General features: G+C 48.9%; 5 protein-coding genes and 1 pseudogene across 5 annotated transcripts; 4 read left to right on the top strand and 2 right to left on the bottom strand.

The window, feature by feature from the left end:
• The first annotated feature begins 1,005 nt into the window (after window positions 1–1,005).
• LOC136542547 (protein YABBY 7-like) lies at window positions 1,006–2,568 on the top strand. The gene is made up of 6 exons (XM_066535050.1): window positions 1,006–1,224; window positions 1,347–1,475; window positions 1,546–1,648; window positions 1,751–1,799; window positions 2,103–2,178; window positions 2,319–2,568. Exons 1-6 carry the CDS (start codon window positions 1,039–1,041, stop codon window positions 2,355–2,357), a joined length of 582 nt encoding a protein of 193 aa, XP_066391147.1. The 5' UTR covers window positions 1,006–1,038; the 3' UTR covers window positions 2,358–2,568.
• Window positions 2,569–2,691: 123 nt separating this feature from the next.
• On the bottom strand, window positions 2,692–6,847 carry LOC136542545 (uncharacterized). The gene is made up of 2 exons (XM_066535048.1): window positions 5,817–6,847; window positions 2,692–3,306 (listed from the first exon to the last, which is right to left on the bottom strand). Exons 1-2 carry the CDS (start codon window positions 6,723–6,725, stop codon window positions 2,902–2,904), a joined length of 1,314 nt encoding a protein of 437 aa, XP_066391145.1. The 5' UTR covers window positions 6,726–6,847; the 3' UTR covers window positions 2,692–2,901.
• Window positions 6,848–6,869: 22 nt separating this feature from the next.
• LOC136542546 (COMPASS-like H3K4 histone methylase component WDR5B) lies at window positions 6,870–9,642 on the top strand. The gene is made up of 2 exons (XM_066535049.1): window positions 6,870–7,648; window positions 8,940–9,642. Exons 1-2 carry the CDS (start codon window positions 6,965–6,967, stop codon window positions 9,228–9,230), a joined length of 975 nt encoding a protein of 324 aa, XP_066391146.1. The 5' UTR covers window positions 6,870–6,964; the 3' UTR covers window positions 9,231–9,642.
• Window positions 9,643–29,617: 19,975 nt separating this feature from the next.
• On the bottom strand, window positions 29,618–33,745 carry LOC136544507 (amine oxidase [copper-containing] alpha 2, peroxisomal-like; annotated as a pseudogene).
• Window positions 33,746–60,464: 26,719 nt separating this feature from the next.
• Window positions 60,465–65,432, top strand: LOC136547098 (amine oxidase [copper-containing] alpha 2, peroxisomal-like). The gene is made up of 4 exons (XM_066539068.1): window positions 60,465–61,341; window positions 63,827–64,211; window positions 64,288–64,401; window positions 64,491–65,432. Exons 1-4 carry the CDS (start codon window positions 60,494–60,496, stop codon window positions 65,259–65,261), a joined length of 2,118 nt encoding a protein of 705 aa, XP_066395165.1. The 5' UTR covers window positions 60,465–60,493; the 3' UTR covers window positions 65,262–65,432.
• Window positions 65,433–65,797: 365 nt separating this feature from the next.
• On the top strand, window positions 65,798–68,599 carry LOC136547097 (uncharacterized). The gene is made up of 2 exons (XM_066539067.1): window positions 65,798–66,462; window positions 66,548–68,599. Exon 2 carries the CDS (start codon window positions 66,781–66,783, stop codon window positions 67,633–67,635), a length of 855 nt encoding a protein of 284 aa, XP_066395164.1. The 5' UTR covers window positions 65,798–66,462; window positions 66,548–66,780; the 3' UTR covers window positions 67,636–68,599.
• Window positions 68,600–70,591: the final 1,992 nt, after the last annotated feature.

The following is a 70,591-nucleotide window of genomic DNA, read 5'->3' as shown; positions in this document are numbered from 1 at the left end:
AGCAGTTGTCAGCGGCAGCTTGAGGTAGCTCTCGGGCAAGTGCCTCCGGTGTGCTGGCCCCGTGTGGGGCGTGTGAAATGGCGTGCAAGTGGACTGCAGGTGCGAGCGTCCGAATGCCCCCTTCGTCCAGACATCCGGGCGCTAGCTAGCAGTTGAACAGTGTTGTTATGCTAGACCGTATAGGGCCATGCCAGGCCAAGTGCAGCTAACGTGTCATGTCATGGAATACATCGTGCCAATTCTCGACACGACACGGCCTTTGTGCCGAAAATTTATCTTGCTGTGCCACACTTTAGACAGTGCGTCTGAGCTCTACTCAGACCCAATTAATTGGAGAGTGCTATCTCCAGCACTCCAACTCGATCGGCAACTCCTACGTTTAGAGCGAGTGCAGAAATACATAGGGATTACAACGGGTCGTTTTGTCGCGGAATCTCGAATTCAATAGGCTTGCCCGGATCGGACGAATCTTGAGAGTGGCAAGGCGCTGAAACCACGTCATCGAGGAGCCTCTGCAAGGCACTTGAAATCTCAAGGAGCACTCAACTGTTTTTACCAAACCTGAAACATGAAGCAAACCGTGTCGTTTTCGCCGATGACCTTTATGGCAGGCAGGCAGTGCCTCTTGCTGCAGCATGAGTTTCTGATCAGAAGCTTGCCTGCAGCCTGCAGATCGATTGCGACTGAGGCCGACGATTGCGACTGCGATAAGGCACCGATTTTCACATGCCTAGCTTCTGGTTCGCCAGATAAAGCTTTCCCTGAAAGGCTGAGGCCCTCTTGTGGCCTCTAGAAACAGGTGGCCCTGTACCAAAATATGCAGAGATGGGCATGGCTGCCCCTGCCTGTCCGGGGCTCTTGCATGCATGAGAACTGATGACAACCAGTTTCGATCACTTCATTGATTGAAAGCTAGCACTGCCACTCACATGCTGCAAGCACATGTCCACGTAACTTGCCCGATTTTGCAAACATAATGTTGAATTGCACATTACAGGCTGAGTTTATCGTCGTTGGCGCCTACAAATTGAGACCCCCATGGTGAGTGGTGACACCAGGTCACCAGGACAGTCCTACACTGCCATCCCCACCCACACTTGCTGCTGCTGCCTCACACTGTGGAGCTCAACAGCCATGTCGTCGACGCCACGCCACCCTTGCTTCGACGCCCTCCCGGAGCGCCTCGGCTACGTGCAGTGCAACTTCTGCGCCACCATCCTGCTGGTAACGACGACCTGTCCGTCCCCTCGCCCTGCATGCTTGCTCTGGAAACTGCCAATGCCCACACGGTCTCACGTACGGCGTGCCCGGCGAGTCGGCGACTGACTGACTGCCTACACATGCAGGTGGGGGTGCCGTGCGGCGGCACCCTGCAACTGCTGAAGACGGTGGCCGTGCAGTGCGGCAACTGCTTCGGCATCCTCTCCGTCGCGCTGCCTCCCCCGGCGGTGGCGTCCGTCGAACTGCCCCTTCAGGTTCCCACCGTGCGTTCCTTCCCTTTGCATTATGCCGCGAATTGGCCAAACGACGTGTCCAATGGAACAGGAGACCGGCGTTGATCCGCCGCCGAGGGACTCCGACGAGAGCAGCGGAGAGGACAGGGAGACGGAGGCTACCGAGCACCATGCCTTCCCTGCGGTTAACAAACGTAGGTGATCATGCGCAGTTTCAACAGTGGCTTCCTATAAATATACCTATATACGGTGGTCCTTCTCACTGATACTGATCAAGCTTTTGAAACTTTTTGCAGCTCCAGTTAGGAAGCAACGGACGCCGTCAGCCTACAATTGCTTCATCAAGTAAGTCACGATAGCAGCACTTGCCACCAATTGCAGAGCCGCAAGAGCAACCAATCTACTACCGTGTAAAAAGTAAAATAGTTTACGAGGCATACAGATTGTGTACACTGGACTAGTCACCATATGCTTCCAATATACCCAGACAGGTCAAATGCATAAGAATATTATTTCACTGGACTAGTCAGCGTTGTTGGCTAGTATAAACCAACGACTGGTTAATTGTGATTGAAATTTCAGCAAGTTTTCAGCTGCTACTCTGGTAGAGGCGATGAGATCTTTAAAATGCGCTCAAACTTTTCTCAGGGAGGAGATACAGAGGATTAAGGCGAGACATCCCAGCATCACCCACAAGGAGGCCTTCAGCGCTGCTTCTAAAAATGTAAGCATTCTTCAGCGAACTGCAAGCTCCAAACTGTTCCAGTCTGCCTCAACTAGTTTCTGGATTATTTGTTCATCAAACCATTACCCACCAAAACTTCATATTGTTAGCAAGCTATGATATGTGTTGCTTCAATGCAGTGGGCTCACTTACCTAGGATCCAGAAGAAGGGAGAGTGATGGATCTGCTGATGCACGCAATTTCCAGATTTGCAAGCTGCAAAGAGGGGAAACAGATTAATTGCAACCTGAATAAGGCAGTGGTGTAGGCAGGTTCAGGTAAAGCAAAGATGATCCACGTTGTAGCTTCAGATGAGTTAAATCCATGGATTTCAATGTTGTACATAAACCTAAAACCTTAGGCACGTGGTGCCTGAACTTAGAATCATGCGATAAATACAGCATGGTTTGCAGATCTTATCAGTTGCAGTACTGAGTACTGACAGAACTAGGATAATACCAAACCTGATTAATGCAGTAAAATCACTGCTGCTTGAGAACAAAAAGTCAAAAATGGTTCTCTGGATGTAGCTGATATATTAATAAAACTTGCCCAACCAGATCTAGTGGTAAAGCGATTTGATTAGCATACACAATTCTGTTTGCTTTTCTCTTTAGCACAAAACAGAAGAAAAGAAAAAAATAGGCAGGACTTATTGTTGATATTACACAAACATCTCAAGCTCTATTTGTAGAGTGTAATCCAATCTAGTCTATGAAGGCATCACTCTTTCGATGCTGGCATCAATCGGAGCCTTTCCTCAGAAGCTTTACCCGAACCATTCTCTTCCGATAAAAGCGCCTGCAGGTCACTCCCATTTGCCAGGCTGTTGAACTCTACTGATTTTGAGGGCAGTGCAGGGTAACGCCGCTGGCAAAGTGTCATGAGCCTCTTGATTGATTGAAGGTACTTGCGAGTGGTCTCATCATTCATGATGTGGGCAACACTGTTTGTGTAGATCTTTTCTCGGGCAGAACGCTCGTGGATACCAACCATAGTGACTCCAATGGGCCATGGTGCATTCCCAATTGCCAGCTTGATGTATTGGTCCATTGCTGCTAAATAATCACGCTTCATGCAACACTCAACAATAACAAGCAATGCTTGACGGATGTCATCAGGAAGAACCTAAATGGATCCAACGATAAATGGCATCAGAATCAGTTAAGCACCAAGAAAATTGATGAAAGGCGGTAATGACATTAGTATAGTAAATAAATGGTATAAACATAATCAATATTCAGACGGGCATCAGCATTTCGCTCAAGCAGAGAGTGGGATGATATTTATTATTTCCAAGAAGCTCAAATTATGCCCCATCATGAGGCAATACTAGTTATATCAAATCTGAATCTCAGCCCAGAACCAGAATGTAGTTGATTGTTCAACCGAATTTGCATCCTACACACTAGGTAATTCCATTTAAAAACAAACTTGGGGCCATAGTATAGCAGAATTAGGATCTGCACTAGTACAGAACAAATGCAAAACAACAAACACCAAAACTCAGAATGCTCAAGAAAATATTGTTTGTGTGAAGGTAGGACTGGAAATTCGCACAATACAATCAATTCTCCTGCATCCCAAAGTATTCAAAGAATTTCTTTTCATAAAGTATATTTGACAACCAGAATATGATAACCCAAATATTTGGGGCTCGTTCATTGTCTGTCTCTAGGTACTCCTTGCATGCATGAGAGGTATACAGAACATGAATATAACACATGCTGCAAAATGAACTGAAAGTAGACACTCTAAGTAGTGTTTATTTTACTTGATCAATATACAATGGGTAGCAGACAACTTAACATCAAATGTAGAATGAAATGTTTTTCAAGAACCATGATATTCAGTATAACACACAGAAGTGAGGAATGGCCAAACAGAAACTGCTCAAACGGATTGAAACACGTTACATGTCTATCATAAATGTTTTCCATGGTGCAGGTAATCCATTACTAATTAGCTCATGCAAAAAAGTTAGATTGTTTGATGCCACACTGCTAGCCTAAGAATTACAGAAACATGGTGTTTTAGTCTATACAACCTATCAGAATATACCATAACTAGTTCCATGAGATAATCTTCAAATACAACAACAACAACAAAGCATTTAAGTCCCAAACAAGTTGGGGTAGGCTAGAGTTGAAACCCAGCAGAAGCAATCAAGGTTCAGGCATGTGAATAGTTATTTTCCAAGCACTCCTCTATAAGGCTAAGTCTTTGGGTATATTCCATCCTTTCAAGTCTCCTTTTATTTCCTCTACCCAAGTCAACTTCGGTCTTCCTCTGCCTCTCTTCACGTTACTATCCTGGCTTAGGATTCCACTACGCACCGGTGCCTCTGGAGGTCTCCGTTGGGCATGACCAAACCATCTCAACCGGTGTTGGACAAGCTTTTCTTCAATTTGTGCTACCCCTAATCTATCACGTATATCATCATTCCGAACTCGATCCCTTCTTGTATGACCGCAAATCCAACGCAACATACGCATTTCCGCGACACTTATCTGTTGAACATGTCGTCTTTTCGTAGGCCAACATTCTACACCATACAATATGGCAGGTCTAATCGCCGTCCTATAAAACTTGCCTTTTAGCTTCTGTGGTACCCTTTTGTCACATAGGACACCAAATGCTTGGCGTCACTTCATCCACCCTGCTTTGATTCTATGGCTAACATCTTCATCAATATCCCCGTCTCTCTGTAGCATTGATCCTAAATATGGAAAGGTATCCTTCCTAGGCACTACTTGACCTTCCAAACTAATATCTTCCTCCTCCCGAGTAGTAGTGCCGAAGTCACATCTCATAAACTCAGTTTAGTTCTACTGAGTCTAAAACCTTTAGACTCCAAAGTCTCCCGCCATAACTCCAGTTTCTGATACACTCCTGTCCGGCTTTCATCAACTAGCACTACATCGTCCGCGAAAAGCATACAACAAGGGATGTCCCCTTGTATGTCCCTTGTGACCTCATCCCTCACGAAATACTAGTGTAATAGATGAGTACGAATAGTTGTTGAAATCATGCAAATACAAACAGGTCCTATATGACACCATCTTGTCAAAAACTGCAGTTACAAAACATGAATTGCATGTTACTGCAGAAATACAAGTTGAATATTCCTTTCTGTCAAAAAAAAGTAATCATTACATACATTCAACAAGTGACAGCAGGTAATTTTTCTCAACAAATTATGGCAATGTTTCAGGGTCATTCATCTTAGTTCCCTCCAACATCTCGAAGCTAGGTTGCTAATCAAATCTGAACTCTGAAATGTGTTAGTGTGTTACCAAAACAAGCATGAAATTTTGATTTTTGAAAAGCACAACAAACAAAATAATTTAAGCAACAGTTTTCAAACCAACTGAAAACTATGCCAACGGTTAAGCTTTACCGTGCATTCTTTGTAATCCACCTACGAGCCCTAAAATTGCATAACTTAGTCATCACATCAGCTAGTTATTCATAAACCTGAATTTTCCAGGTACACGTTACTGCAATTAGCCAAATTTGCATACTACCTTCTCAGTTTACCAATTAGAGTTTTGTGTAATTGTGTCAGTTCGAAGTGCGATCAAATTAATAGCACAATTTAAACAACCACATTCTTGAAATGTCATAAGAACTCATACCTTCTTCCTGCAGAACTCAAACAGGGGGCTCAGATACCGCGCACACTGCTTGAATGTTGCAACCATAGACTTCCCCTTTGCTGTCCGCTTCTCCAGCTCAGTCATCTCATCCAGCTCCTGATTCCACTCAATAAGCAGCTTCTTAAAGAACACTAAAATCTTGTCTTCGTTGCAAAGCTCCTCAAACTTGGTCCTCATCCTCTTAGAGTCCTTGTCTGCATCAGCATCATCGCCACTCCCCTTGGCATCCCCATCATCTGCACTGTCTCCAGCAGCACCCCCGTCGCCACCATCACCCCCACCTACACGCTTGCCCTTGCCCTTGGCGTAGGTGTCCCTCCCGGCCTTCTGCCGCTTGCGCATCTCGATCATGTCGCGGAGGAAGTCGTTGGTCTGTCCCTCGGTCATGTCGATGCCGTCAATGTCGTCGATGACGCCGGACTTGAGCACGAGCTTGAAGCGCGCGAGGCGGGCGTCGTCGTCTTCACCGAACAGCGTGACGGGCTCGCGCAGCACGCGGAGGCGCCGCACCACCTCGTGCCGCGGGAGGTCGAGCTCGTCGATGCGACGCTCCTCGGAGAGCAGCGCCTCCTCCTGCGTGGTCTTCTTCGGCGCCAGGGCGGGCGGGACAGAGGGCGCCGACGAGGCAGAGGAGGAGCTAGGGTTAGGGTTCGCCGCCGCCGCCTGAGCTGCGGCGTCAGGGTTGCTGGTGTCGGAACCGGTGGCGTCTGCGGCGAAATCCGCGGAGGGCGCCGACGCGCTGGCCTTGGCGAGGAGCTGGCGGTGCTCGTCGCGGCGCTTCTGGAGCTGCTTCTGCTCCAGCTCCGACCGCCGCACGAAGCTTTTGCCCCCGAAGTCGGCCGTCGCCGCCTTCCGCTTCTTCTCCAGTTCCCGCTTCAGCAGATCCATTACGCCCGCCGCCCGGCCCGGCTCGGCTTCGATTCTCCGAGAGGCGGTGCGCCGTGCCGGTGCTGCGGATACCGGCCGTGTCCGTGTATTTGACCGTTCCCCCAAATAGAAGAGGACTCCGACTTGGCTCCTGTAGTCCTGTTGTGTGCTAGTAGTACTACTAGCAAATAAGGCGCCGCAGAGAATCCGGCCCGATTCACTTTCCCATCGCGTGAAGAGGGCCGTTGCCGTTACCGACCATGTCGCAGCAGACGGCACCGCCGCCGCCGTATCGGCCGTATAGGCAAGTGCGGGAGGCGACGCCCCACAGCCGGGCGGTCTCCTGCGTGCGGTTCTCCCCCTGCGGGCGCCTCCTCGCGACAGAGTCCCTCGACGGAACGGTCGCGCTGCTCTCCCCGTCCTCGCTCGCCGTAATCGCCGTCCTGCGCGGCCACTCCGACGGCGTCTCCGACCTGTCCTGGTCCATGGAGTCGTACTACCTCTGCTCCGCCTCCGACGACCGCGCCATACGCATCTGGGACATCCGGCCCGTCCTCGCCGGAGGCGCCCAGGCCGCCGCCGACCGCTGCATCCGCGTGCTCAAGGGGCACACCAACTTCGTCTTCAGCTCCAACTTCAACCCGCAGACCAGCTCGCAGATCGCCTCCGGGGGATTTGACTGTACCGTGCGCATTTGGGATGTCAAGAACGGCCGATGCACCCGCGCCATCGAGGCGCACTCTGAGCCCGTCACTTCCGTGCATTTCATTAGGGACGGATCCATCGTTGTATCCGGAAGCCATGATGGGAGCTGCAAGATTTGGGACGCCAAGACCGGGGCTTGCCTCAAGACGGTCATCGATGAAAAGAAGCCCGCGGTCTCCTTCTCCATGTTCTCGCCCAATGGCAAGTTTATCCTCGTCGCCGTGCTCGATTACTCACTGGTATGGCCAATTAGCTCGTTGTTGATTCATAATAATACTCATTTAATGATCAGCTTCTCATACAGTATAAAGTCTTTGTGATGAGAATGTCTAGGTTTAGCCATAATCATAGTTCACAAGAAGCTCATAGATATTTCTTTCCTCACGCACTATCAACTGCAAATTACTCATAATCATTTAGGATGGGAAGCTCCTGATATTTTTCTTGTCATATGCAAACCAGAATCCCTGGTGTCTAGCTCTAGCATAGTCTTTTTCAGGTACTTCTGCGTATCTAGGTAATATTAGTGCATTTTGGATAGGTAACGTCTGACTCTAGACGTTTTGTCCTGATTTTCAGTTTCAAATGAATATCTTTGGACTATGAATTAGAAGTTGAAAGCCCACCTCAACTATGCTGTCTGAAGCTACAGTATTGATCTTTGCAAGCTGATTGCAGATCTGCTCTGCTTCAAGCAGCAACGATGCTATTTTATTCTATACTACAGGTTATCTTAGTGTATCCTTTCTCTTGCACAGATGCACTATTTTTTTAAAACCACAAAATACAGGTATGGAATAACTAAAATGCAAATCTTTAGGTTCATGACTAAATTAGTTTGTTTATACTTTCTTACCAGTTTCCTGCCATTTCTCTCTCTTAGTGCTTCCTGCCACTTATAAGGAATAACCACCCAAGTTTGAACCATTTGTTCTCCTGGTTGTGAAGGAATTGTTCAGATGGGCGGTATTTATAGCAGTGCTCATCTTAAAATTCGTTGTACAACTATTATGACTGCAATTGTCATTGATTAAGTCTTATTGGCATGGAAGGTCCGTGTGCCACCAGCTCACCAACAGGGATGGAAAATTTAGATATTATAAACTGCCATGGTCTGAATCATTGTAGTGGAAGGAAATCATTCTAGGGTCATTGAGTTTTAGGGTGGTTTGTCTGTTAGTTAATTTTTTTCCCCCAAAAAAAAATGTAGCTGTAACATATGTTCACATTTAACATATTGCCATGCATATGTCAAGTGCACCTGTCCTTGGTATTAATTTGATCCACGGCAACCACAGGACATTAATAAAACCCCCTCCGAGCTTCATGTACGCTGGTTAGTGGCATTTTTGTTTCATACTTCCATGTCATGTAGCTGAGTTGCCAGCACAGTTTTATTCATAATTGTAGTTGTGCTTTTTTTTTACATTAAATTGTAGTTGTGCTTTCTATTGCACATGAGATATTTAATTTGTTCAAAAATTTGTGGTTGCTAAAATGTGCCTCCTAACTTATTATTGCACCTTGCAGAAGCTTTGCAATTTTGCTACCGGCAAGTTCTTGAAGGTATACAGTGGACATGTGAACAGACAATACTGCATCCAGTCTGCGTTTTCTGTTACGAATGGGAAGTACGTTGTCGGTGGATCAGAAGACAACTGCGTGTATATATGGGACCTCCAAGGGAGAAATATTCTTCAGAAACTAGAAGGCCATACAGACACTGTCATCTCGGTGTCCTGCCATCCAACAGAGAATAAGATTGCTTCTGGTGGCCTTGATAATGATAGGACTGTAAGATTATGGGTTCAAGATATTTGATCAACTTGCAGGTGTGAACTTCGCTCAGACCAGACCTAACAACACTTGACTATCAATGAGAAATATGTCTGCTTCCCATGGATCGCTCTTCCAGAACGTTCACAACTTATTACACGCAAAAAAGGCATTAACCATGCGAGCTTTATTTTAATCTAATGTGTCATCCTAAGTTGTGAACGTCAACAAATCAACATTTGTCATAATGTTGTGGTATGTGATGCCCAATGGCTGTATTACAATCAATATTGGTGATCGTAGTTTGCAAAGTTCGCCCCTGTAAGATGAAGATATGCAAGATACCGATACTTTGTTGTTAGCTGTCTAGAAGACACACCGCATAGATTCCATGTTTGCTAATGTGAATAGATTGGCATTCTGCCAAAGCTCTAGAAACTAGCTATTTGTATTTTTGTACATGGTTTTTATCTTTCACCATATCCGAGGTGTAAGAAAAATGGACCATTGGCCTATTTACTTTGGATTTTGGTGTTTGATGACCAACACAACCAAATTGGACTAATGAATTTGCAAGTGTTTATTTTGTAGTTCAATAGGGTGCAAGACATACTTGGACGAAGGCGACGTGATGATCCGATGATCAACACCTTAAGAAAGACCTCAGGAGCATAGAAAAAGACCCAAGACATCAAGCAAAGTCCAAGCATGAAGATAGGAACCAAGCCGTATGCAAGATCGCGAAGAAACGAGCTCGCAGAGGCGACCGGACACTGGACCGGACGCTGGAAGCGCGACCGGACGCTGGACCGGTGGCTCGGTAGACAGGCGACCGGACGCAAGGACCGGACGCTGGCGGCAACCAACCGGATGCAGGGCATCAGCGTCCGATCGAGTACAGAGAGGTTCCAGGCGCACGAAACTGCGACCGGACGCGTCCGGTGGTAGGCGACCGGACGCTAGCAGCGTCCGATCGGTGGTTCGCGGCTGCAACGGTCGGGACGACTGGACGCGTCCGGTCAGGACGATTCAGCGTCCGGTCAGTAGCAGATTTGCGGGAGTTCAACCCTAACGGCTACTTTCTCAGTGGGGCTTATAAATACAACCCTCAACCGGTCATTTGAGTTGTGTGGAGCTGAGGAAACATACCAAGGGTGTTGATACACAATTTTAGTGATCTCCACTTGCATAGTGCTTAGTGTTTTATTAGGTGATTAGCATAAGTGCTTTGCGAGGTGCTTAGGTTGATTAGACCACCGCTTATGCGCTTGCCCTAGGTGTTTGCCTAGTGTTTAGTGAGGTTTATATACCTCTTGCCACCCCGTGCTTGCGAGCACAAGTGTTGTACATTGGAGGGGCTTGAAGTCTTGCGAGATCACACCAACCGCGTTTGTGGTGTGGCCGCCACCGTGTACTGGAGGGAACAAGGCCCGTGGCATTTCGGCCGGAAGCTTGATAGTGAAGACGGCGGGGAGCATCCGGGAGAGGCTTGCCGAGAGGCACATCGGAGACCCACTTGCGCGTGGAGAAGGCCCGAGGCTATCCACGGAGTTACCCGACCGGGAGCTTGGCCCTTGTGAGGGATTTCTTGCGAGGGGCTCCAACGAGGACTATGGGGAAGCTTGCGTGCTTCTCGATACCTCGGTAAAAATACCGGAGTCGTCGACGGGAGTTTGCATATCTCTACCTTGCTCTTTAGCTTCCGCATTTACATTGATTACTTTACTATGTTTGTGGTAGAGATAGCAATACACTAGCAAAACTATAGTTGCACATCTAGATAGTTTATCTATTGTATAGGTTTTGCTAGGGTTAGCAAAAGAGGCCATAGTTTAGAGTTAGAATTTTAAGTTGTCTAATTCACCCCCCTCTTAGGCATCACGGTCCCTTCAATTGGTATCAGAGCCGGTTGGCTCATATTTGGACCTTTGGCTTAACCGTCGTTGAGCCGACGCTATTGTAGAGTGGTTGGGATGGATACCGCTAAGCCTCCTCAATTTGATGGCACTAACTTCCCATACTATAAAGCTATAATGGCTTGCCACCTTGAGGCGGTTGATTTGGGTGTATGGAGAGTCACTCGTGACGGGATGAAACCTATCAAGAATCCAAAAAAACCCATAAAGGGTGAGAAAAAAGAAATACATTTCAATGCTAGAGCTAAGAATTGCTTGTTTGAATCATTTAGCATGGATATGTTTAACCAAGTGTTCAACTTAAATACGGCACATGAAATTTGGTTAAAACTCCAAGAGCTCCATGACGGCACAAGTAATGTCCGTGAGCAAAAACATTGTCTAACCGAGTAAAATTATGATTCCTTTGCTATGAATGATGATGAGCTTGTTTGTGATATGTATTCTCGATTGAATCTAATTATTAATGAGCTCCATTCAATAGGATTATTAAAGCTAGATGATGCGGACATCGTAAGGAAGATCATCTCCGTTCTACCACAAAAGAAATATGCAAGCATCATCACCATCCTTCACAATATGGAGAACTTGAGCACCATGACCCCGGGCATTGTCATTGGCAAGCTAGTGGCATTTGAAATGTCACGTAAAATGGGTCAAGGAGAAGCATCTTCATCAAGCAAAGGCAAAGCTCTCGCTTATAGCGAGAAGAAAAAGATGAAGGGCAAGAAAGTTGAGTCAAGCTCAAGCTCAAGCTCCTCAAGTGAAGAAGAAGAAGATGAGGATGATGATGATGACGAACAAGAATCAAGTGATGATGATCAATCTTTCTCCTCCACCTCCGACCTTGATGAAGAATTAATCAAACTTATCAAAAAGGTAGAGAAGATGATCGTAAGGCTCAATGTCAAGGGTGTGCCCATCCAAATTCAAGACCTCATTTTCACTAATCAAAGAAACGAGCAAAGAAAGAAGGGATGCTATGGATACGGCGAGTTAGGGCACTTTATGGAAGTTTGTCCAAACAAGCCCACACCCAAGATAAAAAAGAAGGCGTGCAAGAACAAAGCCCTCACAACAATAAGATCATGGGATGATTCTTCAAGTGAAGAAGAAAACCATCACAAGAGGCGAGGTCACAAGCACTTATCATCAAGCTCTTCTCGTGTGTGCCTTATGGCACGAGGTAACGAAAGCTCATCCTCTAGTGAGAGTGATAGTGATGATGATTTGCCTTTTTACAATACAATTGTGCAACAAAATCTTAAATATGCTAAAGTTTACACTAGCCAACAAAAGAAGCTCAAAAATTTAAAAGAAGAGCTAGGTAGTTCACAAGAAACATACAAGAATTTGCTTGAACAATATGAAAACTTTACAAATCTCAATGTTGAACTATCTACTAAAATTAAGCAACTTGAGGCTAGTGCAACAACAAGTGCATGCACAATTAATGATAAGCAACTTGAAAAGAAAAATGAAAAATTAAAAGAAAAGTTAGCTAGCTCACAAAATGATTATCAAAGTTTGCTTGCTAAAATGGAAATCATATGCAAACATTGTGATGAGCTAACAAATAAAGTTGTTAATCTTGAGGCCGTAAAAAATACCCCCACCAAGACATCTAAAAGAAATGACATAATTAAAAAGAATGCATCTATCTCTTGCAATGATTTATGTTTAGACTCACCTTTGTGCAACCAAGCTTGTGTTGAGAAAGTAATCGTAGATACATGCACACAAGAGGTTGCAAAAGAAAATGAGCAACTCAAGCAAGAAGTAGCTCACCTCACCAAGGACTTGACTCAAGTGAAAGGCAAGGCGAAGCAAACCCAACTTCATCAAGATAACACCATCAAGGGAGTGAAGAAGCTTGATGAAAGACAAACCGTGGTTTGCTACGTGTGCCACAAAGAAGGCCACAAGTCCTATGAGTGCAAGGTGAAGAATGGAGGAGGAGCAAAGAAGAAGGAGAAAAAGTAAACAAGCAAGCTTTCCAACACCTACACCAACAAGGTGGACAAAAAGGCCTCCACACCTTATCTCTTGAAGAAGAAGAAAAATGACAAGGTAGTGGCCATCAAGGTGAATAAGTAAGCAAACAATGGGGTCAAACGGTTTTGGGTGCCAAAGAAAATCATTTCCGACATGAAGAGCACCAAGAAGGTTTGGATCCCGAAAGGGAAGTGAGAAGTCCGTCGGACCTCGGGAAATTTGGAAGACTTGGCAAAGTATGGGTGCATTTCATGGGGTGTATCATGATGGACAAAGTCGTTGCTAAGTAGGTTAGTGAATACTATGGACCCAAATTCCCCTTCCCATGTTAGGTAACTAGATGTCATTACTTTCAATTAGTATTCATTTCAATTGGTTTTGTTTCTCAATAGATATACTCTTAAAGCATCTAGTTATCTTTCATGCCTAATGTTTGCATTTACATGCTTAAATATTTTGTCATGCATTCAATAGGTATATCATATGGTAGGCTTGCTCGATTTCATTATCAACCCTTGCAGCAAACCTACATGGTTTAAAATTATTTAGGAGCACGGCACATAGCTTGTTTTACAATTAATTATCTAACATGTGCCAAAATCCAAATTGTAGATAATCTCTCCCAAATATCATCTTTCAAGTGGTATTTTGATACTTAAATCAATGTGCATAAATTTGACAAGTATTCAATACTTGTGTGCATAAATTTAGGGGGAGCTTTATCTACAACTTAGATGCTTTAAGACTAACACTTGTTCAAATGGTATCAATTTTTTCAAACCTATCACATGTGTAGTAGTCTCATTGTAAGGAAATTGGAGTCCTCGGAGTTAAGCATCATTCTTCAATTGACATCATCATGTTGATTTCATTTCATATTTATATGCTTTCTCCATGCATTATATAGATTAAACTCTCTTGTACAATAAATTGCTAATTATGCATATGCTTTGCTTTCTACCATATGTATGCATATATTTAGGGGGAGCTTAGTCTATATAATGTGAGAGTCAAATTTTGTGATCCATTTCACTCTATACACAAAGGATCACGAAATTTGACCATCCCTTGTGCTACTAATGTCTTCCTTTTCGGTGTTTGATGCCAAAGGGGGAGAATTTGAAGGACCACAGGCAAGCATCAAGTTTATGTCTACAAGTGGTAATGGTCCGAGAAAGGGAGGAAAGTGAATTATGGATTAGTCTAAGTAATGGGAGAATTTTTTTTAGAAAGATAGGCTTTAATCCATAATATCACATGGGGACATTTGCAAGGGCAAGATATGCTTTTAAGTAAAGTTTTAATTGGTATTTGTCAATTAGTATCATATAACCTTGCCCTTTGCATTACAACCTAGCAAGTAGGTAGTTTTTTTAGAAAGATAGGCTTTAATCCATAATATCACATGGGGATATTTGCAAGGGCAAGACATGCTTGTAAAGTTTTAATTGGTATCTGTCAATTAGTATCATATAACCTTGCCCTTTGCATTACAACCTAGTAAGTAGGTAGTTTTTAACTTCCAAATTGTAATTATTTGTTTGCTTTGGTCGTGTTGGCATCAATCATCAAAAAGGGGGAGATTGTAAGAAAAATGGACCCTTGACCCATTTACTTTGGATTTTGGTGTTTGATGACTAACACAACCAAATTGGACTAATGAATTTGCAAGTGTTTATTTTGTAGTTCAATAAGGTGCAAGACATACTTGGACGAAGGCGACGTGATGATCCGATGATCAACACCTTAAGAAAGACCTTAGGAGCACAGGAAAAAACCTAAGACATCAAGCAAAGTCCAAGCATGAAGATAGAAACCAAGCCGTATACAAGATCGCGAAGAAACGAGCTCGCAGAGGCGATCGGACACTGGACCGGACGCTGGAAGCACGACCGGACGCTGGACCGGTGGCTCGACAGACAGGCGACCGGACGCACGGACCAGACGCTGGCGGCAACCGACCGGACGCAGGGCATCAGCGTCCGATCGAGTACAGAGAGGTTCCAGGCGCGCGAAACTGCGACCGGACGCTAGCAGCGTCCGATCGGTGGTTCACGGCTGCAACGGTCGGGACGACCGGACACGTCCGGTCAGGACGATTCAGCGTCCAGTCAGTAGCAGATTTGCGGGAGTTCAACCCCAACGGCTACTTTCTCAGTGGGGCTTATAAATACAACCCCCAACCGGCCATTTGAGTTGTGTGGAGCTGAGGAAACATACCAAGGGTGTTGATATACCATTTTAGTGATCTCCATTTGCATAGTGCTTAGTGTTTTATTAGGTGATTAACATAAGTGCTTTGCGAAGTGCTTAGGTTGATTAGACCACCGTTTATGCACTTGCTCTAGGTGTTTGCCTAGTGTTTAGTGAGGTTTATACACCTCTTGCCACCCCATGCTTGCGAGCACAAGTGTTGTACATCAGAGGGGCTTGAAGTCTTGCGAGATCATACCAACCGCGTTTGTGGTGTGGCCGCCACCGTGTACTGGAGGGAACATGGCCCGCGGCGTTTCGGCCGAAAGCTTGATAGTGAAGACGGCGGGGAGCATCCGGGAGAGGCTTGCCGAGAGGCACATCGGAGACCCACTTGCGCGTGGAGAAGGCCCGAGGCTATCCATGGAGTTATCCGACCGGGAGCTTGGCCCTTGTGAGTGATTCCTTGCGAGGGGCTCCAACGAGGACTAGGGGGAAGCTTGCGTGCTTCTCGATACCTCGGTAAAAATACCGGAGTCGTCGACGGGAGTTTGCATATCTCTACCTTGCTATTTAGCTTCCGCATTTACATTGATTACTTTACTACGTTTGCGGTAGAGATAGCAACACACTAGCAAAACCATAGTTGTACATCTAGATAGTTTATCTATTGCATAGGTTTTGCTAGGGTTAGCAAAAGAGGCCATAGTTTAGAGTTAGAATTTTAAGTTGCCTAATTCACCCCCCTCTTAGGCGTCACGGTCCTTCACGAGGCATGTCAGAAAATGCAACAGGTACCAATTACTATTGTTTATACCAGTGAACAGTGAAACACTGTGAGAGAAAAACGTGTTATTTAAAACCGGTGCAATGGAATAAACGACACAATCATTTGAACTAGAACTATATAAAACAAAACATTGCATTTCTAATCATGGGCTCTATCTAGGTAGAGAGTTTGCAATGTGCTATTTTTGCCTAGATTTATGCACACACGTAACTCGATAAATAGTGAGCAATATCCTCCTTGCCAAAGCAGGGTTTGAAGCATCTACCCAATAGACCAATGGCAACAACAGAATTTGGTCGGCGGCCAGTAATATTACTGCTGTAATTGCAGCACATGTACGTACGCGGTGTCCGTTCTCATGTACCGGGAACCCCTGCGGTGCATGGAGAGTGAATGTCTCATGCCCATGAACAACGTGCGCCCGCCTAGCCCATGCATGGGCACTATGCTTCCTGTATCCAATTTCACCTGGTACGTTGTATACTTCCCAGAAAAGCAGGGGCCTTCCATGGGTTGGGGTTGCCATACACAATGGACCAAAATTAACACTCCCCCATTGTCAACTAGCTGCACCTCATCCTCATATTTACAAGTAAATGCATTGCCTGGCTTGAAATCGACGGCCACCTTCAGCTGCGGCTGCTGTCCGTTCGCCATGGTTTCCACCACCAAGATGTTTCTGGAGGTGACACAGTAGAAGCGGCCGGCAAAGGACATGGCTGACTTCAACCCGAGGACAGGTTTGAGCTTCGTCCAACGCTTGTTGCCAGGCTTGGCAACGGCTACAGCAGAATCGCCATAATGGAGCGCGACCATCGAGTCGCCGACGAGGCCGGCACTTCCCACCCGGATAGAGTTTAGTCGGCTGCGGTGGTTGGACAACCTCAGGGTGAGCAGCGTGGTGAACGGCGGGAGGTCTGCGCGGTGCCCCGTCATCGGGTTGAGAAGCTGGACGACGAGGGTGTCCTTCCGGCACACGACGAGGAGGCCCTCGGCGGTGCGCCCGAAAAGGTGGTGGCGGCGGTAGAGATCCGGGAGGCACACGTGGATGGACTCGCCCGTGGAGACGTTCAGGAAGGGTCGCCGGTGGTTGATGTGGAAGGCCCGCGGGACTGCGGGAGCATGATCCACCGCCGCGGGTGGAACCGGCAGTCGAGGACGCTGTGTCTTCCTGGGTCCGCGGTGCAAGCGCGCCACGCTCTGCACACAGCGCGGAAGCGGACGTAGTCGGCGACGTCGTTGGAGAGGACTCGCTCGGCGATCAGCCCCGCCGGCCCGGCGCTCAGGCCGTTCGCCCAGTCCCTCCTATCCCGCTGGCGGGGTCGCGACCGATGGGTAGGTCCCGGTGCCACTGCGTTCGAGCGCGTTTCGCTCGCCGGCGACCCATGTCGATAGACCTGCGTCGCGCGGTCGCGTGGGCTTGAAGAGTCGTCTCGTGATCAATGCTAGTTGTACATACTATCCATCTATATAAACCCTGAGTACGGAACGAGTCCGTGCAAATTGAAACTTGAATCCCACCGGTTGGAGGCCTTCTGCAATGTGTGCTAAAAATGAAGAGAGAATATTTGGGTACCCCTCCTCCCACTGCAGCTGGTGATGCCAATTTCGAGAGAAGCTAAAAAAACATGGAGCGAAGTAAGTATGTGCATCGGTTTCTAGTAAAGCCAAGTCAATAAACAATATTGGATTTGCATGCAGCCGAGAGAAAGGAGGGACATGCAAAAGATAGAGGAGAGAAAAAGCTAAAAACAGGGGGGTTCACTAGTGATGCCTCCCACTGCAGAGTAAAAGGAACAATTCTCGTTCTAAACGGGGGCCCATTAGTGATGCCTCCCACTGCGGAGTAAAATGAACAATTCTCGTTCTCTCGTGCGGAGCCTACGAGTTGATTTTAGGCATCACCACATTGCAGAGGGTCTAAGACATTGGCCATTGGCAATGTCACCCACGGTGTTTTAGTAGCAGGAGAAGCTTCTGCATGCATCCTTAGACCCTCTGTAGTGTATCGCCTGAGTGCTGCTTCAAGTGGAGAGAGAGTTTTTAAGCACCACCTCTCACACTGCAGGGAGTGCTGCCAACGCCAGAAAATTAGGGAGCGAAGCAAGTACGTGCGTCGGTGCCCAAACCGTCGAAAGAAGTATTTTATTCATTGCAGATTGATTCTCTCGTGTAGTGCCACAAGCAGCATACGTAGTTGTGCTATTGTTTATTGCTTGTGGGATCCACTAAGAACAGTAGGAAGTGAAGCTACACACTGCAGGAAGGAACTGAATGAAGCATCGCTGTGAGTTGGCAGAAATGAACAGTATTAGGCAACACTCACGCTGTGGAAGGCCTTACAAAGAGAACACACGCCAAACCATAACACGTAGATCGGCAGATGCTCACAAACACTAGGCCAAATGGGGTTGAAGGGACCGTGACGCCTAAGAAGGAAGGTGAATTAGGCAACTTAAAATTTTCAACTCTAAAACTATGGCCTCTTTTTCTAACTCTAGCAAAACCTATGCAATAGATGAATTATCTAAATGTGCGACTACAGTTTTGCTAGTGAGTTACTATCTCTACTGTGAAACAAGTAATGTAAACAATGTAAGTGCGGAAGCTAAAGAGCAAGGTAGAGATATGCAAACTCCCGTCGACGACTCCGGTATTTTTACCGAGGTATCGAGAAGCGCGCAAGCTTCTCCCTAGTCCTTGTTGGAGCCCCTCATAAGGAATCCCTCACAAGGGCCAAGCTCCCGGTCGGGTAACTCTGTGGATAGCCTCGGGCCTTCCCCACGCGCAAGTGGGTCTCCGACGTGCCTTCCGGCAAGCCTCTCCCGGATGCTCCCCGCCGTCTTCACTATCGAGTTTCCGGCCGAAACGCCGCGGGCCTTGTTCCCTCTGGTACACGGTGGCGGCTATACCACAAACTCGGTTGGTGTGATCTCGCAAGACTTCAAGCCCCTCCGATGTACAACACTTGTGCTCGCAAGCACGGGGTAGCAGGAGGTATGCAAATATCACTAAACACTAGGTCTAAACCTAGAGCAAGCGCATAAGCGGTGGTCTAATCAACCTAAGCACTTCGCAAAGTACCTACGCTAATCACCTGATGAATCACTAAGCACTATGCAAATGGAGATCACTAGAATGGTGTATCAACACCCTTGGTATGTTTTCTCAGCTCCACCATTCTCAAATGGTCGGTTGGGGGTTGTATTTATAAGCCCCACTGAGAAAGTAGTCATTGGGGTCGAACTCCCGCAATCCTGCTCCTGACCGGACGTGTCCGGTCGTCCCGACCGTTGAGCTGGCAATGTGCTGATCGGACGCTGTCCAGCGTCCGGTCGCCTGCCACCAGACGCGTCCGGTCGTAGATTTGCTGTTCTGAAACCTTACTGTACTTGATCGGACGCTGCTGTCCTGCGTTCGGTCGGTTGCCGCCAGCGTTCGGTCCCGCGTCCGGTCGCCTGTCTGCCGAGCCACTTGCCCAGCGTCCGGTCGCTTGTCCAGCGTCCGATCCAGCATCCGGTCACCATAGTGAGCTCATTTCTTCGCGATCTTACATACGGCTTGGTTTCAATCTTTATGGTTGGACTTTGCTTGATCTCTTGGGTCTTCTCTTGTGCTCCTAAGGTCTTGCTTGAGGTGTTGATCATCGGATCATCACGTCGCCTTCGTCCAAGTTACGTCTTGCACCCTATTGAACTACAAAACAAACACTTACAAATTCATTAGTCCAATTTGGTTGTGTTAGTCATCAAACACCAAAATCCAAAGTAAATGGGCCAAGGGTCCATTTTCCTTACAATCTCCCCCTTTTTGGTGATTGATGCCAACACAACCAAAGCAAGTAAATAATAAAAAATTTTAAATTTAAAAACTATCTACTTGCTAGGATGCAATGCAAAGGGCAAGATTATATGATGCTAGAATATCCTACTTAGATACCAATTAAAGACCATCTTGCCCTTGCAAATGTCCCCATGTGGCAATACAGGCAATCCATAATCCACTATCCTCCCTTTTTTGGACCATTACACCTTATTTTAATGCTTGCCTTTGGTCCTCTAAATTCTCCCCCTTTAGAATCAAACACCGAAAAGGAAGACATTAGTGGCACAAGGGAGGGTCAAACTTTGTGAACCTTTAAATGTAGAAAGGAATATGTCACAAAATTTGACTCTCACATTATATAGATTAAGCTCCCCCTAAATATATGCATACATATGATAGAAAGCAAAGTATATGCATAGTTGGCACATTATTGCACAAGGGAACTTAATCTATATAATGCATGGAGAAAGCATATAAACATGAAATGAAATCAACATGATGATGCCAATTGAAGAATGATGCTTAACTCCAGGGACTCAAATTTCCTTACAATGAGACTACTACACATGTGATAGGTTTGAAAAATTGGTACCATTTAAAATAGTGTTAGTCTCAAAGCATCCAAGTTGTAGAATTACTCCCCCTAAATATATGCACACAAATGTAGAAAACTTTGTAGAAATCATGCACATTGATTTTAGAATAAAAAATACCACTTGAAAGATGACATCTCATGAATGTGAGAATTATTTTCAAAATAGATATTCGGGAGAGATTATCTACAATTTAGACTTTGGCACATATTAGATGAACAATAGTAAGACAAGCTATGTGTCGTGCTTCTAAGCAATTTTAAACCATGTAGGTTTGCTCCAAGGGTTAAAAATGAGACCGAGCAAGCCTACCATAAGATATACCTAGTGTATGCATGATAAAAGATATAAGCATGCAAATGCAAACCTAGGCATGAAGAGTAACTAGATGCTTAAAGATACTAATTGTAGAAAAAACTAATTGCAAGACGTACCAATTGAAAAGTAATAACATCTAGTTACCTAACATGGGAAGAGGAATTTGGGTCCATAGTATTCACTAACCCACTTGGCAATGATTTTGTCCATCATGATGCACCCCATGAAATGCACCCATACTTTACCAAGTCTCCAAATTCCCCATAGTCCGACGGACTTCTCACTTCCTTTCGGGATCCAAACCTTCTTAGTGCTCTTCATGTTTGAAATGATTTCCTTTGGCACCCAAAAGCGTTTGACCCCATTATTGGCTTGCTTGTTCACCTTGATGGCCACCATCTTGTCATTTTTCTTCTTCTTCAAAAGATAAGGTGTGGAGGCCTTCTTGTCCACCTTATTGGTGTAGGTGTTGGAGAGCTTGCTTGTTTGCTTTTTCTCCTTCTTTGCTCCTCTCCCATTCTTCACCTTGCACTCATAGGACTTGTGACCTTCCTTGTGGCACACGTAATAAACCACGGTTTGTCCTTCATCAAGCTTCTTCACTCTCTTAACAGTGTTATCTTGATGAAGTTGGGTTTGCTTCGTCTTGCCTTTCACTTGAGTCAAGTCCTTGGTGAGGCGAGCTACTTCTTGCTTGAGTTGCTCATTCTCCTTTGCAACCTCTTGTGTGCATGTATCTACAACAACTTTCTTAACACAAATTTGGTTGCACAAAGGTAAGTCTAAACATAAATCATTACAAGAAGTAGAGGCATCCTTTTTAGACATGTTAAAGATAGATTTTTTTCTTTTTAGATGCCTTAGTAGGGGTTGTGCTAACGGCTTCAAGATTGGCAACTTTATTAGTTAGCTCATCACAATGTTTACACATGGTTTCCATTTTAGCAAGAAAACTATTATATGCTTCTTGTGAGATAGCTAATTTTTCTTTTAATTTTTCATTTTTCTTTAAGAGTTGCTCATCATTGATTGTACATGCATTTGTTGTTGCACTAGTCTTAAGTTTCTCAATTTTAGTAGATAGTTCAACATTGAGATTAGCAAAGTTCTCATATTGTTCAAGCAAGATTTTGTATGCTTTTTGTGAACTATCTAGTTTTTCTTTTAAACTTTTGAGCTTCTTTTGTTGACTAGTGCAAGCTTTAGCATAATTAAGATTTTCTTGCACAAGTTCATGATAAGAAGGCATATCATCATCACTATCATTCTCACTAGAGGAAGAGCTTTCGTTACCTCGTGCCATAAGGCACACACGAGAAGAGCTTGATGATGAGTGCTTGCAGCCTTGCCTCTTGTGATGGGGTTCTTCTTCACTTGAAGAATCATCCCATGATCTTATTGATGTGAGGGCTTGGTTCTTGCATGCCTTTTTGTCTTGGGTGTGGGCTTGTTTAGACAAACTTCCATAAAGTACCCCAACTCATCGCATCCATAGCATCCTCTCTTTCTTTGCTCCTTTCTTTGATTTATGAAAATGAAATCTTAAATTTGGATGGGCACACCCTTGATATTGAGCCTTTGGATCATCTTCTCCACCTTGTTGATCACTTTGATTGATTCTTCATCAAGATCGGAGGTGGAGGAGGAAGATTGATCATCACTTGAATCTTTATCATCATCATCGTCGTCCTCATCTTCTTCTTCTTCTTCACTTGAGGAACTTGAGCTTGAGCTTGTCTCAACTTGCTTGCCCTTCATCTTCTTTTTCTCGCTACAAGCGAGAGCTTTGCCTTTGCTTGATGAAGAAGCTTCTTCTTGACCCATCTTACGTGATATTTCATATGCCACTAACTTGCCAATGGCTATGCCCGGGGTTATATTACTTAAGTCCTCCATGTTGTGAAGGATGGTGATGATGCTTGCATATTTCTTTTGTGGTAGCATGGAGATGATCTTCCTCACGATGTCCGCATCATCTAGCTTTAATAATCCTATAGAATGGAGCTCATTGATAATTAGATTCAAATGAGAATACATATCACGAACAAGTTCATCATCATTCATAGTAAAGGAATCATAGTTTTGCTTTGCTAGACAATGTTTTTGCTCATGGACATTGCTTGTGCCATCATGGAGCTCTTGGAGTTTTAACCAAATTTCGTGTGCCGTATTTAAAGTGAATACTTGGTTAAAAACATCCATACTAAGTGATTCAAACAAGCAATTTTTAGCTTTAACATTGAAGTGCATTTCTTTTTCATCACTCTTTGTGGGTTTTTCGAGATTCTTGATGAGTTTCATCTCGTCACGAGTGACTCTCTATACACCCAAATCAACCGCCTCAAGGTGATAAGCCATTCTAGCTTTATAGTATAGGAAGTTAGTGCCGTCAAATTGCGGAGGCCTAGCAGTATCCATCCCTAACCACTCTAAATAGCGTTGGCTCAACAGCGGTTAAGCCAAAGGTCCAAAATGAGCCAACCGGCTCTGATACCAATTGAAGGGACCGTGATGCCTAAGAAGAGGGGGTGAATTAGGCAACTTAAAATTTTCAACTCTAAAACTATGGCCTCTTTTTCTAACTCTAGCAAAACCTATACAATAGATGAATTATCTAAATGTGTGGCTACGGTTTTGCTAGTGAGTTGCTATCTCTACCGCGAAACAAATAATGTAAACAATGGAAGTGCAGAAGCTAAAGAGCAAGGTAGAGATATGCAAACTCCCATCGACGACTCCGGTATTTTTACCGAGGTATCGAGAAGCGCGTAAGCTTCCCCCTAGTCCTCGTTGGAGCCTCTCGCAAGAAATCCCTCACAAGGGCCAAGCTCCTGGTCGGGTAACTTCGTGGATAGCCTCGGGCCTTTCCCACGCGCAAGTAGGTCTCAGACACGCCTTCCGGCAAGCTCTCCCGGATGCTCCCCGCCGTCTTCACTATCAAGTTTCCGACCGAAACGCCGCGGACCTTGTTCCCTCCGGTACACGGTGGCGGCCACACCACAAACTCGGTTGGTGTGATCTCTCAAGACTTCAAGCCCCTCCGATGTACAACACTTGTGCTCGCAAGCACGAGGTAGCAGGAGGTATGCAAACCTCACTAAAACACTAGGCCTAAACCTAGAGCAAGCGCATAAGTGGTGGTCTAATCAACCTAAGCACTTCACAAAGTACCTACGCTAATCACCTGATGAATCACTAAGCACTATGCAAGTGGAGATCACTAGAATGTTGTATCAACACCATTGGTATGTTTTCTCAGCCCCACCCTTCTCAAATGGCCGGTTGGAGGTTGTATTTATAAGCCCCACTGAGAAAGTAGTCGTTGGGGTCAAACTCCCGCAATCCTGCTACTGACCGGACGCTGAATCGTCCTGATCGGACGTGTCCGGTCATCCCGACCGTTGAGCTGGCAATGTGCTGATCGGACGCTGTCCAGCGTCCGGTCGCTTGCCATCGGACCCGTCCGGTCGTAGATTTGCCGCTCTGGAACCTTACTGTACTTGATCGGACGTTGCTGTCCTGCGTCCGGTCGGTTGCCGCCAGCGTCCGGTCTAGCGTCCGGTCGCCTGTCTGCCGAGCCACTTGCCCAGCGTCCGGTCGCAACGTCCAGTCGCTTGTCCAGCGTCCGGTTCAACATCCGGTCACCACAGTGAGTTCATTTCTTTGCGATCTTGCATACGGCTTGGTTCCAATCTTCATGCTTGGACTTTGCTTTATCTCTTGGGTCTTCTATTGTGCTCCTAAGGTCTTGTTTGAGGTGTTGATCATCGGATCATCACGTCGCCTTCGTCCAAGTTACGTCTTGCACCCTATTGAACTACAAAACAAATACTTGCAAATTTGTTAGTCCAATTTAGTTGTGTTAATCATCAAACACCAAAATCCAAAGTAAATGAGTCAAGGGTCCATTTTCCTTATAGAGGTCATGCATAGGCGAAGCTAGCTAGGTGGCACGTTGAGCCTTAGACTACCCTAGATTTTTTTGTCATTGTTAGAACTGTAGTAGATGTATATTATCTACTGTCATGAATGTTATATATGGAACACCCTACCATTTGGCTCATTACTTCTAAATGAACCAACCTTACTCTAAATCCAGCTATTCCACCGGGTCATGGCCACATTTCCAATTGGATTTCCTTCGTCAAATTCTCAAAGGATGCCTGCCTCAAAATTAAGAAATTTGCATATTAAACAATCGGTTAGCAATATTGGCCCTTTTTTATTTCCCTTATTTTATAAATGCAAGCATGCATATCCTGAGCCCGTTCGGCTGGCTTTAAGTCGGCTGGCTGGCTGGTTCTCGCCCTCACGAAATCACTGTTCACATCCTGCCAGAACAGTATTTTCCTCTCACAACAATCAGCCGGAATAGCATTTTTCAGTCCTGCCGAACAGGCCCCCTATCTCTATAAGAACATCCACGTCATCTATTACTAAAATAATAGTTTCTTTAAATCCTAAAGTAAATCTACAAAAGTACGAGTACACATGCTAAATTGATGACTCGATAGTAACGTAGATTTCAACATAATGAATCTAACTGTGCAACCTAGTTAGATGCGCCATATAAGTGTACTTGCCTATGGCAATTAATACTTCATATTGAGGATCTATGTAATTTTTCTGACCAAATGTCTTGATACACAATGCCTTCTGTATGTACTTTCTCCTTAGATACAAAACATCCAAATATTTAAACATGCATGTCTCTTGCATGTGGTCTCCCTTTGCAGGGGTAGTACAACTCGGTGGTATTATTTTGTGCCCACTGTGAGATATAGCCCGCAGCATAGGTGGATGGAATTCATGGCGTTGCCATTCCTATTTTGTATATAGGGAAAAGGTAAAAAATTATAAACTTTAACCAATAGTTAATTAAATTATACACAGGTTTAGGATATAAAACATGCATCCATAAAATTTGTATTCAAAGTGACTCTGAGATGATATTAATTCTTTACACACATGGCAACATATTGTAAGATAACTTAAGGATCAAAATCTATCTTGTATAACTTATCTTTGATTAAAATACAATCATCATTTCGGGAGGGTGAAGTATTTCTATAATTATGTAGCATACTACAACTCTAAATTTTATATGTAAAATCACCTCTGAGGAATGTATTAAAAGAACGGCATTCTTCACATCAAAGATTTTTGTTCTCACAAATCCTTGAGCTTGCGCGTGTCGTGTTTGCGTGCCCATCGAAGCGCGAGGATCGTCCTAGTAGTATTATGAAGTGTGGAATCTAACATATGTGTATATTTATGAGCATACACATCTCAATAAATAACCACCAATGTCGCCCCTCGGAAACTTAGGTTCGGAACATTCACCCATGGGTTCAATGGCCACAACTTCCGATCGGCCGCCAGTCGTCCTGTCATACTTATAGCACACATACACGGTGTTCGCCATGATGGACGGAGAAACCCTCTCGCTCATCATCGAGAGTAGTGAACGATCCATGCCCATGAACAATTAGGTGTGCCTGCCTAACCTAGGCATGGCTGCCATGTTTCTTTTTTCCAGGTCCACTCGGTACGCCGTGTACCTTGCCCAAATTTTATCGCCTGTAGGATAGTCGACACAGTGAATAAGGATGAGTCTCCCTCCTTGTCAACTAGGTGTACCCGGTTTGACCAAAGAAACCCACGGTGGTGCGGTTTGAAATCGAGAGCCGCTACCAGCTGCGGCGGTCGGTTCGCCATGGCCGTTTCCAGCACCAAGATGCTCTCGAAGGTGACGTAGTATGTAGAAGCGGCCTGCAAAGGACATGGCAGACTTGAGGTTTTCGACGGGTCCCAGCTGCGTCCAGCACTCGTCGCCGGGCTTGGCGACGGCTATGGCAGCACTGCCGTATACTACCCTAAATCTAGGCATCACTGTCGGTTAAAAAAACTTTTCACTGTCGGATTTTGAATTGACAGTGGCATATCGATAGTGATGGAGGTTGATATTATTGGAACACGCGTGGATTTTATCAACCTCGAGGCCGATGGGGTAGATTATTTGCTTGGCCAAGTATGTCTTTTCTGGCAACTCGTTTTTTTCTAGGACCATTTTCCTTATTATGCCTAACAACTGATCGAAGCCTTTATCGCTCAATCCGTTTGTCGATTTGAACTCTAACAGCATGATATCGGCTTTCAGTTTGCTCATTGGGCAATCCCTATACAATGGTGTTTTGCCATCTTGTTTCATTTTCTCTAGCTTTCTCAGTTGTCTTTCACTAAGATATCTGGTCTTTATATTACGTAGCAGCTGAGAAATATCATCGTTATTCTCGGTGTCGTCAGCTAGCGTGTTCCTAAACACATTATTAACTGTGGGCATAGGTTCCGTGTTGACACCGGGTTCCTCGTCACCATCGTGGATGGCTACGTCAGGCATGTCCACATCATTATCGTTTTCCTGCAGAACATTCGCACCAACCTCGCCATGCATAGTCCATATCGTATAGTTTGGCATGAATCCCCTGGTAATCAAGTGTGATCGTATAGACTCAATTTGACGAAAGTTACTTTGATTCTTACAATCTTTGCATGGGGAGAAGACAGCGTTCCCATTTTCAGCATGGGCTTTGGCATCGGTGATAAACTGGCTGACGCTATGCATGTACCGCTTGTCCGTTCGGGACAGATGCATCCACTCTCGATCCATCTCTGCACAAAAAAATACTGAGATAGTAATTACAAAGAATTAATAAGAAATCGAGCTTCATGAACAATAATTGTAGCTCGAAAGTATCATTTTTAGAAAACATTATTGTACATTAATTATTGGAAAATTGAAATTGGTAGCCCCGGCCCTGTAAATTAAAAATTATAGTAAAAACAATTATTGCACAATATTGAAGAACAACTATTATACTCTACTTCTAAGAATTAATTATAGCATCACATACTAACAATGATGATCTTGACCACCATGAAATAATTAGCCACAAATTTAAATGTGTTCATAGACACCAACCGTTTGGATGATAGATTCATCATATTTTTTAGCCTTACACAAATATCTAATTGAAAAAGTGCTCTATAGAATGGAGAAAGAACTAGAATGAGAATCAAGTAATGTAGCCATCAAAACGAAGCTAATTAAGCGACTAAATCAAAGGAGTGGATGTTTGTTACTAACCTTAAAGCAAAAAGATCAAGCCATTCTTTAAAATCCAAGCGCTAGCTTCATGGTGAAGAGCAGCCGTAACAATGGAGGAAAGGGTCCAAACACGCGCCTCTGTTCTCGGGATGGAAGAGAGGAGGAAGAAGGACGGCTGCAGCCTTTTTGTGCTGTAGACTTATCACCGTCGGTTCTTGGCTAGAATCGACAGTGATAAAGCTCAAACCGGCAGTGATGAGTGACCGCCAAAACACTGCCGGTTCAAGACACAAACCGGTAGTGATGTGGTACTTCGCTACCGGTTTTAACCCAGCCCCAATTATTTTTTTATTTTCGAGCTCATAACCGACAGTGAAGGAACATCACTGTCGGTTTTCGTAAATTCGACAGTGATGAGGCCGTTAGTGATATCAAATATGGCGTAGTGGTAGTGAAGCGCGACCGTCGAGTCCCCGACGAGGCCAGCGCTCCTCACTCGGAAACCATCATCTATCTTGTGCGCCATGGATGTGGTGCTCGGGAAGAGCAGCGAGGTCGCGCGGGAGATCGGCGCGCTGCCCCGTCAGCGGGTTAACGAGCTGGACGACGAGGGTGTCCTTCCGGCACAGGACGACGAGGCCCTCGGTGGTGACCCCGAAGAGGCAGTGGCGGTGGCGGTGGCGGAGGCCTCAGAGCCGCACGTGGATGCACTCGCCGGTGGTCGGTGGAGAGGTTCAAGAAGGACCGCCGGTTTCCGACGCCGGAGGCCCTCGGTACCATGATCCACCGCCGGGGGTGGAACCGGAAGTCGAAGACGTCGTGCTCGCGGGGCTCCGGGGAGGACGCACGCCACGCTCTGCACACCGCGCGGAAGCGGACGTAGTCGGCGACGTCGTTGGAGAGGACGCGCTCCGCGATCAGCCCCGCCGGCCCCGCGCTCAGATCGTTCGCCCAGTTCCTCCTGCATGCATGCATGTCTCGTTGCAGAGATACCGGAGTTCGAAATTAATGGAGCTGCATGCAAGAATCAAGAGCGTATACCAGTGAGGGTCAGGGGGCAGCGTGTGGGCTCGTCTGGAAGCCCAAGCCCTGTACGACGACAAGTGCGTGCGCGCGCGTTTCGGTCGCCGGCGTTCGTCACTCGATGCCATGTCCTGTGAACCTTGAACCTTGGCGTTCGCCGCCGGCTTGACGACTTGACGAGTCGTTTGGTACTTCGGTGACCGTACCGATGGCGGTTTCGATCACTTCTATTTCACTGTCCTGGACTGTGTCCAACTGCAACTCGGGTCCAGATTCAGTGCCCCAATGACGAAAAAGAGACGGACGCGGCTACAAGGAAAAAGGAACAGACCCTACTACGAGTAGGTAGCAATTGTTATTCTGAACTGAAACAGAGCTGCTACTGTCTGAGTTCTACTCTCCCTGGATTCAGAACCGAAGGTCGTTTACAAATCTTCACCTGATTTACACTTACACAGGAGCACATCATCTGGCATCACAAGAACAGTTGACGGAGTGGGCTTGGCGGATCTGCCACCGGCTGGGGGGCTCGAGCCCCCCCCTACCGCGGCCACGCCCATGGAGCAGCAGCGCAGCACAACGCCTGCACCAGCAAGCAGCAGCGCAGCACGGTAGTAGTCAGAGGCCAGCGCCCAGCACAACAACTTGTTCAGCCCCCCTAGGATTTTGTCCTAGATCCGCCTTCTGGGTGGCTTACTTTTGAGAATCGGGTTCCTCTCGAAGAAATTGGAGGGACGGAGCTGGAAGCCGCCGCTGATCGTCGGCATCACCGGGAAGTCCTCCTGGTAGGGTATGTGGTGCAGTCCAAGCGTGTACCACAGCACGATGTCCTCGTCCCTGATCCCCTTGTTCCTCCTGCTCCACGCTGCCAAGCTGTCGTCCCCGGTGCTCTGGTCGGCGTACAGCCCGGACGCCCACTTCTCGGCCTTGCTGTACGGCGTCACCCACGCCTGCTTCTTGGTGTAGCCCGCCCGCCGCTGCGGGTAGTCGTCGTCGGCCAGCAGGACGTCGCCGTCGGGCCGGCCGGGATGAGCCGGTAGCCGACCTCGTTGCCCAGCCTGGTCTTCTTGCCCGGGTTCACGAACAGCAGGTCGCCGGGCACGGCGTCGACGTCTACTTGCCCGTCCGCCTCGGTCTCGGCCACCTCGCGCCGCACCGTCCAGTAGCTTCTCCTCGGCGTGTTGGCGCCGCCCGTGGCCGGGTCACCCGTGTTGCGCTTCGTGGTGATGATGTTCTTGACGAAGGAGTTGTTGGTCCCGTCGATGTCGAGGTGCAGGTGGTACGTGATGTAGTGGTCGTGGTAGATGGCGAGCGTGTTCTCGGCGACAAGCGTGCCGTGCGCGTCCTCCCTGATCTCGTCGGCGTGCGTGTATGAAGTCGCCTTCACCTCTAGGATTCCAGTGAGAGACACCTGCGACAGTTCAATCGATCATTTTGATTGCAAGAAAAGAATTGATGGATGCAGATTGCAAGACGAGCTTGTTCTCGGTTCTTTGGTTTGGCTCAGCGCGCGAGAGGCAAGATATGGTACCACAAGCTTGATGGAGCCGCTGGTCTTGAACTCTCAGTCCAAGATGTAGTCATAGTTTCCAGCTGACACCACCATTCTCACAACCAAGCTCACATCCGGCCGGACCTCTGTGATCTGCACCAAGAATCACGTCAGAAGACCATTTCACAGTGTCACTTAACTTTTCTGTGTTGCTGCAGAGTTTGAGGGTGCTTTTTCACCGGTTGGCCCGGCAACCCGGACTCGGTGTGACGCCACGCGACATCGCCGGCGTGCCGCTCGAACACGCACATCATGTTCCGGCCCTTGACGGGATTGCCGTCCTGGTCGGCGTAGTAGCCGTCCAAGTACGCCGCGTTGGACGGGCAATCTCCGCCGGGCTGGAGCGGGTAGGCCCAGAGCCCCAGGTCGTACTCGCCGGCGTCCAGGAACGTGCGGTCGTACCACTCCTCCGTCGGGTCCATGTACGGCACGAAGATCTCCGACACGAAGCCGCGGTACAGCACCCGCCGCAGCAGGCCGGCATCCGGGTCGTGGACCGAGGCCAGCGAGATGACCGTACCGGCGCGCACGTCGAAGCCAATGTGGAACTCCCAATTGGCCCACCTGCAGTAGCACATTCCACGATAAAATCCATTCTAAATTATAAGTTATTTTTATTTTTTTGAAAAATCGAAACATCTTAAGTTTTACTGAAATTATAGAGAAAATTATAAAAACTTCTGCCATCAAATAGTTCTACTATAAAAATATAGTTAATGAAGAATATAATGATACTTATTTGGTATCGTAATTATTATTATTTTACTATATAATTTAAGATATTTTGACTCTATAAGAAAGTTAGAGTGGCTTATAATTTGGGGCAGAGAGCAATATATAGTTCTGGCCTTTGGAAATACCGATGCATTCGCACTGACTTGCTCTTCTCCATGCACGAATCCAATATTCTATTCCCCTCCCATCAAACCAAAAACTGTCGAGATTTTTTTTCCCTACGGTTTGGTTGTTGTGTTGCTCTAGTGTCTAAAACTCTAAATCGAACTTTCACTATTATTTGCTCTCCCTTCGGCTCGTTTCTCATGCACACTATCTTTTTAGCATATACTACCTCCGTCCACGAAAGAATGTAATTCTTATTTTTTGCAGTTTGAACTTTGACTAAATTTGTATAAAAAAGTATTAACATTGGTGATATAAAATGAGTATCATTAGATTAGTTATAGAATACTCCTTCCGTTCCTTAATATAAGCCATATAGATTTTTAAAGAAAATTTCAAAATATAGGTACGTATCAGCTCCCACGCCGATTAGTTTGGAAACCTTCCCACCGTACATAGCACATGCCCCAACCAATCACTTAGATTTAGGAAGCAATCTGATTGGAAGAGAGAAGATGGCCTGATTTTCCTTTTTTTCCTCGGTCTCACATCCTTCCTCAAGCCGTGCGTTAATATTGGTGTTAAAAACTATATGGCTTATATTAAGGAACGGAAGGAGTATATTTTATAATAAAATTATTTAGAGACATAAATGCTGATACTATTTACTATAAAGTTGATCAAATATAAGCTAAGGGCGCGTTTAGATGCAAAAAATTTTAGGTTTTGGCTACTGTAGCACTTTCGTTTGTATTTGACAATTAGTGTCTAATTATTGACTAATTAGGTTCGAAAGTTTCGTCTCGTGATTTCTCACCCAACTGTGCAATTAGTTTTTTTTTCTACATTTAATACTCCATACATGTGCCGCAAGATTCGATGTGATGAGTACTACGTAAAAAATTTTAGGAACTAAACAGGCCCTAATTTGACTGGCATGGTTCCACAATTGCATTTATTTGTGGACAGAGGTCTTACATGACATGTTCAAGTTAATTCAGTGTAGTAGCATTCGACTTTGTCTAGATCAATGTTCTGGTATGTAAATTTTTTATATGAATTAATTGAGGGCAAGTAGCCCACCATAACATGTTCCATGTTATTGTCACTAGCGAAACAATGTCACGAGGTGTTTTCTCAGGTAGGCATGGCGCCCGGTACAAAGTTCTTGTATATGTAACTATCCATCCTTGATGGAATGCTAGCGTAGTCGCGTGTATGAGGTGCTTTGGAAAAGTGTGTTTTCTATGCGCAGACGTCCAGTTGCATCAGAATACAAAAGCCAAGTTCATGGCGGCTTACCTGATGACATGACCGTCTATGTGGAAGCCCCTGACATGCGGCTGCACCACGACGGCGGGCGCTGGCGCCGGACCAGAGAGCGGCGGGCCAGCCTTGCCCGCCCGGTAGTCCGTGCCCTCGGCCTTGGGCACCGGGTACACCACCCTGCCCGTGAACGCAACGATGGCCACGCGCTCGAGGTCTACCACCATGGTGACGCCCTCGATCGGCCGCGCGTAGTAGTTGGCCGTCTCGCCGGCCACGAAGCACTGCATGTTCGCCAGCCTCCTCGCGGTCGCGGCCGACGCCGAGTCCGTCGGGGCGCCGAACCAGCCGACGGGGAGGACCGAGCAGACGACGTCGTCCATGCGCACCCCGCGGCGGCGCACGGACTCGGCGAACGGCGCGTAGGCCGGCGCTAGGGCCTGCGCTGCGACCTGCTCCTCGAGCGTGAGCGTCGGGAACCCCGAGCCGCTGTGGACGGCGTGGGAGAGCACGGTGGGGGACGAGGCGTCGGTGACGTCCAAGCGGAGCTCGTGGGACTGGCCACCCGCGCGGGCGATCACGAGCGCGCGCCGAGGGATGAGGGGACGGGACCGGGACGACGGTTGGGAGCCGGCCGTGCCGTAGGCGTAGGCCAGGACGTCGGGCTTGTCGGGCTCGTCGAGGACGACGTAGTGGAAGTGTAACGGCCTGGCGGGGACGAGCGGCGATGCGAGGACCGCAGTGCGCACGGCCGTGATCTCCGTTGCTGAGAGCGGGTCGAGCGTGTGGTGAGGAAGGGAGGAAGCCGCTGCCCCGGCGGCCGTGGTGACCGAGAGCACGCCGAGGATGACAACAGGAAGGATGGCGGGGATGACAACAGGAAGCACGCCGAGAGCCCCTCATGTGACCTCGATGCCCTGTCGCGGGAGGAGCCCTCCGACGCGTCGCTAAAGTTCCCCATGTTCCCCACCAACGTCCTCTTCTGAGGCACCCACGACGAGGTCACCAACGCCGGCCTGGCCACGCCTCCGTCGCCCGTCGCCAGCGCCGCCACCGCGAGCACCTCGGCCACCAGGCGCAGGAAGGAGAACCTGGTCATCGACATCTCGATGTGGCCCGTGGCCCTGAGCACGCCGCCCATGAACTCCCCGCTGCCGGTGAGTCGATGCCCGGGGCCGTCAACGAGATGTGGTCCCCGGTCTCAGCCAGGCTAGGAGGGTCGCTGCACCGGCTGCTGAGCAGAGGCAAGCAGGCCGTGGTCAGCACTTCCTACAGCTCGCACGGTGCCGGTGACATCGAGGAGGGGCTCGTCGGAGCCGAGTCCGCCCGCCCGCCCAAGACGCCTCCGTCGGCGAACTGATCCAGATCCCCAAACATGGCTCAGCTTTGGGGGTGAAGGCAAGGTCACGGGCTAGCGACGACGTGGCTAGGGGCGAGTGCGGCATGTACAATGCTTGGCAAGGCGCAGCAGAGGCGAGGTGGGCAGCGCGTGTCGCGCTCTGTGCCATTGCACCGAACGGTGGCGTGCGTTACCTGGCGAGGGCAGAACCCAGATGCCCTCATTGGATATTCAGTTTAGATTTCAGAGGATTCACTGCATATTTTTCCGCCACGTGGCAATGCCACGTCAGATAAAATGCTCTCGTGGCAAAGTATGGACCTGTGGTGTATCATTTAGCAAGTTTAAGTATCCAAAAATGTATTTTCCAAATTTATGGTCCTAAGTGACACCCCATTACAAGTTCAAAGGTCTCTCATGCATTTAAGTCTTGATTTCATAACTCGAGTCTTGATTTATCTTCGAAGCCCAAGTGCCAAACTGCCAGCAACTGGAAAAGACTCTTATGTTTTTTTTACAACAGGATAGACTCTTATGTTATGATGCTATCACAACATAAAGTAACACAAGCAAAAAGGAAATTTCTAGATCAAGTAGCGATTCGAAATGTTCTTTCTAGAAAATTTTTATCAACAAATCAGAAGAGAAAAAACACATAGGATGAATGCAGGAGGTGGTTCTTCTTTTCATTGAAACTAAAACTCTTCTAGGTAATTTCAAAAAAAAAAACTCTTCTAGGTTCACGGATGACAAATGGTTGGCAGCACGCAGTATCCTCCGACCCTGTCAAAAGAGCAGGGCTCAACGCTCGCACCCAAGAGATGAAGGGCAACGGTCTGTCGCCGGCTCGTCTCAGAAGTAGGGAGTACGGGATGTCCCGGACTCCCGGCAGGTAGCCAGGTACCAACATCAGCTCGTGCGGACCTACCCGTGCCAGAGAAAGAGGCTTGACCGTTGGAGCCAGAGCCTAACCGTACTACGCCAGTTGCCTCGTCTCTGTCCAATCTCACCACATGCTATGTATGGAGTACAGAGTTGCTATAACAAAGAAAAAAATTAGCTCAACTGCTCAACCGGTTTTTCGAATTACCATAGTGAAGGTGTTTTCAGACCACCGACGAGTAAATTTGTATTTACGCGTCTAGCTTGGATGGTGTGCTCAGAGGACACAAGGTTTTACACTGGTTCGGGCAGGACGTCCATACGTTCAGTTTGCTGCTGCTCGTGTTACCGGCACTTGGTTTGCAGTAGAGATTACAAACAGGCGAGAGAGAGAAAAGATCCCAAGTCCCTGGTGAAAGGAGTGAATAGGTGCCGAGAGCTCGATCGCTGCTCTTGTGCTTTTATTTCGTGGTTCGGTCTCGTGCGGATCTGGCTCCCCTTTCATGGGGTGCCCTGCTTCCCCTTTTATAGGCGAAGAAAAAGCATGTGTTACAACGGAGGAAAAGGAGAAGAACGAGAGAGAAGAAAGCTTCCAGGATCGTCGGGTCCTTCTTCTTCACGTGGGTCCCGCCGATCCTATAGATGTCAACAGGGACGGCTTCACGTCGTGGCCCTATTCGTCACTGGCGCCATGCGCTGGCGTCATTTGTCGGTCACGGCGTTCCATTTCATCCCGACGGACGTCGTGGTGAAATGGCGCGCCTGTCAGCGTTCGTACGAGGGTTAGGCAGAACAACACCGGCACTCCCGACGCTGTTCTTATGTGAATCCTCAGGTATGTCCCGTCATAGCCACGGGTTACATCGAGGCGTGCTAGTCTCTTTCCTGGTGTCAGAGTTTTAACCTAGGCCCATACGCTTGGACCCAGAGTGGTTGGCGGCGGTATGGGTCCCCATCGGACAAGACGGAAACCGCGCTCTTGGGGTAGGGCGAGACGGAGCCTGCGCCCAAGGGGTCGGGCGAGGCGGAGCCCGCGACCTTGGGTGAGTCCTCCGCGACCTTGGGGTCGGGCGAGACGGAGCCCGTACCCAAGGGGTCGAGCGAGGCGAAAACCGCGTCCTTGGTGTCAGGCGAGGCGGAGCCCGCACCCAAGGGGTCAGGCGAGATGGAGCCCGCGCCCAAGGGGTCAGGTGAGGCAGGAAACCACGTCCTTGTGGTCGGGCGAGGCGGAGCCCGCACCCAAGGGGTCAGGCGAGGCGGAGCCCGCGGCCTTGGGTGAGACCCCCACGGCATTGGGGTCAGACGAGACCTTTTAATACGTCTTGCTTCATCCGGGGAAGTCAGCATGGGCGCTTACCTCCTTGCTTTGGGTATCCGTAATATCGATACCCGACAGTAGCCCCCGAGCCTACGGAGGAGTAGAATACTCCTTTGGAGGATTTTCCGGACGGGAGGACTCTAAGGGCCTTGGCCTTCTTTTTATAGCCCACGTCATGTCCTGGTAGGGCGGCGGTTCCCTTTTGTTGTGATTGGTCTTCTCGGGGGTATGTAACCGTAAGATTCGGGAGGTCGGAAAGATTTTTCTTGATTCCGGTCCCTAGGATCCGATCGGTCCGCCGTCGTACTGCGACCGTGCGTTCGGTCTCCTTGCGAGTCCGACTTTCCACGAGCCTCCACGCGTAGCAGGGGTTTGGTCGAGGGTCGGGTCATCTTTGTGATCATCGTCCCTCAAACGTTTTTTTTTGATAAAATGGAGGGCTGAGTTGTGCCACGTTTTTCCTCGACAGACGAAACATGGTGCTCGGTGAACTGTTAACGAGCTAGTCTGCGTGGGGCCTCGGCTTCCCTTTCGTGGGGGTCCGGCATGGGTCAGCTGGTGACCGACTCTAGACCCTTGGCGATCAGTTCATATAGTTCTTGGGTTCATTTGGCCGGTCCTAAGGGCTCGTTGCCTTTCTTTGAGGAAAAACCATGGACTGGGAACCAACCGAGAGTCGAACATGGGCCGGGATGCTTGCGGCGCTTGTGCGCCCAGGTACTGGCCGCTAATGGGCCCATCCCTTTCCACCCCTCGATCTTAGGGTGCCCCAGAGCGGCTGTGAACCCGTCGGTGGGCCAGCCTTCAAACTTCTGGGCCTGAATGGGTCATAGGAGCGTTTTCACCTCTGTATCCCTCCTTACCTACGACGGTTCTCGGCCCATCAATTGGGCGAACCATCATCCGGTGTGTCCTTTGAGGGCACGGACAAAGATTGAGTGCGCACGATCTTCGAAGGGAGGTGACGTGATGCGACGCAGTGGGCGTGTGAATCTAGGCGGACGGTTCGCCTTCTAGCCCTGTTCCACCTTATAAATAGCGGCCTCCCCCTTCATGTTTCTACATACCAAAACAATAGCCTTACCTTCTCTGTTTCTCCTCCACCGCCGTTTGGATCTACCGTGTTTGCTAGTCCACCGCTGGAGCCCTAGATCTGTAGCCTCCGCTCCTCCTCCGCCACCTTTGATTCTCCATAGCCACCTCCATCCTCCATGGATTCATGGCATCGCTCCGACGTCACCTATGCGTGCATGGAGGGCCTCGTCAAGCATGGTCTTCTCCGCGGGAGGACCGATGTGGCGGAGTGGCTTGTGCCTAGCCGCGAGGAGGCACCGACACCACCCGATGGCTATGTTGTCTCCTTCACGCTCTTCCACGAGTGTGGACTCGTGGTTCCCCCTCACCCATTCTTCCAGGGTCTTCTACACCATTACCAGATCGAACTGCAGCACTTGAACCCTAATGGGATCCAGCACATCGTGGCCTTCATCACGATGTGCGAGGGGTACCTGGGGATTGAGCCTCACTTCAAGCTCTGAAGATATTTCTTCTCCATCTCCTTGATAAAGAAGGAGAAAGGTTGGGAGACCCCGGTGCTGATGGGATGCGTGGGCATCCACCTCTGGGGGCAGCGGCGACCGAGTACATGCCCTACCAGCTTACTAGATCCAACAAGGGATGACACCGGCATTGGTTCTACCTAAAGGATGACCCTACCGCACCCTTGCCTGTCTTCTCTAGGCGTCTAATCGAGGAGGTTCCGCCATCATGGTCGTAGGGGCCAGCCATCAAGGAGAAGAAGAGGATGTGCGATCTTCTCGAGGCCATCGTGTTCCTAAAGACCCATGGCCTCCGTGGGGCTAGTGTCATTGAGGGGTATCATGTGAGGAGGGTGGCATCCCTAATGGCGCGCATCCTCCGGCTGTATGGGATGACACCCTGCGCATAGCTTGTCGGGACGACGCTCGCCTAGGGGCCGCTCTGTGATAGCGAGGTCATGCAATGCATCAAGGAGGCCATGGGGAAGGCCAACGCCATGTTGCCAACCCCGGGGCATCCTGTGATTTGGCCAAACATGAGCTCCATCGAGCTGCCGGTGGGGTTAGTCTTTCGGGACTCCGTTGTGCCACTGCCAGAGCACGCGGTTGTGAGGGCGGCGAACCGTGCTGTGGATGAACAACAGAAGAAGAAGAAGGACGATGAGGAGAAGAAACGGTGATCGAATCAGCGAGCGAAGCTACAGCAAGGGAAGCAGCGTCAAGGCTCATCGAAAGAGGAGGAGGAGGAGGAAGAAGATGATGGCTCCATGTTGTCCATCCCTTGGGATGATCTGGCCACTAGGGACAAGAACCCATCTTTGCTATAGGCGGGGCCCTTCCTGTGGCATGTCACATGGCAGGAGGGGGAGGGCGCGCCCCCAGAGCCGGTGGAAACGTACCATCCCACCATGTCTGAACCTTCGACGGTGGCCTCAGAACCGGCAGAGCTAGGCCACCTCGCCTTGTTCGAGCCTTCGACAGCGGCCCCAAATCCAATGGAAATAGGTCACCCTACTTTGTCTGAACCCTCGGATGTGCCTCCGGAGTCGGGGGGGGCGGCCATGTTGATTCATCCGTGCCCTCTGAGCTGAGGGAGGGCTTGAAGCAGCAATGTGCCGACAAGGAGCAGCCGGGCTCGGGTAAGCTGGCCTCAAAACGTCCTCATATGATGGCGTCAAGGTGAGTCAAGAGTTCCTTTGTCCTTTTGTCTTAACGAATTTTTGCCACAATCTGACTAACATGTCTCTTGCAGCGTTAGAGGGCATGGGACACTCCTATGGCTTGCTCTAAAGAAGATTCTCCTCTAGCAAACGCGCCAAAAGCTGGCTGCTCTTGCACTGGAGGTGAATGTGAGTGGCATCGGGGTGGCCATGACATCGACCGGGGAGGCACAGCCGATGGCTGTGTCCACGGGTGAGCAGGCGGAGGAGGGCGCGTCCGGGGCGCCTATGGCGGGTGCGGCACGGCCAGTCGTGTCCTCAGCATCATAGGCAGAGGAGGTATGTCTGGATCCACCATCTGTGTAGGTGGCTGTGTCCATGGTAGGGCGAACAGAAGGGGGCATACCCGAGGCATCCTTCATGGATGTGGCGATAGGGAAGGCCTCCGTGTCCGTGTCACCCACCCCCTCTATCTCTAGAGGAGCTACCGCCACCAGAGAGGTCGGTGTTGCTTGAGGTCGGCGTAGGGACATCCTGGTCTCTGGTCTGGATGGCTACCCTCGATGAAGCAGTAGAGGAGAGGGAATGGGGAGTGTCCACATGGAGGTTGGGGATGCGGTTCATGCCCTGACCACCATGCTGAGCTTGATGCGTGACATTGTCGCCCTAGTCGGCCAGGTAAGATATGACCATGCTTCTAACCCTTATGTTCTCCTTCTACGCCTCTAAGTCTTGTCTTCTTTGCAGGTCCTTCTAGCCCGCAGCCAAGAGAAGTCCCAACTCCTTATTGAGGAGACATGGCGGAGTGAGGGGCTAGCCGCACAGCTCGCTGTCGCCCATCAGGAGGTGGCTGAGCTTGCCCCTACCACCCGTGAGGTGGCCGACCTCTGAGCCAGGGAGAAGGATGCTCGCGACGACGCCCATGAGGCCAAGGAAAAGCTCGTGGCACTGATTGAGAGGGTGCGCATGAACACCGTGGAGGCCAAACGGCTACGGAAGGAGTGGGATGATTTGCTTTGGGCCATAGAAGAGCTCTGCACGGGGATTGAGCTGGCTCACCAGGAGCGTGTCGACGCTCAGTAGTGGGTCGGCCACCTCAAGAAGGAGCTCTAGAGGGAGAGGGACTTGAAGGTTGTAGCCGAGGGCGTGTCCACCAGGCTCGCCATGGAGGTCGAGCAGCGCCAAGAGGAGGTCCGACGCCTGGAGGCCGAGGTGACCCGGCAGCGCGATGAGGTGCACAGGCTTCGGGCGGATGTGAATGGTAAGTCTTCGGTTTCTTCTTGTTGTGTTTTCTCCCTAGAATCCATGGTGAGCCTTCTGACTTCATCGGTACGTGACTTGGGTAGGTCTCGACAACAAGCTCAGGGTGGAGGTGGCGAAGAGTCGTGGCCTAGAGAAGGAGCTCAGCGAGGTGAAGGACACCCTCTAGAAGGAGAGTGACGAACATGATAGCCTACGTGTCGTGGTCTAGCTAGTCTACGATGAGCTTGAGCTAGCCCTAGAGCAGGAGACAAGCTCCCTCACGGTTCACGCCACCCGGATTATGGATCGAGCATGTGATATGGCGAGGGGCGCGCTTCGCTTTGACGTTCATCGATCGTTCGCGATCGCCCATTCTCATTATGAGAACATCGATCTAGCGATGATGAGCCAAGGCTTCACGCCCATCTATACCGACGCCGAGCTGGACATCATCAAGGAGGAGGTGGTCCCCCCTAGCGCATGACCTTTCTGCCAAGATAGAAGATGAAATCACCCCCCTAGGGGTTAGTTTAGTTAGATAGGTTAGGCGGCGTATCTATAATAAGCGGACAAGTTCCATCCCTTTTGTTTCATCTGAATAAGTCTGTTCTTTTGTTTTGGTTGAACAAGTCTGTTCTTTTGGTTTGGTTGAACAAATTTTGTTCTTTCTCCCTTTTATGTGTAAAGAGGGGTTAAAGTACTCTGACCCTTCCTTTTGTTAAGACTGTAGAGCTCGAGGTGTGGGCAAGAAAACTCTAGTCATGCTGGTAAGCAAGGGTGCTGTAGCCGCTGTGGCGTAGGTTTCTTGCAGTCCGACCAGTTTTACTCGGTGTTCATTTCCACAACCTTTGCATCTAGATTTTTAATGTGAGAAAGGGTCAAGCATGGGCGACTATTTTAGAAAGGGTATATATATGCCCTTATCATCCTCCGAGTGAGACCCAATCTCCTACCATTGCCGGGGTTGGGTTTCACTAAAGATCGAGGAGACGATAGCGAAACTAGTAGGAGAAAGCATCTCTTGTTCTAGAAACATTATTCTTAGTTTTTGTACATACCCCCTCCCTAGGATCTGAGCCATTGTTCTGTGACCGCGTATTTGGTCTTGTTGCGAGTCTAACTTTCCTTGAGCCCCCACGCGTAGCGAGGGTTCGGTCGAGGGTCGGCTCATCTTTGTGATTGTCACCCCATCCACGGTTTTCACAACCAGAGGGGTTGAGCTAACGTCACTTGCCTCAATGGCTTGAGTGTCACACTCGGTGAGCTCGTTAACAGGTATGTTCGAGTGGAATCTAGGTCCATCATTCATAATGGGGTCGGCATAGCCCTCATGTGGCATTCCACTGCTCCTGAACCCGCCTCTCGGCAGATGCCTGAGTCATTCTGGAGACCAACTCAGGTGGCCCACTGGCCTCCCCTCAATGGAGCTTCTATGGGCACAGCTCAAGGTTAGGATCGAATGAGAAGGTCGAGATGACGTTGTTCGCTTCTAAGCAAGTCGGGCAAAGGCCGCTAGGGCTCATCTACGTTTTCTCCCCTAGCAATGTTTGACATGAGGTGGGCTCGAGCCCTTCGTGGGCCGGCCTTTGAACCCTGGTCGGTTGTCACTCATGTTGAATGAGACGACTATCGCTTCGTGTCGCGACGCGAAGCATTATGATGCAATAATTGCATATGCGATGCTTCGATGTATGAGAATGGATAAATGAATGTTCATGCACTAGAAAAGTAAAGTGGGGGTTGGTAAAGTTACCTTGATGGTTCGAGTGATGGGTTTGGGGAGCTCTTACCGGATATGTTCGAGTGGAATTTGGATCTATCATTCATGACGGAGTCGGCATAACCCGCATGGGGCATCCTACTGCTCCTTACCCATCTCTCGCAGCCGCAGCGGCCCGATGAAAGGTCCTAATGGCTGGAGGGGGGTGAATAGCCTAATAAAAATTTCTACAACAGCACTTAACAAAATGGTTAGACAATTATGAGGTGAAGCAAGTGTTGTGCTAGCCTACTCAAAATGCAAGCCACCTACCACAATTCTAGTTTAGATAGTATCTATTCACACAATAGCTATGACACTACCCTATGTTAGTGTGCTCTCAAAGACTAACTAAAGAGCCACACCAAGCAAGCAAGCAAGCTCTCACAACTAGCTACACTAAAGAGCTTGACAACTAGTTTGCGGTAATGTAAAGAGAGTGATCAAGAAGGTTATACTGCCATGTAGATAAAGGAACCAATCAATCATAAGGATGAATAACAATGAAGACCAATCACCTCAGAATCAATGATGAACACAATGATTTTTTGCCGAGATTCACTTGCTTGCCGACAAGCTAGTCCTCATTGTGGCGATTCACTCACTTAGAGGTTCACGCGCTAATTGGCTTCACACGCCAAACCCTCAATAGGGTGCCACCCAACCAACACAAGATGAGGATCACACAAGCCATAAGCAATCTACTAGAGTACCTTTTGACTCTCCACCGGGGAAAGGTCAAGAACCCCTCACAATCACCACGATCGGAGCCAGAGACAATCACCGCTCTTTGCTCAACAATCCTCGCTGCTCCAAGCCATCTAGGTGGCAGCAACCACTAAGAGTAACAAGCGAATCTCACAGCGAAACACAAACACCAAGTGCCTATAGATGCAATCACTCAAGCAATGCACTTGGATTCTCTGCCAATCTCATAAAGATGATGAATCAATGGTGGAGATGAGTGGGAGGGCTTTGGCTAAGCTCACAAGGTTGCTATGTCAATGAAAATGGCCAAAGGTCTGAGCTTCAACCGGCCATGGGGCTTAAATAGAAGCCCCCACGAAAAAGAGTCGCTGTACCCCTTCACTGGGCACAGCGCGGGGTGACCAGACGCTCTGGTCCGATCTATCGGACGTTGGCCCTCAGCGTCCGGTCATGTGATACATGCCACATGTCCCCTGCTTCAAATACTGTTCGTCAGATTTCAACGGTCATCTGTTGACCGGACGTAGCGCACAAACTGGCCGGACGCTCAGCCTCCAGCGTCCGATCGTTTCTAGTAAGGTTCTAGAAACGAATTTCTTCGACCGAACGCGTCTGGTCATGCTTGACCAGACCCTACCAGCGTCTGGTCTCACTGTGACTTTCTTCTACGCTGCCCGACACTAGGACCGGATGCTGGACCTCAGCATCCAGTCAGTCCAAGACCCAACGTCCAATCGATGACCGACGCTAGCGTCTACACTACCACACTTGACCAGATGCGCCGGTCCCTCTGAGACCAGCGTCCGGTCACTCAGTGACCAGCAAGACTAACTTCTTTTCACCTCTAACTTCTTCACCCTTGCTTAAATGTGTCAACCACCAAGTGTATCACCTTGTGCACATGTGTTAGCATATTTTCACAAACATTTTCAAGGGTGTTAGCATTCCACTAGATCCTAAATGCATATGCAATGAGTTAGAGCATCTAGTGGCACTTTGATAACCGCATTTCGATATGAGTTTCACCCCTCTTAATAGTACGGCTATCAATTATAAATGTGATCACGCTCTCTAAGTGTCTTGATCACCAAATCAAAATAGCTCCTACAAATTATACCTTTGCCTTGAGCTTTTTCTCTTTCTTCTTTCCTAGTCAAAGCACTTGATCATCACCATGCCATCATCATCATCATGCTATGATCTTCATTTGCTTCACCACTTGGAGTGTGCTACCTATCTCATAATCACTTGATAAACTAGGTTAGCACTTAGGGTTTCATCAATTCACCTAAACCAAACTAGAGCTTTCACTCGAGCCGTCCGATTGACTTGGGTGACCTAATAGCATAGGACTTAACTTGATGGCTCAAGTGACGGGTTCGGGGAGCTCTTACCGAATATTTCTAAATAGAATCTGGGTCCATCATTCATGACAGAGTTGGCATAACCCACATGGGGCATTCTACTGCTCCTTACTCATCTCTCGGCAGCGGCCTGAGCCATCCGATCGACTTGGGTGACCCGCTAGCATAGGACTTACCTACAGAGATAGAGGACGAGATCATCTCCCCTAAGAAATTAGTTAGGCAGATAAGCCACGTGGCGAACTCATAATAAGAGGATAAGTTCTTAAATTTTGTTATGGCCAAACAGATTTTTAGCCCTTCTCCCCTTTTTGTATAAAAAGGTTAATGTGTTCTGACCCTTTCCGTTGTTAAGGCTCTAAAGCTCGGGGTGCGGGTGAACAAACTCTAATCACGCTGGTGAGCAAAAACACCATAGCCGCTGGGCGTAGGTTTCCTATAGTCAAACTAGTTTTACTCAGCGTTTGTCTCTGCAACCCATGCTTCTAGATTTTAATGTGAGAGAGGGTCGGGCATAAAGAATGTTTGCCAGGTGGATATACTCTTAAATGTGTCCTGGCTCTTTCCATAGTTAAGGCTTAAGAAGCTCGGGGTGCAAAAAAAAACTCTAATCACACAAGTGAGCAAAAACGCCATAGCCACTGGGGCATAGGTTTCTTACAGTTTGACCAGTTTTACTCAGTATTTGTTTCCGCGACCCTCGCTTCTAGGTCTTAACATGAGAAAGAGTCGGGCATAGAGAATGTCTACCGGATAGATATGCTCTTATTAGCCCCCGAGTGAGGCCCGACCCCCCTACCGTTGCTAGGGTCAGGTGTAACTAAAGATCGAGGAGTTGATAGCGAAACTAATAAGAGAAAGCATGCGTAAATTAAGGGTAAAAGCGACATAGTTGTTTGATGTTCCAGGCGTTGATGAAGACTTCACCGTCGATGGTCCTAAGCTTGTAGGTGCCTAGTTGGAGCACCTCCGCAATGATGTATGGTCCCTCCCATGACGGAGAGAGCTTATGGTGGTTCTTGTTGCTTTGGACGAGGTGGAGCACTAGGTCCCCAACGTTGAAGGCCCAACCCCATACTCGACGGCTGTGGTACCGGCGTAATGCTTGATGGTACTTGGCTAAGCAGAGGAGGGCAACGTCACGTGCTTCATCTAGCTGGTCCATGGCATCCTCGAGGGACGCCTTAGCTCCCTGTTCATCATACGCCCTGACCCTTGGTGCTCCATAATCGAGGTCGGTCGAGAGGATAACCTCAGAAACGTAGACCATGAAGAATGGCGTGTAGCCAGTGGCCTGGTTGGGGTCGTCCTCAGGCTCTACAGCACCATGGGAAGCTCCGTGACCCATCGTCTGCCAAACTTGTTCAACTAGTTCAATATCCTAGGTTTGAGGCCTTGTAGGACCATGCCATTCGCAGGCTCAACCTGCCCATTCATACAGGGGTGCGCGACAGTGGCCCAATCGATGCGGATGTGGTATTCATCGTAGAATAGGAGGAACTTCTTTCTAGTGAATTGCGTGCCGTTGTTCATGATAATGGAGTTCGGGACTACAAAGCAATGGATGATGTCAATGAAGAATAGCATGGCTTGCTCAGACTTGATCGCAGATATCGGTCGGGCCTATATCCACTTTGTAAACTTGTCTACGGCGACAAGCAAGTGCGTATAGCCCTCAGGCACCCTCTTGAGAGGTCCGACCAGATCGAGCCCATGGCCAGTGAATGGCCACGTGATGGGGATCGTTTGGAGTGCTTGGGTAGGTAGGTGGGTTTGTCAAGCATAGTATTGACACCCTTCATAGGTGTGCACAATCTATTCAGCATTGGCTACTTCAGTCGGTTAGTAGAAGCCTTGTCAGAATGTGTTTTCGACCAGGGTCCTAGGCACGGCATGGTACCCATAGACCCCATCGTGGATCACTCAGCAACTGCTTCCCTTGTTCGATGAGGATGCAGCGCTATAGGATCTCGATGTGTCTTCGCCTATAGAGCTCGCCCTTAATAAGGGCAAAGGACTTGGCATGACGTGTGAGCCACCGAGACTCCGTTTTATCTGTTGGCAATGCCTCATGGATGAGGTAGTTGAGGTAAGGTGTCCTTTGGTCGGCCAGAGCGTTGGGCTTTATCGCTGGATCCTTGTCAAGCTCCATGACATCGGGGTCGTATGGAGTTGCTGGATGGTTTGCCCCTGAGCCCAGGGTAGGTGGCCTATCACCAATCTATTTTGGATCCTTGTGGCAGACCGAGGGCTTATAGTGATCGCTAGCGAAGACGCCCGTCGGCACTGGCTCTCAGTCGAACACCATTTTTGCCAGTGCGTCGGCCGCCTTGGGATGTGATTGAGCTTGAGATCATCGAACTTGTCCTCCAACTGGTGGACTTCTTGGCAATATGCAGCCATCTTGGTGTTGTGGCAGCTTGATTCCTTTATGACTTGGTCGATGACCAGCTAGGAGTCGCCTCTGACATTGAGCCATCGGATACCCAACTCGATGGCGATGCATAGGCCATTGATGAGTGCCTCATACTCGGCCACATTGTTGGAGGTGGGGAAATAGATATGAACCATGTACCTTATGCGTACCCCAAGGAGCAAAACAAAGACCAGCCTCGCATTGGCGCCTTTCTTCATCAGCGATCCATCGAAATACATAATCTAGTACTCTTGGTTGACGACTGCTAGCGGCATTTGGACCTCGGTCCATTCTACAATGAACTCAGCCAACACTTGAAATTTGATGGGCGTCTGAGGGGCATAAAAAATGCCTTGACCCATCAGCTTGAGTGGCCACTTTGCTATTCTTCCTGTGGCATCCTGGTTTTGGGCGACCTTACCAAGAGGGAAGGACGTCACGACCATCACTAGATGCGACATGAAGTAGTGATGCAACTTCCTCATGGTGATAAGGAGGGCGTATAGGAGTTTCTCGATTTGGGTGTAGCGAGTCTTAGAATCAGACAAGACCTCGCTAATGAAGTACACAGGATGCTACACTTTGAGGGGGTGTCCCTCTTCTTCTCTCTCTACCATCAGGGCGGCGCTGACCACTTGCGAGGTGGCCACAATGTAGAGCAGAAGTGATTCCTCATCAGTCAGAGGGACCAAGATTGGGGCCTTCATCAGGAGCTGCTTGACCTTGTCAAGTGCCTTCTAGGCCTCGGGCGTCCACTTGAAACGGTTAGCCTTTTTTAGAAGCCAATAGAGGGGGAGACCTCATTTGTCGAGGCACGAGATAAAGCGGCTGAGTGTGGCGAGGCACCCTGTAACTCCCTGTACCCCCTTTATGTTCTGAATCAGGCCCATCCTTGTGATGGCTGAGATCTTCTCTGGGTTGGCTTCAATGCCACGCTCGAAGACGATAAAACCTAGTACCATACCCCTTGGGACTTCGAAAATGCACTTCTTGGGGTTGAGCTTAATGCTGTTTGCTCAAAGTTTCATGAAGGTCTGCTCTAGGTCAGCCACGACCTGATCAGCCCATTTGGACTTGACCATGATGTCATCTATGTAGGCCTCAATGGTTCGCCCGACGAGATCCCTCAAAACACTTGAGCATGCAGCATTGGTACGTAGCCCCCGTGTTCTTTAGGCCGAACAGCATTGTGATGTAGCAGTATGATCTAAAAGGGGTGATGAAAGACGTCGTGAGCAGGTCGAACCCTTTCATCATGATTTGATGGTACCCGGAGTACGTATCAAGGAAGCAAAGGGTTTCGCATACTGAGGTCGAGTCGACTACTTGGTCTATGCGTGGCAAAGGAAACTGATCCTTTGAACACGCTTTGTTGAGACCTATGTAGTCAACACACATTCTCCATTTTCCACTCTTTTTTCGTACAAGAATGGGATTGGCTAACCACTCGGGGTGGTATACTTCCTTGATGAACCCGGCCACCAAAAGCATCGCAATCTCTTCGCCGATCGGCCTATGTTTCTCCTTATCGAAGCGACACAGGCGCTGCTTCACCGGCTTGGAGCCTGGCCTGATCTTCAAGGCGTGCTCGATGACTTCTCTCAGAATGCCTGGCATGTCCGAGGGTCTTCACGCAAAGATGTCTCTATTGGCGCGGAGGAAGTCAATGAGCGTGCCTTTCTATTCGGAGGAAAGCGTGATGCCAATACGCACTAGTTTACCCTCAGAGCCGCTAGGGTCTAGATGTGGCATAATCGCCTAATCTAATGCCTCCCAGGAGTGCTCATCTTCTATTAGACACTAAGCCCTCGAGGGAGAACACTAAATTACTCGATTCCGTCGGGCACACTATAGGGGAGAACCCGAAAATCCACATTTTTCATCAGGATCACAAATGAGAGAATAAAGCATACATTATTTTTAACCATTTCTTACATCACTTTACATGTACATCAGAGTATAACATTTATTATTATAACAGCGGAATGTAATCATATTATCAGAGTTATGAATAATTTAATATAACAGCGGAATATAAACATGTGATTAGAATTACAGCGGAAATAATTATCTATTCATGGCATGGTGAAACATTGATAATAAACTAGGACAACAGATTATAAAATTTCCTTTATAAAAACACTTAGTGAGAGTTATAAATAAGAACTATGATCGCAGCGTAAATGAATCCTTGCTGAGCCCACTAGGAGGTATCCACACATAAGGGTCAGCTCTAGCATCCACCTGTCACCTGCAACAGGGGGAATAAAACCCTAAGTACTTAATTATACTCAGCAAGACTTACCCGATAGGAGGAAAGAAAAGACTCCAAGGATATGCAAGGCTATCTGGCTTGTGGGTTTATTGCATCTGCAGAAAGCATTACTAAGCGTGCGTCCTTATATTCAATTTTTATTAATAGCCACATTGGTTCATTAACTAACCATTCTATATAAACACCTGTGCTACTTTCAAGCATGTGGTAAGCAATCGGATTTCCTTTTTCCATCTTTCATCTTTTAGTTCTTACTACGGTGCTAGACACGAAACAAGCCATACTGGATTGCCTGACGATTCGCGAATCAATGCCCCCAGCTGGGTACCCCGAAAACATATGCCTCGCTTGTACCCTGGGCACAAGCAGGACCAACCCATCACCCTCCTGTCCTAGGGTCCTAGGTCCCCACCCAAACTGGGACTCCAAGCCCCCGCCCCTGAGTCCTGGACTCAGTATGGTGCAAGGACCTCCTCCACCAAAAAGAAACCCTGACAGTCGGTCCAAAAAGAGTCGAAACCCACGGCAAGAGAGCAATAAGTCTTCCAAGCGCCCATACACAAGTATGTGCTCAGGATAATAAATCTATGACTTGCCCACGATGCCTTATGCAATGATCGGTCCTTAACCGACACAGACAGGGAAAGCAGTATAACCAAGCCATGCCCCGCGTCCATGGTGACACAACCTCTTACACCCACCAATACCCAAACCATATCCCTGCCCGGTCACCATTTTCCTTTTCACCATTTATATTTTCTAAGTGATAATAATACAGTAATATATTTTCTATCTCTCGCGAGTGACAGGCAATCACTCGACTTCTATCGGAGTTCTATAGCATAGCATTCTACACGATCATGTCATACTAGTAAGACTCATAGGATAAAGATATATATGCAAGTTGGTTTCATTCAACTCCTTAAAACTTAATGTACAAATATAATTTAAACTGCAGAAAAGTAGGAGTTATGCATCGGGGCTTGCCTGGGTAAGATATATATCAAAAAGTTAGTATCTGCAACTTCAGATCATCCACCATCCACTGAATAGAAAGCCCATCGCATCATCTCCTGGAGAGAATACCATTACACCATCTTTGAATTCCCAATCATCCTTCAATTGATCCGTTGATCCATCATCATACCTATATGATATGTATTGATGCAAATGCATAGATATAAATAATCAACAACAGCCAAAATGCTTAGAAATCCGATCGCACCTCACAAGCTAACGATCTAGTTCTAACAACGACTGTACTTAGGCTACATATCCATGTTGTCAAATAAGACGCTATTTCCCAACAATTATTTTTGTTACATAAACCCAAGTTGTTTCTTCATTTTATTCTATCGATTTAATCATTATTCGAAATAGAGCATCATTATCTATCTAGCAAACTAATTATTCTGGAACTACAATAATTACAACGAGTACCTAATATTGCTAGGAACCTACTGTAGACATTTCAGATCCAACACTATTACTAATTTGCCATAATGATTCCTACAAGTTTACCTTTTCATAATATTAATTATCTCTAATTAATTATATAGCTTTCAAAAATATTATCAAACTATGAGAACAAAATCTACTAACAGGTAGATCATGATTTTAGGAGACTAACAAAATTGGTTTCACCATTTTTAGACATCTACATAATTTTATATTGATTTTACAAATTTATTCCCCAACTAAATTAGCTAATTGTTTTAGAAATAAAAGGCCAGCGGCCACCAACCGGCCCAGTGGTGGCAACCGGCTAGCCCAGCGGGGCAGGCGGCGCGAACGGCGGCCCAGGCGCGTAGGCACAAGCGGCCCAGCAACTGCACGCGTGGCCTGCTAGCCAAGCGTGGCCTAGTGGCGCGGTAAGGGACGCGGCAGCCCAAGCGCACAAGCAACCAGCCCAGGTGTGGGCGGGACGCGCGCGGCCCACAGGGGCACACAGCCAAGTGCACACAGCTAGCCCAACTGGGCAAGCCCAGTGTGCGCCGACGGTTTGCAAAAATATCCCCAAGTTTCTATCTATTTAGAATGCTACTGTTTCTACTATTCATTTGAGTCACGTACTTCGCAATAAGAACCCCGTACAATTTTTCTATTCAAACCTTACCCTTCTCCCCTTCCTCAAAACAGAGGAGACATGGGATGGACGCGACGTGAAGGCAAGCGGCTCCGGCGCGACGGCGATGGGATGTACGGCATGACCAGCAGCAGCCGCGAGGCGAGCAGCTACGGCTGGCCGGCAGTCCGATGGGGAAACGGTAGCCAGCAGCACAAGGGCGCACGACGTGGAGAGGGTGCTACAGTGCGCGACGATGGAGGTGAAGCGGCACGGGCTCGAGCGCTCTCGGCAGCAGAAGATGGGAGGCGCGGCGCGGCGGCGCGTGACCCCGGTGGATGCACGGTAGGTAGCGCCTCGGCATCGGCGAACATGGCTCTCCATGTGCTGGGGCGGGGCACGGTGGGCTTCGGCTACGGAGTCGTAGATGATGCCCACCCGGGGCTACGCTGATGGAGGAGCATGGCGGGGCGCAATGGAGGGTGTGAACCACGGTTCTAGACAAGGAGGAAGGAGGCGGGGCTCGGTGCGGCAGAGCCCCAAGGTAGCGAGGCGAGGCAGACGACGGCAAGAGGTGCGACAACGGCGTCTTGACGAAGAAGGCAAGCAGAGATGGGGGAGAGGAGGTGAGCCAGAGCTATGGCTATGGCCCAGCGTGGGCCATGGGGACGCGCGTGCGTGGGCGCACACGCTAGTGACCAAGGGTGTTGCGGTGGTGCAGGCATGCAGGCAAGGGAGCGGACGCCTGAATTCCGAGCGCAGGGGGTAGGCGAAGAAGCAAGGAAGAAAAATGCATGCTGTAGCACGGATGCCCTGGCGTAAGAGCAAACAGAGAAAAGGAAGGTAGGCAGCGACAGACAACGATAGCAGAGGTAGGCAACCAGAGACAGCATGGCACAGCTTGGCCGACAGTGGTGCTCCAGCGCGCGCATAGGAAGGTTAGAGGACATGAGGTAGGGGCAAGACCACATGCTTCTGACACCCCTACACAGTGAAGGTGAAGCACCGCTTCAGCTGTTACTTCTGTTCGCCCAAAGTGCATTGGAGCGATGTGCCAAGGTCTCCGCAAGCAGCAGAGCTAGTACTAGTGCCAAGAACCATGAGAAGATGTGATGGTTGTTGACGCTGCAAGCCAAAGCCACAGCTTGCAAAATTTTACTACCAGGAATGACGAGCTATGTGGATAGATGGGAGATGGGGTGATAATGACATGAGTGCAGTGTAGTTATATATCATATGCAGACATGTACTACACTAGTGTAGGTACGCCTAGTATGACAATACGTCTCATGAGACCCAATCAAGTGAAGTCAAGAAAATTAAATGAATACTGTGCTTCTGTCTTATCACATTGTGTGTTTATGCGTCGTCCGATCTGATTAACTTCCACCAATAATTATTTCACGCAAAAGTTCATACTTCACACTAACCCATAGAGACAAAATATTTAAGCGCTATTTAATTACTTTGCCCAATATAGTTTGTCAAAAATGGCATTTTAAACATAAGCTCAAATATTTTAAAGTTTAAAATCCGAGAGACTCGTTTCGAAAATTTTTCTTAGGCCCAAATCTCGATGCTAAATGAGCTCGTAACACCAGGGGTGTTACATATGAGGACCTCTTTGGTGCCTTCTACAGGCTCGAAAGACCCGGCCAACCACTTGGAGTTGGGTGCTTCTTCGACGGCCTCTTCCCTGATGATCGTAAGCTCCTTGGATGCAACAATTGCCACGGCGTGTTCGCAGCACTCGACCTCGCACTCGTAGACACATGGGAAGGAGGTGCCGATGGTGATAACCCTGTATGGACCCATCATTTTCAACTTTAGATAGGTACAGTTGGGGATAGCCATGAACTTCACGTAGCATGGACGTCCTAGGATGGTGTGGTAGATTTTGTGGAACCTGGCCACCTCGAAGGTAAGGGTCTCTATCCTATAATTGGTTGGATTCCCAAATGTGATAGGTAGATCAATCTGCCCAAGTGTCATGGCCTGCTTTCCAGGTACAATGTCGTGGAAAGGCGCCCTGGTCGACCGGATGCGCGCTCAGTCGATGCCCATGGCATTGAGCATGTCGACATACATGATGTTGAGGCCACTACCTCCATCCATCAGCATCTTGGTGAGCTACTTCATGCCAATGATGGGATCAACCATGAGCGGATATCTTCCTGGCTGCGGGACACATTCCGGGTGGTCGGTCTGATCAAAGGTTATGGTGGACTCCGACCATCAGAGGAATGAAGGAGCGGCCGGTTTGGCCGTATAGACCTCATGGCGTGCAAGCTTCTGGCGGCGCCTGTAGTCGTAGGCCGCCAACCCTCCAAAGATCATGAGGCAGCCATCCAGTGCTAGAAATATGCCATCCTTCCTCTCGGCATCGTTTGCGCCCAGCTTGGGCTCCTTCCTATGCTCCCTCTTGTTGGAGCCTCTGAACAAGAACCGCTTCATGAGGACGCAGTCCTTGTATAGGTGCTTGATGGGGAAAGCATGGTGAAAGGTCCTAATGGCTAGAGGGGAGGTGAATAGCCTAATAAAAATTTCTACAACAACACTTAACCAAATGGTTAGACAATTATGAGGCGAAGCAAGTGTTGCGCTAGCCTACTCAAAATGCAAGCCACCTACCACAATTCTAGTTTAGATGGTGTCAATTCACACAAGAGCAATGACACTACCCTATGTTAGTGTGCTCTCAAAGGCTAACTAAAGAGCCACACCAACCAAGCATGCAAGCTCTCACAACTTGCTACACTAAAGAGCTTGTCAACTAGTTTGCGGTAAAGTAAAGAGAGTGATCAAGAGGGTTATACCGCCGTGTAGATGAATGAACCAATCAATCACAAAGATGAATAACAATGATGACCAATCACCTCGAAATCAATGATGAACACAATGATTTTTACCGAGGTTCACTTGCTTGCTGGCAAGCTAGTCCTCGTTGTGGCGATACACTCACTTGGAGGTTCACGCGCTAATTGGCTTTACATGCCAAACCCTCAATAGGGTACCGCACAACCAACACAAGATGAAGATCACACAAGCCATGAGCAATCCACTAGAGTACCTTTTGGCGCTCCGCCGGGGAAAGGTCAAGAACCCCTCACAATCACCACGATCGGAGCTAGAGACAATCACCACCCTCAGCTCAACGATCCTCACTGCTACAAGCCGTCTAGGTGGCGGCAACCACCAAGAGTAACAAGCGAAATCCATAGCGAAACGCGATCACTAAGTGCCTCTAGATGCAATCACTCAAGCAATGCACTTGGATCACTCCCAATCTCACTATGATGATGAATCAATGATGTAGATGAGTGGGAGTACTTTGGCTAGGCTCACAAGGTTGCTATATCAATGAAAAATGGCCAAAGATGTGAGCCACAGTCGGCCATGGGGCTTAAATAGAAGCCCCCACAAAATAGAGCCATTGTACTCCTTCACTGGGTACTCTACGCTCTGACCGGATGCTCCGATCCACTTGACCGAACCCTGGACCTAGCATCTGGTCCACAGATGGACGCCACGCGTCATCAGCTTCAAACGCTGTTCGTTAGATTCCAACGATTATGACGCTGACCGGACGCTCTGGTAGAAACTGACCGGACGCTGGAACCTCAGCGTCTGGTCGAGTACAGTAAGGGTCGAAACCTAGTTTTCCTCGACCGGACGCGTCCGGTCCACCTCGACCGGACATAGCCCAGCGTCCGGTGTTAAACCCTAGCCACTGTACCGACAGTCAACGCGATCAGACACAGGCAGTCAGCGTCCGGTGCTTCTGGATCCAGCGTCCGGTCACTAGACCGACGCTGGCATCAGCTCTGTTCTCACTTCTATCTTTTCAGCCCTTGCTCCAATGTGCCAACCACCAAGAATTTGCATCCGGTGCAATAGAAAATAGGCATTCCATTTTCCCAAAAGCGCCGAATCCCGCCGAGCTTGATAAACTAGGTTAGCACTTAGGGTTTCATCAATTCACCAAAACCAAACTAGAGCTTTCAATCTCCCCCTTTTTGGTAATTGATGACAACCCTTATACAAAGATATGAATTGAAATTCAATTGAATCCATGTTGCTTGCCCAAGCATATTTATCATGTGTAAAAGGATATGGACAAGTTTCATGAACCCTAAGTGGTAGCAATTGCTCCCCCTACATATGTGCTAAGAGTTTAGATTAAAGCTTGCAGATATGCTTAGATAGGTAATGTAGGAGTCAATGTCTACCAAATGATGCTAAGGTATAAAAGATGGACCTTTGAAGCATAATACCAATCGGAGTGCACCAATATACCATCCTTAGCACCATGGTTAGCTCAATACCACTTAGAAATATTTGGAAGTGAAATCACTAGATATCCTATGCATGCTAGTTTTCATTTCATCATTCAAACCGACAACTAGCATACACCACACAAGCATAGATATTGAATTTTAAAACTTGTGCCATGCAAGCAAACATATGAAATGCATATTCAAATGCACCATACAAGTTCATGAGCTTGCTCCCCCTACTTGTGTGCTCAATAATTAGTTGATCCCTTTCCTTTGTTATATATCAAGATATCTTTATGTTTGTTTCTCTCCCCCTTATTTTCTCTCCCCTTTATCTTTCCCTTATCTTTGTTTTCTCTCCCCCTTTGTCATCAATGACCACAAAGGTTTAAAAATAGATGGAATAACTTATTGGGTAGAGATTATCAATGTCAATCAATGGGGTGAGGATCATTTTCCCAAATTTGGTTCAATTCTAGATTATTTCCCAAAGATATTTAACTTGGTTTGATCCAAGGACAAGCTTCTTCACACCTCCAAATAAGGGTTATCTTGTACCATGTTGAGTTAAACACTTATAGTTCATTTTCTAGATTAAACATTAGGTTTACAAGCCCATAAACATGTTATATGTCATCACTAGATCAAGTCAAGTCAAGCCCATAAAGCTCCTATGACGTCGATGTCGGTGACATTGGGCAGCTCGTTGCACTACCGGGAGAAGTACCGGATGTACCCACGAAGAGTTTTCCTGGACTTCTATCAGTAGTTCTTGAGATGCCATGGGTTCGCAGGGCGCGTGTATGTGCCCTAGAAATTTCCCATAAAGATCTCTTTTAGGTCTGCCCAACTTTGAATTTGGTTAGGCGAAAGGTGTTCCAACCACGTTCGCGCCGAATCAGCTAGGAACAATGAAAGGTTGTGGATAATGAAATCACCACTATCCGCTCCACCGGCTTGGCAAGCAAGCCAATAATCCTCGAGCCACAGTCCGAGGTTTGTTTCCCTAGAGTATTTTAGGATGTTGGTCGGCGGTCGGTACCACGGTGGAAAGACGACGTTGAGGATGTGTCAGCCAAAGGCCTGAGGTCCCAACAAGTCAGGGCTCAGGCTTCAATCCTTGCCACTGTTGTAGCACCAGCCACGTCGAGGTTGGTAGCCACGGCTAGCCTCCTCACTCGTATCACCACGGGTATGCCTGCGGGCGTTGAGGGTGTCGCGCACGTTATGTTGGAGGCCGAGACGCTCATGCACCAGGACCACGGCATGCGACCTACCTCCTTGCTATGCCTGGTGGACTGACATGTCCCTGTTGGGTTGCTCTTAGGGCGCACACTGGCTAGCATCGAGCTCGCGTCGCCGGGACAGCGAGCTCTTGGACTATTGCATCGCCACACGCTCGAGTAGTGTGCGAATCTTGCGATGGGCCCGACGATCCTCAGGTGTCATGGGCCATGGAAGCCCCTGGAGCAAGGCCGCCGCAGCAGCGATGTTCTTGCTTGCCCTAGCAAAGTGCAGGAGGGCTTTACCGTCCTCGATGATCCTCCGATTCACATCATGGGCCATGGCGCGCGCATGCCACTGTCTCCATGGCGCTCGATCTCTTGCTCGAGCTCCGTGCATTCCTACTCAAGCTAGAGTCATGCTTTCTCGAGCTCTTGGTGCTGGGCCTTCAGCTGCTCTACCCGTAGGCGAGGTGGGGCCCCTGCATTCCCCTCGACCTTGTCGTTGAAGCCTTTTGTTTGGGTAGCCTCTCCCTCATGGATGCTTTCGACATATCCCTCAGGGGTACCTGCCATGAAACATTCACGAGAAGGGTGATGGCTGCCCCTGTTGGAGTCAGAGTTGGAGGGTGACTCCGATTCTCTTGCGAGGATGTTGTGGAAAGATTCTACGACATATTTAGTCATCCCCATGAATTCATCGTTCGTAGGGGATGTGGGCGTGCGCTGCGCCACAAGATGGCCAACGGTCTCTATGGTGTTATGTAGATCGAACGGAAGCGCTGTCGGGGCGCTCTAGATAAGGTATTCTGGGGAGAGCAGCTCTTTTTGGCAAGCTGTGCCATGACATTGATGAACGAGAAGGTGAGGCGGCCCAGGTCCCTCGAGACGGTTGAGGTCCTAGGAAGGCGCTGAGCTAGTGCTCTACCCTCCCGTAATTGAACCCGAGGAACTGGTCGCCTCCAAGGGCGCAGCCCTCCGGTGTGTGCAGTTGTAGCTCCCCGAGCGCCTCGGTGATCGCATCGAGGCCGGCGGAGTGGAGAGGTTGGACGGCGGTAGGAACTTGCGCCAACTCTCCCTTCATCGAAATGATGAAGTCCAGGTTCCTGAAGCGCACGTGCGCGCCTAGGACCTAGCTCACGCCGTGATTAGCCATTCGAGGCCTGATGTGGACGTTGAGACGCGCAAAAAGCCCCTACTTGGTGCGCCAACTGTCGGTGTTTTTGGACCACCGACGAGTAAATTTGTATTTACGTGTCTGGCTCGGATGGTGTGCTCGGAGGACACAAGAGTTTATACTGGTTTGGGTGGAACATCCCTACATTCAGTTTGTTGCTGCTCGTGTTACCGACACTTGGTTTGCAGTAGGGGTTACAAACAGGCAAGAGAGGGAAAGGATCCCAAGTCTCTGGTGAAAGGAGTGAATGGGTGTCGCGAGCTCGATTGCTGCTCTTGTGCTTTTTATCTCGTGGTTCGATCTCATGCGGATCTGGCTCCCCTTCATGGGGTGCCCTGCTTCCCCTTTTATAGGCGAAGATAAAGCATGGGTTACAACGAAGGAAAAGGAAAAGAACAAGAGAGAGAAGAAGGTTTACAGGATCGTCGGGTCCTTTTTCTTCTTCATGCGGGTCCTGCCGATCCTGTAGATGTCAACAGGGATGGCTCCATGTCGTGGCCCTATTCATCAATGATGAAATGCGTAGGCGTCATCTACCGGTCATGGTGTTCTATTTCATCCTGACGGATGTCGTGGTGAATTGATACGTCTGTCAGCGTTCATACGAGGGTTAGGTAGAACAGCACCAGCACGCCTGACGCTGTTCTTGATGTGAATCTTCAGGTATGGCCCGTCATAGCCACGAGTGACATCGAGGCATGCTAGTCTCTTCCCCTGGTGTCAGAGTTTTAACCTAGGCCCATATGCTTGGACCTAGAGTGGTTGGCGGCGGTATGGGTCCCCGTCGGACAAGATAGAAACCGTGCCCTTGGGGTCAGGCGAGAAGGAGCCCGCGTCTAAGGGGTCAGGCGAGGCGGAGCCCACGGCCTTGAGGTCGGGCGAGATGGAGCCCATACCCAAGGGGTCGAGCGAGGCAGAAACTGCATCCTTGGGGTTGGGCGAGGCAGAGCCCGTACCCAAGGGGTCGGGCGAGACGAAGCCCGTGGCCTTAGGTGAGACCCCCGCGGCCTTGGGGTCAGGCAAGACGGAGCCCGCACCCAAGGGGTCGAGCGATGCAGAAACCGCATCCTTAGGGTCAGGCGAGACGAAGCCCACGGCCTTAGGTAAGACCCCACGGCCTTGGGGTCGGGCGAGACGGAACCCGCGGCCTTGGGTGAGACCCCCACGGCCATAAGGTCGGGCGAGACGGAGCTCGCAGCCTTGGGGTCGGGCGAGACGGAGCCCACATCCTTGGGTGAGACCCCCGTAGCCTTGGGATTGGGCGAGACAGAGCCCGCACCCAAGGGGTCGAGCGAGGCGAAAACTGTGTCCTTGGGGTTGGGCGAGACGGAGCTCGCGGCATTAGGTGAGACCCCCGTGGCCTTGGGGTCGGGCGAGCTAGAGCCCACGGCCTTGGGTGAGACCCCCGCGGCCTTACTTGAGACCCCCGCGGCCTTGGGGTCGGGCGAGACGGAAACCGCGTCCTTGGGTCGGGTGAGACGAAGCCCGCGGTCTTGGGTGAGACCCCGTGGTCTTGAGGTTGAACGAGACCTTTTAATACGTCTTGCTTCATTCGGGAAAGTCAGCATGGGCGCTAACCTCCTTGCTTTGAGTATCTCTAATATCGCTACCCGATACATAGTTTTCACCACTGAGATGTTCTAACAAAGAAAAAAATTATGAAAGATGCACTAGTTTGTGAACCGTTGGAACAAAACAATTATAATCAAATAAATAAAACAGACTATGGCCCCATTTGATATAGCTCACCTTCACTGAAGAAATTATTTTTTTTGTTTTCCAGCTCAATGAGCCGCTCTGCATGTGAAGCTGAACTGTTTTCTTTATCCCATTTGATAAAACAGCTTCTCTGGAGAGGAAAAAAGAACGAAGCACCAAACTACTCCTGTCCTTTCCCTTTTCTTCCCTTTATTGTCATCTTCCTCCCACGGCAGATGGCCGATGCCCGAGCTCGAGGTGGATGGCCGATCTTCGGTCCCAGTCCCGGCGCCCCAGAAGACCATGCCCCGGCGAGCCGCGCCCCTAGTGGGCGGCACCCCTACGAGCCACGCTACCGGCGTCGCGCCCTGGCGAACTGCGCCCCGGCGGCCGCGCCCCTAGCTGGCGATGCTTCGGCGAGCCGCGCCTCCGGCGGCCACGCCCATGCCTAGCGGCGCTCCGGCGAGCCGCGCTCCCGGTGACCGCGCCCCCGGCGCCGCGCCCTGGCGAACTGCGACCCCGGCGGCCACGCCCCTGGCTACCGTCCCCAGCGAGCCGCGCCTCGGGCGGCCACACCCATGGCTGGCGGCGCTCCGGTGAGCCACGCACCCGGCGACCGCGCCCCAGGCGCCTGAGCCTGGCGATGGCGCCCCCAGCGAGCCGTGCTCCTGGCGGTCGTCGCCCGGTGAGCCGTGCCCCTGGCTGGCCGTGCTCCGGCGAGCCACGCCCCCGGCGCCCGAGCCCTGGCAACGGCGCCCTCGACGAGCCACGCCCGTGTGCGCTCTGCTGTGCGTGGGCAGAACCTGTCATTTGTGTACTGTGGGTCCCACATCACATGAGAGGAGAAGAAAACAGCTTCACCATGAAACTATTTTAAAATAAATGTTTGACAAAAATAAAATAGCTCACACCAACTCATGAAGCTGTTGTGATATGTGCCAAAGATATCCTATATGAAAAAAAATGTTAAAGAAAAAAAGAACACAGACTTTGTAATGAAAAAAGCAAGCTACTTGCACATAACAGCAAACATCCCAAAAAAGATTTTTCTTTTTCTATTATTAACATTAATACAAATAATAATTAAGATGAAAATGGCAAAATTATTTTTTTGCACTTAGTTTTTTCGAAAGCTCAGCAAGAGAATTGCTGAGTAAATTTATTAGAGAGCATGCAAAGAAAAAATCAAACAAAGGACAACAAGAAAAGAGAACAGACAGCTAAGAGACTGCCCCCCGCCAAACCCAACTAAACGAATAGAGAACGAAATGAAAGAAAAATGAAAAACTTTTTGCAAATCGATATTTCTGACGAAAACCTATAGCAATGATAGGGGCAGCCTGCGCCGGTGGGGGCGACTCGATTATCACGTGCTACATCATCTGTAGCAATCGGACAGTCTCACAGTGAGTGATTTAGGTCCGTTCTCATCACTCGCCATTCAACGGATGGCCCAAATGTCACACCGGGCAGCTATGCTTCCTCTCCTCGTCGCCGCCGTGCTGTCCGTCACCGCCGCGGCGTCGGCGGCCTCCTCCCGTTCCAACCCCCACCCGCTGGACCCCCTCACCCCTGAGGAGGTTACGGCGGTCCGCGCCGCGGTGCTCGCCTCCCCGCTCGTCCCCGCCCGCCCGCTCACCTTCCACTACGTCGGCCTCGACGAGCCCGACAAGGCCGACGTCCTCGCGTACGCCTACGGCGGCACTGGCACCGGGGGCTTGTCCTCGCGTCCGCCCCTGCCGCGACGGGCGCTCGTGATAGCCCGCGCGGGCGGGCAGTCCCACGAGCTCCGCGTGGACATCGCCAGCAACGGCACCTCCGCCACCGTCCTCTCCCACGCCGTCCACCGCGGCGCGGGCTTCCCGATTCTCACGCTCGAGGAACAGTTCGCGGCGGTGGCGCTGCCTCCCGCGTACCCGCCGTTCGTGGACTCCGTGCGGCGCCGCGGGGTGGACATGGACGACGTGCTCTGCGCGGTGTTCCCCGTCGGCTGGTTCGGCGGCGGCGGCGCCGGGGCCGGGGCGCCCAAGCGGGTGGCGAAGATGCTGTGCTTCGTGGCCGGCCCCACGGCCAACTTCTACGCGCGGCCGATCGAGGGCGTCACCATGGTGGTGGACCTCGACTCCATGGCCATCGTCGGGTACAGAGACCGGGTGACGTACCCCGTGCCCAAGGCCGAGGGCACGGACTACCGGGCGGGCAAGACCGGGCCGCCGCTCGCCGGGCTGCAGCTGGCGCCGGGTGTCGCCGTGCAACCGGAGGGCAGGGGCTTCCACATTGACGGCCACGTCGTCAGGTAATTCAAAGAAGAAAAATACACAGTTCAGTACCAACGTTGCTCTATTATCGGCTTCGTCGTTTATCAAGAATTTGGCACTTGGTTGACTATTCAAATGCACTCTTCTCCTGATAGTGTAGCAAAGGGGTTGTTTAGTTCTGTTTATTTGCAGTGTAAAACGGCCTGCCTGCTATGTGCATTTGAAGTTTCAAGTAGATAGATTGAGGGCTGCACATGCAGTTGCAGTTGCAGTTGCAGTTGCACCATGTAATTGGTCCAACTTTGCAACTTGCTTATACTGTGACAAGACATTTTTCAGAAAATCCAACTGGCTTGCTGAATAAACACTATTCTAGTTGAAAAACACTATTTTGTGCTGTTCCGACTGAAAAAAGAATGGGTAAGCCAAACGGGGCCAGTATAATCTTGGCTTCTGGAAGCACACCACGGGGGCTGGTCTCATATTTTTGCAATTGAAAATTGTCGGTGCATTTCGAACGTCAAACGCTGCGTGATGATAGGCTGATACGCCATATATAAATAGCAGGCTTCATGTGGATAGCAATTGTCCAAATAAGGGCTTGCTTCCGGCCTCCGAAATGTCATCAAAAGAGCCAAGGCTGTGATGGGTTGCATGGATATCCACGGATGCAACGTGTTTAGTTGGATGGATAAATTGAATCTGGATATCCATAACAGAAAATATTCTAAGTAGATGCTGGATATCCTGATCCTAAAAATCTAGCAGGCGAGAATATCCACATGTTAATTAGCACATGTTTTGTGTGACAATTAGAGTAGTATAGTGCTAATTAACATGTTTTATTTTAAATTAGTAGTTATAATGATAAGATTAGTGTCAGTGCATATTTATTAGTGTATAATTAGTTATTATTATTTTTAAATAATAGATATAATTGGTTAAGTATTCTCATCCATCCAACCAAACAGAAAAATAATTCGTCTTACCTATTCAACAAAACAGACAACATAGATATTCCAAAATATATGGATGGTCATATCCCATCCACCCTTTGCCTCGAACCAAATTGTTTGGATTGCATGATGTCCACGTTGATGACAAGGACCACTACATTATACATTTATATACTACACTCGAATGCGACAGAGAAAAAAATCCCGGCAATAATTAATTTTGACGGGCTTGAGAGTCCCCGTCTCCATCGATGTCCTTATCTTATTCCAACTACTCTTTTTATATAGATAATTATAGGTCATTATCAGATTGCGACTGAGTTTTTAAAGTTGTACTGTAGTACTACCTACTAATAATTAACTAATATATGTAAGAGAATCGATAGTAATAATGGTGTAAGGTACTACTCCGTACTATTTATGTTTGCTTTGAAAAAAAATTGTCCAAGGGTTGTTTTAGCCTCTCCTAACAATTAGATTTTTTGTCCGTGCACTTACATTGTTTTATAGCTATATTTATACCGTTTTATTACTATATTTACGATAATTTCTCCAGTATAGTTTATTGGACAAAGTGATGTTATTTGAGAATACCACATATATATATATGTCAATTTTTTTAAAAAAAAATACAAATTATTTTGGTGGATTCCAGACGAAATATACATCAAATTCTTCACAAATTTCAAAAAATTATAAATTGTTTACAAACTGTGGCGGGACCCACCTCAACTTATCCCTTCCTTTCCCTCGACCCTCTCACTGTCCAGTCATCCACCATCGTTACCTAGGCCTTGTTTAGATTACAAATTTTTACAATTCGGATATTATAGCGTGTTTCGTTTGTATTTGATAAACTTTGTCTGATTATGGACTAACTAGGCTCAAAAGATTCGTCTCATGATTTACAACCAAACTGTACAATTAGTTATTTTTTTATCTACATTTAATGCTCCATACATATGTCTAAAAATTGATGTGACGGAAAGAGAATGAAAAAACTTAGAATTTAGAGGTGATCTAAACAAGACCCTATTCCTCTGCCACCGCCCGCATTCCAACCCCCATTCATCCCAACGCCACCACCTGCTACGATGGAGAGAGATCGCAGAAGGCATCACGAGGGGCGGCGGAGGCGACATGAAGTCCTTCCGCCAGCAGAAGGCGCACGCCGGCGCCGGCGCCACCAAGCCCACCGGCGGCGTCTCCAAGAAGGCGGCGGCGCACCAGCACTAGAAGGCCGCGCCCGCCCTCCACGTCCACCTGGCCCCAGGCACTAATCCCGGTCCCGATTCGCCGATCTCGTTTCCGCGCCCAGCCCCGTCTCAATTTGTCGCCGATCTCGTTTTCGCGCCCAGCCCCGTCTCAATCTGACGGACCGGGGAAGCAGGGTAAGCAAATCGACGGAACAAAAACCGGTTACTGAGGCTGGTTAAAACAACCGGTTGTCCATTAGCTTTTCTGAAAAAAAAAGGATCGTAGCTATCTTTTGCAGGAGTTTCAAATCAAAAGGTTATAAAAAATAGTCATGAAAATTGGCGTTGGGCCAATTCTTCTGCCACTGCAGGTGGGCCAACTGGGAGTTCCACGTGGGCTTCGACATGCGCGCGGGCACGGTCATCTCGCTGGCCTCGGTCCACGACGCCGACGCCGGCACGCGGCGCCGGGTGCTGTACCGCGGCTTCGTCTCGGAGGTCTTCGTGCCGTACATGGACCCGGTCGAGGAGTGGTACTACCGCACGTTCCTGGACGCCGGCGAGTATGGCCTGGGCCTCTGGGCGTTCCCGCTCCAGCCCGGCGCCGACTGCCCCGCCAACGCCGCCTACTTCGATGGCTCCTACGCCGGGCAGGACGGCAAGCCCGTCAGCGGCGAGAACAGGATCTGCGTGTTCGAGCGGTACGCCGGCGACGTTGCGTGGCGCCACACCGAGGCCGGGTTCCCGGACCGATTGGTGAGCAAGCAGGCAGCAGGCATCGACTATGAATGTCACGTTGTTTTGACGACGAGATTGTCGCCGTTTCATGCAGATCACGGAGGTCCGGCCTGACGTGACCTTGGTGGTGAGGATGGTGGTGTCGCCCGGCAACTATGACTACATTCTGGACTGGGAGTTCAAGACCAGCGGCTCCATCAAATTCGTGGTAACGTATCTGAATTCTGAAGCAAACGCAAGTCCGCAGTGACCGCTTGTGTTGTGTCTGGATGAGCTGAAATCGTACGATGCCCGCAGGTGTCTCTCACCGGCCTCCTGGAGGTGAAAGGGACGTCGTACACGCACGCCGACGAGCTCACGGCGGACGCGCACGGCTCGCTGGTCTCCGAGAACACGCTCGCCATCTACCACGACCACTACGTCACGTACCACCTGGACCTGGACATCGACGGCACCAACAACTCCTTCGTCAAGAACATCATCACCGCCAGGCGCAACACGGGGGACCCGGCCACGGGCGGCGCCGACACGCCGAGGCGGAGCTACTGGACGGTGCGGCGCGAGGTGGCGGAGACGGAGTCCGACGGGCAGGCGGACGTCAACGCCGGGCCCGCCGACCTGCTGTTCGTGAACCCTGGCAAGAAGACCCGGATGGGGCACGAGGTCGGGTACCGCCTCATTCCGTCGGGGGCGACGGCGGCGTCCGTGCTGGCCGACGATGACTACCCGCAGCGGCGGGCGAGCTACACCAAGAAGCAGGTGTGGGTGACGCCGTACAGCAAGGCCGAGAAGTGGGCGTCCGGGCTGTACGCCGACCAGAGCACCGGGGCCGACAGCCTGACGGCGTGGAGCAGGAGGAACAGAGGGATCAGGGACGAGGACATCGTGCTGTGGTACACGCTGGGGCTGCATCACATACCCTACCAGGAGGACTTCCCGGTGATGCCCACGCTGAGTGGCGGCTTCGAGCTCCGGCCATCCAACTTCTTCGAGAGGAACCCGATTCTCAGGATCAGACCACCCAGCCCGCACGGCGCCTCCGCCAATTGCTCGTGCTATTCCAGGTGACGTGTCACGTGTGCCCGTGCAGTGCAACTCAGATCACAAACCCTGCTCGAGTTGATGAATTGGTTGATAACTTGAAACATTTTTTTTTTTTGCGAAGGAAAGTGGGAATTATATAAAAATAGCACGGTACATCTTCAAATTACACATGAATCTGGAATAAAAAACATATTGCGTTCAGATTCTTTCATTTGTCTTCTAAACTTTGAAACAATTTGATTCACCTTTCATCAAGAAAAGATCAATTGATCTGAGGAAGAACTATTTATTGGCAACGTACTTGTGGCAACCATATATAACTCCCAAACTCTCGAGATCTCTCAGAAGTCAGAAACCAATGCGCTGATTCAATATATGAACAGGAGTGTATCAGGAAAAGGGTCCGTGTTGATGACCCAGCAATTTTGCATGAGCGCGCAGCAAAACGATCCAAAACACCCCTCATCTTATTTGGTGATGCATCAGCATGGATATAAGGATATAAGGTTCAGATTGCACCAAACAGCAACGGACTGTGAGTTATGGCAAGACACTTGCCGGTGCCCGGTGCCCGGGGATGAAGCTGGAATTGGGTGGTACCATGGACCTACTTGGGCCGGGCTCGCGAACCCTAACAACCTGCCCGTTACTGTACGAATCATGAAACGTTTCCGTATAACACGGGGGGCAGAGGGTACACGGGGGTGACACGATCTCCCCCGGGAGAAGCGGATCTTGCGGAGCTCTCATGTCCGCCGGGAGGGCGACCGGTCACAGTGATTGCCTGATTGGACAGTGCAGCTGCACCTCGTCCCGGCAGCATGCTGCCTGCGTCCGCGTCTTTTCTGGTGCCCACATTCCCCAACGCCGCGCTGGTCGCCCTCCCCTCCTCGTCCTCCCAGCTTGTCCTCTTCTTTCCACCACCCTGCTTTTGGTCGCTCCAACGCCGCCGCTAGCGCGGAGCAGCGCCTGCTAGTGGCACTAGTTTACTGCTGCTGAGGGAGGGAACACGCTGTTGTGGAGCAGGTGAGTGAGTGAGTTCCTTTTAGTCGGGGTCAGGTGTAAAACGCAAGTAAAACGGCCGTTCATTGGATTGGCCTCTGTCCGCCTCTTCCCCTTTCGTTGAGCTTATTCCTTGGCGTGTGCACTATCCATCTGGTGATTTCGTCCTCAGTTGGGCTTGTGCTGCTGCCTGCTAGCGGTTCTCGATTTGGCCTGGAAAAAGGTTTGTTTTTATCTTACGTTGGTTGGGGTTGGGAATCACAGGATGCGCCTTTCTGGTCCGCGTTCTTGATTTGTTGCTATCTCAGTTTTCAGGTTGAACAAACACGCGTGCATTCGGCGGGGGTTATCTTGGAATATCGTCTGCAAAGATGAGAAGATGACGGATCCGTTCCACGACTGCTTCGGTCCTTGGAGGAATTAGGCGTCCTAGTAGAATCCAAATGCAGAAATCAGTCTCCTGACAAAAAAAGGGCAGTTGTGCACGTGGTGTTCGTCGAAAAGACACCCCGCACTGAGGGAAACCGTCACAGTCGTCACAATGAGAGATTTTGCATCTTGCCTAAGCCAAAGCGCCGTCCAGGTTGCGCATTCCTCTTCCTCAAGTGGGCAGAACTTGGTGCAGTGTGCATACCTGGCACGCCTGCGCGGCAAGCCTTGCGTGGTCACCGTCACCTGGACCAAGGTGGCCTCGGGGCAGGCTTTCGCCATTGCCATCCATGACTACTCCAACCGTTGCTTCTGCAAGATGGAGGTTAAGCCCTGGCTGTTCTCCAAGAGGAAGGGTTCCAAGGTCATGGAATTGGATAGTGGCAGTGTGGAGATCATCTGGGACCTGTCAGCCGCAAAGTTTGCAGCTGGGCCAGAGCCACTCGGAGGCTTCCATGTTGCTCTACTCTATGATCTTGAAGTTGTCCTTGTTTTAGGCGACCTGTGCAAGGAGGAGGATCACCGGGTTCTGTCAGATGCTTTGCATTCTGATGCAGTCATGATAGCTAGGAAGGAGCACGTTTATGCGAAGAAGGTGTATTCCGCGAAAGCTCGATTTTTGGACATTGGTCAGATTCATCACATCTCCTTAGAGTGCGACACGGCAGGGGTGACGGATCCCAGCCTAGAGATTAGGATTGACAAGAAGAAAGTGTTGCACGTGAAGAGGCTGGCATGGAAATTCAGAGGGAACCAGACCATCTATGTCGATGGACTTCCAGTGGAGGTGCTCTGGGATGTGCATGACTGGCTGTTTGGTTCCTCGAATGGATGTGCTGTGTTTTTGTTTCAGTCTGGCCACTCCATGGAAAAAAAATTGTTCAGAACATGCTCACAGAATGAAATGGAGGCTCAAGCACATCGTTTTGGTTTCACATTGATATTAAAAGCATGGAAGACTGAGTAAGCACTAGAGCAGAAACATAATGGCAGGTTTCTTCAATTACTCTGCTCTGAATGTTGAATAGTAACAGTAGGAATCTAGGATCTAGCAAGTCTAACAAGACCCTTCGCAAGAATTCCGTGCTTGTTACGTATGCTGTCCTAGCGGTAGTTGATAAGTTGAGGTTCCCTTTTGAATATGCATATGATCTTTGACATATCGTCAAAGGTGTTTAGATAGGATGTGGGACTCTGGTGCTCAGGTCATTTAACATCATGTCTCACTATTTACACCTTTTGATGAGAAGTTCATTATAGAATACTAAAAATGATGTCTACACTTCTGCTGTCTTTGCAATTGTCATGTCGTGTGTTTAAAATGACACTCAGCACATATGGCATCAAATTGAACAAATCTGCCACCATTTAGCAAATATGTCCTTTCCTATCTATTCCATTGTTTTGTTTTTACCAAAGCATAACGGTGGCAATCAGTTCATTTCATAACTTTGCAATTCTGAGCATTCTGCACTTTCCCTCCCAATGTATTGCACATTAATGGATAAACATCTAATTGAGCTTTACTAACTAGATCACTGGGTACTGTTGAGAACTGAAAGTTAGATGTCCAGACCCAACATATACTAGTGATAGAAATAGAATACCAACGCTAGAAATGCAGCTTTCCAACACGTCCAACAATATTCTGTAAAAGGATTTCATGTTCCTAAGTTATATTGTGGTAATGCTTGTTTACAAGTTGAGATTTTAATATCCATATAATTTTGATATAGCAGGAGAGTGTTTGGATAGGATGGGGAGTGCTCATATTTTCTATTTTCATGCTATCAGCTTTAAACCTTTTGATCAAATATCCAAGAGTGCCAGAAATGATACCTGCACTTCTGCGGGCCTTGTAATAATTGTTCCTTGCATGTTTAAAATGAGGGTAAGTAGGGATAGCATTTAGTTGGGAAAATCTTCAGCAGATTTTGTACCAAGCCTGCATCATTATATAAAAGATAATGGCAATTATTATTTTTTGTTTCTATTATATCATTTTATTTTTCCCAAAGTGTAATGGTAGTAATCAGTTATACCATTTCTTGTACTAGCGTTTATGGTAATCATGTGGGCCACCAATTTGAGCGTGCATGGCCGTGCGCTGCAGAGTACGTGTTGGGACATACCTCAAAGTGAAGAAAAATAAATTCTAACAGGGAGATTTTGATTTTGAATATTCATATGATCTTCTGTGTATGGAGGGATATTTAGAGGATGTGGGATTCGAGTGCTCAAATTTTCTGTTATCACGTCACCTCACATTTACACCTTCTGATGGAATGAAGTAGTGTTTTTCTCTCACAACAAATCAGCTTCAGTCGACTTATCAGCCGCAGAAATCATCAGTCAAACAGCATAGAGTTGAGGAAATCTCTATTCCTGTAATTTAGGAAACATATAAAGAGTCTTTTGAAGATGGTCGTACACCTGTAAATGATTACTACATGTCCAAACAGCCCCAATCTTTGACAAATATATTTTGGCAGAAGTTAACTCGCCCGTAATTCCTATCTCTTACTAGAGTTAGGGGAAATCTCAAACTAGATGAACATGAGAAACGAGAATTTTTTTTAGCAAAATGAGAAACGAGATTTGAGCCCAAAACAAAAAAAACAGTCGGGCCAGCCTCCATCAGCGATCCGCCACGGAGCCGAGCGAGCCCGGTCCGCTATCCAGTCCAGACCAGTCACTGCTTCGTGGCCCACCCACTCTGGGAGATTGCCCAGTCCACACACACGGAACAAAAAAGGGTGGTGTCTCGTCCAATCGTCCTCCTCAACAGCGGCCGATGACCTACCCCTCCGCCACGGAGACCAGCGATGTTGCTCCTCCGAAATCGCCTCCTCCCTCTGCTTCGCGCCGCCTCCCTGCTCCCCTCCCCCATCCACATCCACTCTTGCGCGTGTCGCCTCCTCTCCACCTCCACGGCCACCGTCCCCGCACCCTTCTGGACTACCTCGTCGCCTCCTGCGGCCTCGCACCCGCCCAAGCCGGCGAGGTTTCCAACAAGGCGTTCAAGGAATTATCCAGACCATCCAATAGACCATTGGAGGAGCTCTCCTCCTGCCGCCTCATCTCCGCCTCCAACCCCGATGCCATCCTTGTTAGATTGATCTCTAACCTAACTGGACCCAACGGTCCAGTTGGGCATTTGATTTGCGCCCTGATCGGGGGAGCCCAGCCCACCATGACTGGAGGGCCCCTGTCACTCTACGCTATAAAAAGAGGTGGGGGCCAGCGGCTCTAATCACGAGGTTCGCCTGAGCTGAGCTCCCCACCGACAAACCCTAAACCCGATCTAAGTTAGGGGCACAGCCAGTGACGGGAAGTACCTCCGCCACAGCACTGCACCGTCGTCATCTTCACCGCCGGCATCGCATCTCCGACACGTCTTCCCTGACCGTCGCTGCCCGTGCGCAGACTTCACCAACGAACCCGATGGAGGCCTCTGGATCTACCCCCTCCGTGGTGTCAAGTCGTCAGACCTCATCTATCTCTCTCTGTCTCTCTATCGTTTCACTAGAACGTGTTATAGGTCTTTGTTTCATCAAGCATCCCGGCTAGATCTATGGTCCTAGGGATTCAACAATGCTAACAATGGGGATTCAACAATGCTAACAATGGTATCAGAGCCTCGTTTAGGCATAGATCTAGCTTATCATTCAAGATCCTTTCGGATCTGAGAAAAGAAAGGAAGGTTCGGATGAACCCTAACCCTAACTAGGTTAAAGAAAAAAGGAGGGCTCGGTTTCACGTTTAAACCGAACCCTAAAACCCGCAATCAATTCAGGAAAAGAACAACAGTGATACCCTAACAATGAACCCAGAACCCTAACCCTAACCCTAACTTCCATCCCCATCCCCAACCCTAAAATCGGACAGATCCGAAAAGAAAAGGTAGAAATCGGATAGATCCG

Source organism: Miscanthus floridulus, chromosome 3 (assembly GCF_019320115.1).
Source record: "Miscanthus floridulus cultivar M001 chromosome 3, ASM1932011v1, whole genome shotgun sequence".
Lineage (NCBI taxonomy): Eukaryota > Viridiplantae > Streptophyta > Magnoliopsida > Poales > Poaceae > Miscanthus > Miscanthus floridulus.
Note: the sequence above shows the minus strand (reverse complement) of the source record. Positions and strands in the feature narration are given on the sequence as shown.

Coding starts and splice junctions, on each gene's coding strand:
- LOC136542546 (XM_066535049.1), top strand. CDS start 6,965: ATGTCGCAGCAGACGGCACCGCCGCCGCCGTATCGGCCGTATAGGCAA. Junction 7,649..8,939: donor CCGTGCTCGATTACTCACTG/GTATGGCCAATT, acceptor TGCACCTTGCAG/AAGCTTTGCAATTTTGCTAC.
- LOC136542547 (XM_066535050.1), top strand. CDS start 1,039: ATGGTGAGTGGTGACACCAGGTCACCAGGACAGTCCTACACTGCCATC. Junction 1,476..1,545: donor CCGTCGAACTGCCCCTTCAG/GTTCCCACCGTG, acceptor CCAATGGAACAG/GAGACCGGCGTTGATCCGCC. Junction 2,179..2,318: donor TCAGCGCTGCTTCTAAAAAT/GTAAGCATTCTT, acceptor GCTTCAATGCAG/TGGGCTCACTTACCTAGGAT.
- LOC136547098 (XM_066539068.1), top strand. CDS start 60,494: ATGGCCCAAATGTCACACCGGGCAGCTATGCTTCCTCTCCTCGTCGCC. Junction 61,342..63,826: donor ATTGACGGCCACGTCGTCAG/GTAATTCAAAGA, acceptor CTGCCACTGCAG/GTGGGCCAACTGGGAGTTCC. Junction 64,212..64,287: donor CCGGGTTCCCGGACCGATTG/GTGAGCAAGCAG, acceptor CGTTTCATGCAG/ATCACGGAGGTCCGGCCTGA.
- LOC136542545 (XM_066535048.1), bottom strand. CDS start 6,725: ATGGATCTGCTGAAGCGGGAACTGGAGAAGAAGCGGAAGGCGGCGACG. Junction 3,307..5,816: donor TTGAGTTCTGCAGGAAGAAG/GTATGAGTTCTT, acceptor GGATCCATTTAG/GTTCTTCCTGATGACATCCG.
- LOC136547097 (XM_066539067.1), top strand. CDS start 66,781: ATGAGAGATTTTGCATCTTGCCTAAGCCAAAGCGCCGTCCAGGTTGCG.